At 36.2% G+C, this 72089-nt stretch overlaps 1 protein-coding gene and 1 pseudogene across 1 annotated transcript; one reads left to right on the top strand and one right to left on the bottom strand.

Annotated features, from left to right (window-relative positions):
* Positions 1–27231: 27231 nt before the first annotated feature.
* LOC118607938 lies at positions 27232–27350 on the bottom strand (annotated as a pseudogene).
* Positions 27351–43238: 15888 nt separating this feature from the next.
* Positions 43239–43679, top strand: LOC107506287 (60S ribosomal protein L27a-like). The gene has a single exon (XM_036226524.1). It carries the CDS (start codon positions 43239–43241, stop codon positions 43677–43679), a length of 441 nt encoding a protein of 146 aa, XP_036082417.1.
* Positions 43680–72089: the final 28410 nt, after the last annotated feature.

Below are 72089 nucleotides of genomic sequence, written 5' to 3' on the forward strand. Positions count from 1 at the left end.
AAAAGCATTTTCCTTAAGATCAGGAACAAGACAAGAATGCCCACTTTCACTACTTCTCTTCAACATTGTATTGGAAGGCTTAGCCACAGCAATAAGACAAGAAATAGAAATAAAAGGAATCCAAATTTGAAAGGAAGATATAAAACTCTCGTTATTTGCAGATGACATCTTACTATACATAGAGAACTCTAAAGATTCCACCAAAAAAAAGGTTAGAACTGTGCAATGAATTTAGTAAAGTAGGAGGATACAAAATTAATATTCAAAAATTAGTGGCATTTTAATACACCAATGATGAACTTCTGGAAAGAGAAATTAAGATAACAATCCCATTTACAATTGCATCAAAAACAATAAAATATCTGTGAATCAAATTAATCAAGGAAAATTATAAGTCATTATAAAAGAAAGTGAAGAAGATACAAATAAATGGAAACATATACTGTACTCATGGGTAGGAGGAATCCACATCATTTAAATGATCATACTACCCAAAGCAATCTATAGATTCGATGGAATCCCTATCAAAAAACCAATAGCATTTTATAGAGAACTAGAAAAAATAATCCAAAAATTTATATGGAACCATAAATGATTCTGAATAGCCATGGCAATCTTGAGAAAGAAAAAAGTTAAAGGTATCATACTACCTGATATCAAACTATAATACAATGTATATTAATTGAAACAGCATGGTGCTGGCATAAAAACAGATATTTAGATCAATGGAACAGAATAGAAGGCCCACAAATGAACCCATGTCTATACACTCATTTAATCTATGCAAAGAGGCAAGGATATACAATGGGATGAAAACAGTCTCTTCAATAAATGATGTTGGGAAAACTGGGAAGACATATGCAAAAAAGTGAAACTGGACCATTTTCTTGTATACACCATATACAATAATAAATTCAAAATAAATTAAAGACTTAAATTTAAGACCCAAAATCATAAAACTTCTAGAAGAAAACACAGGCAGTAAACTCTCTGATATTGCTATTATTAATTTCTTTTCTGATATATTTCCTTGAGCAAGGGAAACAAAAGGAAAATATAAACAAATGTGACTGTATCAATCTAAAAAGTTTTTACACAGTAAAGTAAACCATCAACAAAATAAAAAGATTACTTACTGAATGGGAGAAGATATTTGCTTATAATGCATCCAATAAGGGATTAATGACCAAAATATATAAAGAACTCATAGAACTCAACAACAGAAAATGAAACAATATAATTTAAAAATGGGCAGAAGACTTGAATAGATATTTTTCCAAAGAGGAAATACAGATGGCCAATGACATATGAAAAGACTCTCAAAGTCACTAATCATCACCAGAATGAAAATTAAAACCACAATGAGATATCACCTTACACCTATCAAAATGGCCATCATCAATAAGTCTAAACACAAGTGTTGGTGAGAATGTGGAGAAAAGAGAACCCTTGTACACTCTTGATGGTATAACAAATTGGTACAGCCACTATGGAAAATAGTTTGAAGTTTCTTCAAAAATAAAATATAGACTACCTTATGACTCAATAATTGCACTTATGAATATTTATCCAAAAAATAAAATCAAAACACTAATTCATAAAGATCTATGCACCTCTTGTTCATGGCAGCATTATTCACAATAGCCAAGATATGGAAGCAACCTAATTGCCCATCAACAGATGATTGAATAAAGAAGTTATGGCTCCTATATACAAATGAATATTACTCAGGTAAAAAAAGAAATCCTACCATTTTTCATGATATGGATCAACCCGGAGGTTATTATGCTAAGTGAAATAAGTCACACAGAAAGAAATACCATGTGATATTACTTATATACAGAATCTAAGGAACAAAAGGAACAAACTACATGAAAATGGACTCAAAAATACAGAGGACAATCTGGTGACTTCCAGAGGCAAGGAGGTTTGAGGGGGCTGGTTGAAAGGAATGAAGGGTTAAAGAGGTACAATTTAGCAGTTGAAAGATGGTCACAGAAATGTGGAGTACGGCATAGGGCATGTAGTTAGTAGTATTGTAATGACTATGTGTAGAGCTAGATGGGCGATAATTGGAGGAATCACTTCATAAACTATATAAATGTTTAACCAAGATACTGTATGCCTGAAACTAATAATAAAAATACTCTCAGAAAAGTAGGAATAGAGAAAACATACCTGAACACTATCAAGGCCATACATGACAAATTCATAGTTAACACCATAGTTAATGGTGAAAAGTAAAAGCATTTTTCTTAAGATAAAGAACAAGACAAAGAAGTCCACTTTTACCACTTTTATTTAACATAGTATTGGAACTCTTAATCACAGCAATCACAAAAGAGAAAAGACAAAAGACATCCAAATTGAAAAGGAAGAAGTAAAACTGTCATTTGTAGATGGCATGATACCGTATAGAGAGAGCCCTAAAGATTCCACAAAACATTTTTGGAACAAAGTGAATTCTGTAAAGTAGCAGGATACAAATTAATATTCAGAGATCAGTTGAATTTCTATACACCAGTAACAAACTATCAGAAAGAGAAATTAAGTAAATAATCCCATGTACAATTGCTTCTAGATTTCACTGGCTTTCTTTTGGGTCCATACACTAACTATATTTTCTCCTATCTTATGACCTTGGCAATTCTTCCTAGACTTCAGTACCATTCTCAAAGCCAGATATTTCCTACTTCTCCTTCAGATCTCAGCTCAGGTGTCACTTCTTCAGGGAGACTTACTCCAAATTCCCAGACAACTTCAGGTTCCCATGATATATGTATCATAATGCCATGTACTTTCTTTCAAAGTTAGGCAAACTTACCCCCCCCCCTTTGGCTTGCCATTAGCCTAGCTTTTTAGTTAGGAAAATTCCCTATCATGAGTTCAACATATTTGGAGAAAAACTCAAATGTCTTTTGGTAAGCATAAAACACAACCAATAGAGAGAAAAGGAAAAGCAAATCAAGAGAGGGGCTAAATCTCAAATATGCAGTAAGCCATGGGCACTTGTCAGCATGCTGCACAGTAAGAAGGAAGATCCCTACCAGATGTCTACTGTTTCTAGACTAATTTGAATAAAGCTTTTGTATTATTTTCATACTGCTGCTGTAACAAATTACCACCAACCTGGTGGCTTAAAACAACTCTCATTTTGGGAGGTCAGAAGTCTGAAATCAGTATCACTGAGCTGAAATCAAGGTGGCTGTGGGACTTCACTATCTTCATAATATACAAGGGAATATATGTTATCTTGCCTTTTCTTTTAGAGTTGCATTCCTTGTATTCTTTGGTTCAAGGCCCCTTCTTTTACTTTTAAAACCAGCAGTGTAGAATCTTATTTTAGTCCTTACATTTGTCGTTTTCTCCAGTATAAGTATCTCCATCTGCTTATTTTTTAGTAAAAATATGATTACATTGGGATCATCCAGATAATCCAAGATAATCTCTTCATCTCACCATCCTTAATTTAATCACATCTGCAAAGTCCCTTTTATTATGTAAGGTTACATATTCATAGGTTCTAGGAATTGAGACATGGACTTCTTGGGAGTCATTATTCAACCTACCACAATCTCTCTCCTGTATTAGATTTTAGCTTCGGAAGGGCAAGGCCTGCATTTATTTTTGTTCATTGTTGTGCTCAGTAGATTCTTTGACCTATAGTAGAAATTTAGAAAATATCTTCAGAGTGACTATGATTCAGCATTTTTTGAAGGATTATTACCAATATTTGACTCACTTTTGAAATTTTTATTTTATAATTTTATGTTGGAATTAGAGTAGAGCACTTTAAACTGTCATTTACTAATCCTTCATAGAATAAGTGCACACTTAGCACTAACATTACCAAATGCCAACACTAATATTTAACAGGTATTCAATCAAAGATTTATATAAATATAGGGCTATAAAATAATTTGTCCTAACCTTTATTTCATAGTGGAGGGAATGGGAATCTAGGAAATAAAAAATAATTTGCTTAAAAACAGACTGTGAAAGAGAGATCTAGTTACGATTTGAATTGGTTGTGTTCATAGCACCAAGTGAGATTGTGTGATATATCTAGATCCTTCATATCAGTTACAAGCTGTGAGACTAGAAGAAAGTTATATTTTTCATGCTTTAGTTTACATTTTATAAAATAAAATCAATATTTGCCTTAATATTTGTGATAAAGATTAAGTTACGTAATGTGTAGTAGTACTTCTAAGATACCATTAAATGTTACTGACTTTTCATCTTTTTTTAAATCACTGATGGGATATTTAGGCATCTGAACACGTTTCTTATATGTTACTTTCCTTCAAAAGCAATCACTAAAGACAGAAAGAAGATGCTATAAAAATAAATTTCCCAAGAAGGATGTACTACAGAGAGGATTATGAATACTTTAAAATTCTTTTTTAAATAATTTATTTTTTTCAGTTACAGTTTGCATATAATATTGTATTAATTTTGTCTATACAACATGGTGATTAGACATTTATGTATCTTATAAAGTGATCACTTCAATAAATCTGGTACTTATATGACACCATACACGGTTATTACAATATTGCTGACTATATTCCTTATGTTATACTTTACATCCCCATGATTATTTTGTAACTACCAATTTGTACCTATTAATCTCTTCCACATTTTCACCCACACCCCAACCCCACTCTCATCTTACTCACTTCACCCTTCTCCTACCTCCCTATATTTGACTGCCTTTATCACATCTATCTTCCCCCTCCTCTCCCATTCCCTACAATCTGGTAATCACTAGTCTATAGTCCATGTCAATGAGTCTCTATGTGTGTTTCTTTTGTCCTGTTCATTTGTTGTTTTTAGGTTTATATCCCACGAATAAGTGATATCATGTGATTTTCAACTTTTTCTATCTGGCTTATTTTGCTTAGCATGATTATCTCGAGGTCCATCCAGGTTGTCACAAATGACAGTATTTCATCTCTTCTTATGGCTGAGTAATATTCCATTGTATATATGTACCACAGCTTCTTTATCCAATCATCTATTGTAGGATACTTTGGTTGTTCCATGTTCTGGTCACTATGAATAGTGCAGCTATGAACATCGGTGTGCAAATCTTTTCACTTTTTAATAGTAAGGTAAAACTAGGCCTTTTAAGACCGTTCATAGGAATACATTTGTTTGTGTGCCTACGAATGTGTGATTGTTTCTTTGTACAGTATTGGAAGCTCATCAAGAATTATGGCTCTTACCAATAAGTTATTAGTTTTTAAGTAGAAGATCTCAAAATATAAATAATAGATAGATAGATAGATAGATAGATAGATAGATAGATAGATGGATATAGATAAGACTTGAGATAAGTATGACTGTGTCCCTGGGGAAGGATATGGGTAGAGGTTAACTTAAAGCAACAATGTTATCCTGACCTTAGGTTATAGTTATGACAACATGACAAAGGGCTAAATACAGATGTTTATTTCATGATGCTGCCTATGAAGCAGGAAGATAAGATGGGAGGACACTTCCGGGGGGCGGGGGGAAGCAATATAATTTCTGATCCTATGATCAAACAACTCTTCTCAGCAGATTCATCTCTCTTTGAAACACCTTCTTTCCTTCATCTTTCCTGTTGGCCAGTAACAGACATGGTTTTCTGGTGGTTTTGTTTTTGTTTGTTTGTTTGCTACTTGCATGCACTGGCCTCCTTGATCTTGGAATGTCTTTCCAAAAATCTTCCTAAACCATTACAAATTGTGTAAGTGGCTCTTCCCTATATGGATAGTTACTTAATCTTCAGTTTCTACCAGTTCTTATTCATCAGATCCCATGTGAGAAATAGCCTTGTTTACAATTAAAATCACATTTCCAAACAAAATGAGTCCTTTATTTATGTATGAAACAATACTATGCTTCAAGACTTCTCCACTCATTTCTGGGCAAGGAGAATAAATATCTCACCCTTGCTGGTCATGGTCTGAGAGGTCAATTTTAGCCTTTCTTTTCACATTTTATAGATTTCTTGATTTTTAGAGTTGAAAGAGTCTGTACAGTACTCATTTAAAAGATGAAAAAACTGAAGTCTCAAATTCATAGTACTTTATCCAAGGTCAAGTGTTTAGTTTGTCAAAGATCTGGGTCTAAAATTCTTACCTTTTGACTATTATATTCAGCTATTCTATAATAATCAAAACAATACTAACAGCCAAGCTTTTATATATACAAAATGCCAAGTTTACATTTACCCTTGTAATATCTCCAAGGTAGGTATGACTATTATGATCTCCAACTGACAGACAAAGAAGATGAAACAAAGAGTCATTAAATAATCTATCCAAGGTCAGGAAGGATTCAAAAACTGAAGATTCAAAACTAAGCAATCTGGCTCAAAAATCTATGTTTTGCAATCACACTATTCTGCTTCTTAACGTGGTGAAGATTTCATTTTGGTGGCTGTGTTTCTAAAATGAGACTCTTCTCATTAATTCTAGTGTGATAAATGCTATAAATAATACTCTAAGTAAGAAGTACTTTACCTGAGGCTTTGTCAATGATAAATTGGGCAGGAAAACCAAGAAACTTAGATAAGAAAATGACAAAGGTGAGAAATTAGGAAGACTTCCCATTTGAATCTTGATGTAAGCTATAAAGACACTGGAGCACAGCTGGAACATTGCCATTGGAAAATGAAATAATCGAATATGGACAAAGTTAACTAGAGTGGCAGAGGTTTTTTGTATTCTCCTTTTCCCACTAGGCATTTTGCCAGTTGCTCTTAAAAAAGCAGGCCATGTCTTCTGCTGTGCTTTCAGAATCTGTACATTCTAATATAAACTGGAACTGAGAAACATTCGTCACTGTAAAACTTTGCCTTGCAGGCTCAGATGGAACACTTAGTTCCAACTTGTCTTGTAACTATAGATCCAGACCCAGAACCTGTGACTATGAACCCATGTAGTTCACCCTCATAAGGGAAGCCAACTCCCAACACCTGAAATCTTCATAAACAATAACTGTATAAATTATCTATTACTGCGTAACAAATCACTGCAGTATTTCATGGCTTTGAACAGCAATATATTACTTTTCATGATTCCATGGGTTAATTGGGTGGTTCTTATGTTATTTTTTCCTAGAATCGCTTATGCAGCTGTTTTGAGCAGAAGGGGCTCGTAGTTTCTGAGTTCTGTTAGAATAGCTTGGAGAGCTGGACATTTCTCTCCATGTGGTTTTTCATACAAGACTTGTAGTATGACTGTATTAGGTGTCCAAGAATGCAAAAGAATAAGGTGTAGTAGCTCATAGTACTTTAGTCAAGAGCTTGGGCAGCATCATTCTATTGGCCCAAGGAAATTATAAGGTTAACCTTCATTTAATGTTAGAAGATACTGTGCAAGTCCAAGAATTCAGGATGAGATGTTTCATTGGAGGTTATTTTTGTAGTGATCTAACACTCAGGACTTTTGAAAGGCAGACCAGTCTTTCTTTTCTGTGATCGTTTGTGGTAGCAGCAGTTTAAGGAAGTGGAGAAATAAGCATTTGTTACTGAGGCCCCTTTCCAGAAAAAAAGCATCATGTCAAAGGAAATATAAGAAATATAATTATTTATTGAATCTTTCCTTATTATAAATGATTCCCATGGCATCTAAGTGACTCTGACATGGTCATGGCCATAAGACAGTGAGTCAGTGTAGATTTTATCTTAGGATGCAGTAGAATATTTCTGGCTGAAAGTTTGTTAGGGCTGAGAGGATGAAAGAAAGTTGCACAGAATGCAGGATTGCCACAGGACTGAGTTGACAAAATAAATGACCAGATAGAAAAGTGAGAGGGAATTACTACAAAAGCATTAATTAAAACTTTGTTTTTCACTCCAACATGCTCAGTATCAAAGCTGACAACGGTTTCCAGTGATATAAGATTGGTCCTCGCCAGTCCTTTATTAGGATATGTTGACAAGGAGGTAACACACTAAAGAGTGTGTGTTCATGTATGTGTGTGGTATGATGTGTATGGTGTGTTTGTGTGTGTGTTGGGGATTCTGCTGATGAGAGATCTTCTAGCATAGATGCTGTTTGCATCAGATGGTCTTAAAATTTAGTCCTGCAAAAACCTTAATAAACTTCTAATTTTGTAAAAAAAAAAGATAAAAAGGAGAAAAAAAAGCAACGAAATGAGCATCTGGGTACTACAAATAAGTATAATAGAAAAAGTCTTCTTCCTTTTATCTAGACAAATTCTGGTTATTCATAAAGCAAGTGGGGTAAATTTGATCAAATATGGTCACCAGTCTATTTCTGCCGAAGGCCAAGACATCTCATAGACTCCTATAAAAGTGCCTGGTAACCATTTGAATTAGTTTTACAACTAACCTCTGAATGAAAAATTCATGAATGCTAGAAGTTTGTAGAAGGCCTTTTCTGGAAGAAAATATCAGATATAAATTTTATTTCATTTGTATTTCCTGTCAACCCACCTGAGATTAATCCCTAGACACAGAGGTGGCTTAGATCTGAAAATGAATATTAGGCCCATTGTTTATGTCTAAGATATATTACCAATCCAAATATGCAGGCCACATATTCCAGTGTCTGTCCAGGTAAAGCCAGTAGCGATGCCTCCTTTTTAATGCCTGATTTTAATAATTTGTTTTCTCTTTTCATTGTTTTTGTTGTTTTAGTATGTGGCTTTCATTTTTGTTTATCTCAAATAATTATATAATTTTCTTTACAATTTATCCTTTGGACCAATGGTTATTTAGGAGTGTGTTGTTTGATTTCCATTTTTTTTTATTTTCAAAATTCTTTCTGTTATTGATTTTTAATTTAATTTATTGTTGTTGGAGAACATATGTTGTATGATTTCAATTCTTTAAAAAGTATTGAGGCTCCTTTCATAGTGTAACAGATATTCTGCCCTGGAGAGTGTGTATACTTCATCAGATTAGTTTTTCTATCCATTATTAAAAGTGGATATTAAAATCTGTAACTATTGTTGAATTGTCTATATATCCTTTCAACTTTATGAATTTTTGTTTCATGTATTTTGGGGCTCTGATGTTAAATGCACATATCTTCTTAATTTAATGACTCTTTTATCATTATAAATGTCTATATAATGATAAATGTTTGACTCTGGTAACAATTTTTGTCTTATAGTTCTTTTTTTCTGATATTAATATAGGCATTTCAGTTCTCTTTGGTTCCTGTTTGCATTATATATCATTTTCCAAGCTTTCACTTTTCAATTTATTGTATTTTTCATTTTAAAGTGGCCTCTTGAACGTAGTATTGAGTTGGATCATGATTTTTTTAAAAAAGTGTCAATTTCTGACTTTCGATTGGAGGCATTAATAAATTTAGGTTTAACATAATTACTGATAAGATAGAATTTATATCTGTAATTTTTCCACTCTTACCAAGGCTCATTAATTTTCCTTAAATTAATCCTTCAAAGATCGTTGCAAGTATTTAATTAATTTTCAGAGTTTTGAAAAACTTGATTTTGACAGATTTTGCTAGTATCGTTATTACTTTTATGTAAGAGTAGGTTTACGGAAATCCTTACTTCCCCATTGCAGAAGTCTCTCCCAATTTTGGAATGTTTCAGTTAAACTCATTAATTTTAACTGTTTCTACTAATTATGCATCTTTGCTTTTTATGTGTTTTGCTTTTGACTTTTCTTTCTTCTTTGGTCTTAAACTTTTATCAGAATAGTTTTAGGCTTTTGTTTTAAATCTGTATCTTGTTTAGTAGTCTTAACATTAATCTTTATTGGAATCATCTTTCCTTAAAATTTTAATGTATTTTTAATTAATTTTATTTTCTCTTCAAGTTCTTATGTTATAGTTTGAACATTACCAATATTTTATTAAACTTTTTTCTTGAATTTTATATTTAATTTTTAATTTTCTCTCCTTTTCTATATTTATTAATTTGAATAATTGTGTTATTAAGAGCTTATGAAAGTGTATCTACAGGAGTGGTAACATTAGTGAAAGCTCACTCCACAAATAAGAAAGAATATTATACTGAATATGTGTTGTGTGTATGTGTGTGTGTGTTCATGCATGCACACACCTATGCTTTCTAACTCTTAGCCTTGAAAAGTTCAAAGAATCTAGTCATCTTCCTGGGGCTGCATGTAAAAGAGTTACCCAAGAGAAATTAGAATCTCAAACTTATATAATACATGATATAAATTCTATATGAATACTCTACGCAAGACAAAGTAACTGTAAGTGAAGAAATTAACTTCAAAATCTCATTTGGAACCAGTTAAAGAAGGCTGCTGCTGTTTTTTAGGGAATTAGGAAGTTACATTTAACAGATGTAACAGTTTCCTGCTATATTAGGGCCATCATAACAAAGTATCACAAACTACGTGACTTAAAAGAAATGCATTCTCTCATAGTTTTGGATCTAAAAGTTCAACATCAAGGTATTAGTCAGGTTGGTTCCTACTAGGTGCTCTGAATGAGAATCTGTTCCATGCATCTCCTTTACCTTCTGGTGGTTTCTGGCAATCTCTTACATCCTTTGGCTTGTAGCTCTATCTTACCAATCTCTGTCTCCATTGTCACAATATATCCCTGTGTTTCTTCATATACTTTCCTCCTGTGCATGTCTGTGCCTAAATTTCCCTCATCTTATAAAGACATCAGTTTTTGGATTAGGTTCCATCCTAATTCATTACTACCTCATTTTAACTTAATTACCTCTTCAAAGTCCCTGTTTCTAAACCAGATCACATTTTGAGGTTCCAGGAAGACATAAATTTTGGGGAGATACTATTCTACCTAGTCAAGAAATTCAGGAAACCATCATTACTGTTTACAGCTTCCTCTAACCCTTAGACAAAAATATGAGTCAAAAACATTCTAATAATATTCTGTCAACTACGATTGAAAAAATAAATATAAAAATTATAAAAATATTCTATCCAATCAAATTATGCTTGAAATACAAAAAAAATAAATACAAATAGTTTTGAATATACAAGAGCTCAGGGAATGTTATCATCATGAACACTTCTGGAGAAAATAAATGGAAGACAAATTAAGACAATAAAGAGAATAGCAAGGAAATTATGGAGAAAAAAATTCATAATGAGTTTTGAACATATTTAACATAAAGTAAGCCTATCACATGTGAAGAAGAAAGCACAAATTAGAATGCAAAAAATATATATAATAATAATGGAGAAATTATATAATACATAGGGGATGCTATCAGTTCTGCATCTGTGTCACTGCAGCTTTATCACTTCACCTATTCCTAGCTGATTCCATCTACCAATATATGTGTCTCTTTCCTGAGGGCAGCATAAAAGAAATATCAAGGAATTACAATCTCCCCAGGAGAAGCCCTAAACAAATGATTGCTGGGAGTTGGTGAATAAATACTTCAGATCCCTTGAACCTTGGAGAGACAACTCTAAGGTATGTGTATTACACTTTCCCCAAAATTCTTCAAATATTAAGTCCAGTAACCCACAGAAATGGCTGACATAATACTCCTTTTTATTGGTTGCTTTGTCTTCCTTGTGTACTTCCTTACTTCTCTACTGGTATTTCTTGCCCTTCACAAATAAAGAAGTTACAGTTGAATCATTGTCTCCTGGTTCGCCTCAAAGGAACCCAAATTAAGACAATATAACTAGTCAAAATTGATTGGAGGAGGAAAAAAGGAAATATTAAGTATTGCATGTGTCTAATTACTTCATCTGTAATTGCTAGAAGTTTAAGAAGATAATTTTAAGGTGCAAACGAAGTCATAGAAACATAAGCATCACTAAACAAAATTGGTAAATAAATGTAAATATAATTAATTAGAATTGAGTGTTAAAAATGAAGCAAAGAAACTAGAGGAAGAAAGAATATCCTGTTTATCATTGTTTAGATAATAGATAGTGCTTAAGAAATGGAAGATAAAGAGTATTACGTAAATTTACAGTTTTAAAGTGAAAAATGGCAAAGTAAGGCTTCTAAAAATGTTATACTTTATAAGCCATGAGAAAACTAGAAATATCAGAATCAGCTTTTTAAGATTCTGGAAATTAATTAAAGGCTTTCAGCCTTCCTAGGAATGTTTATTCAAGAAAAAAAGAGTAAGTGAATCTTGGTAATAACAGCAAGCTTTGGGGCATTTTAACTTGTCCTGGTCTATTCTCCATTTTCCAGAAGCACGATGGCCTTCAAAAATGACAACCCACATCGATGGTGAAGTTTGGTAACTACAGGAGAGAGAATAGGACTTTCCTGGTGGATCCTTAGAAAACCATATTTGCAATCTGTCTGTATCTTAACTGACATGGAGATTGCCTAGTGTAAAAAGACATATCCAGCAAGTACCTTTATCAAAAAATAAAAAATAAAAAACAATTACAGGAATTGTGAGAAACATGGTGGGGTTAGAGATGTCCCTAGATCTCTGCCCTTGAAACAGCAATAAGCTGAATATCTAAAACTCAACAAAAATAAACACCCAAACTACACAACAGAACATCTGAGTTTAGGATCTGTGCATAAGAGCTTACACATGTCAGAACCACTGGAGTTGGGCAGTAGACAGGGAGAAGTAAAGAAGCTTCCACTTGTAGCCAAAGATCCCTGAAGGAGGAGTGAGAGAGGTGAAGGTGCCTTACAGAGCTGTGAACTCCAAGCAGTGCCCAGGCGACAAGGCAGGAAGCAGAGAAGAGGGGATGGCAGAGAAGTTGGAAGTGGTACAGAAACAACAATTGATTATTACTAGCAGCAATTGCAAAACACGAGGCTGAGCCACAGCATATATCCCCCAAAACAGAGAGCCCTTCCCCCCATATCCTCTGAGACCGAAAACCGTGGAGCACCAGGGGAATCTGAGCAAATATCACCAAAACTGTCCCTAAAACTGTCAGGGACAGAGACTGAGGGTAGCGAGCATGATTGAATATCTATAATAAAAAAGGTATTATTAAGACTTTATATAAAGAAGGGATCCAAGAGGCTTAGACGCACATACTGGAAAACAAAAGAAAAACACCTTATTGCAACAGGCTAAAGAGAGACCTTTATACAATAAATCTTGTTTGTGGGAAAAAAAAGCAGAATACACTTCCAGTAATGCCCAGGAAGAGAAATAGTCCATTAAACACCATGAACAACCAAGGAGACAAGGCATCTCAGAAAGAAAAAAAATAATCTCCAGAAAATAAGCTTACAGACATAGAAATATGTGACTTAAAAAACAGAGAATTCGGGTAGCACTTCTGAAAAAACTCAATGAGATACAAAACAATTCATATCAACAATTCCAGAAATTGGAAAACCAACTAGATCGGCAGAGTGAGTTCTTTAACAGAGAAATTGAAACCCTCGCAAAGAACCAAATAGAACTTCTAGAGGTGAAGAACACACTAAAAGAGGTGAAAAATGAATAACAATATTGGAAAATAGAGTCATCCAAATGGAGGAGATGAACAGTGATATTGAAGACAGAAATCTAGGAATAAATCAGAAGGAAGAAGAGAGAAACTAAAAAATGAAAAATAATGTAAGAGAAATACAAGAACTAGCTGATACTATCAGGAGGGGAAACATAAGAATAATGGACATTTTCAAATGGGAGCAAGGATTAGAAAGAATTTTCAGACAAGTAGTTGATGAGAATTTCCCAAATCTAAGGAATGAGCTGGAGCTTGGATTCAAGAAGTCAACAGAACACTCAATTATCTCAACCCAAAAAAGCATTCACCAAGACAAATTGTATTAAAAGTTTTATAAATCAATACAAAGACAGAATTCTCAGGGCAGCCAGGAAGAAGAAGACCGTAACTTATAAAGGAAAGTCCTTAGATTATCATTGGATTTTTCGGCACAAACCTTACAAGTCAGATAGGAGTGGACTCGAATATTCAAACTATTAAGTGAAAAGAACTACCAGGCTAGAATAACATAACCAACAAAGCTCTCCTTTACATATGAAGGAGAAATAAAGACTTTTCCAGAATTACAAAAATTGAGGGATTCTCCACTACAAGGCCTGCATTACAGGAAATACTGAAAGGGGTCAGCACACCTAAAACAAAATTAAAATACACACACACACACACATACATATAACAATGAGTAAGTTGACTAGGAGGAAGATAGAAGCAGAGAAATGCAACCCTTGCTAAGAATAGGGCATTATAAGCTTAAAAAATAAAAAAGAGATTGGCTATTGCAAGATAGTAATGAACATTCAGTATACATAGGGACAAAATCAAAAAACAATGACAGAAAAGGGATGTAAAAATCCAATTCGCAAAGAGGAATGGAGATAAGGCACATGTAGAAGAAATTGGATTACTAGATATATATACACACACTATCATCTACAAATTTGTAATGGTAACCACATGCCAAAATTCAGAAGTATATAACAGAAAACAAAAAGGATGAGTGAAAAAGTCCACGAAACCCAACCAAAACACACACACTCAAAAATAGACACACGATGACAAGGAAGCAATGGAAATACCAAGTGACCAGAAAGAAAAAGATAAAATGTCTATGGAAAAACCTTGTATTTCAATAATCACCCTAAATGTAAATGGATTGAACTCACCAATAAAAAGGCACAGAACTGCAGAATGGATCAAAAAAGAAAACCCAACTATATGCTGCCTCCAGGAGACACTTCTCAGCTCCCAAGACAAATATAGACTCAAAGTAAAAGAGTGGAAAATGATAATTCAAGAAAATGGCATTAGGAGAAAAGTAGGGGTAGTAATAATGTCAGACAAAACAGACTTCAAAATAAAAACGTAAAGAAAGACACTGAGAGACACTTCATAATGATAAAGGGAATCATGCACCAAGAAGACATAACACTTATTAATAGCTATGCTCCCAATCAGGGAGCCCCAAAATATATAAAGCAATTACTAACAGAACTAAAGGGAGAAACAGAAGAATACATTATCCATTATCATTGTACGGGACTTAAACATCCCACTGTCAAATATGGACAGATCATCCATACAGACCATCAATAAAGAAACAACATCTTCAAATGACACATTAGACCATCTGGACATAATTGACATTTACAGAGACTTTCATGCCAAAACAGCTGCTTATACATTCTTCTCTAGGGCACATGGAACATTCTCATGGATTGACCACATACAGAGTCACAGAGATAGCCTCAACAAATATAATAGGATTTAAATCATACCAACCATATTCTCTGATCATATTCTTTAAAGCTGGAGATGAAGTGTGAATTGAAAGTAGGAAGAACCACAAATACATGAAGATTAAACAACATGCTACTGAAGAATACCTGGGTCACAGAAGAAATAAAAAGGAAGATCAAGAGATACATAGAAATGAATGATAATGATAGTACAACATATCAAAATTTTGGGACATGGCAAAAGTGGTGGTCATAAGAGGAAAGTTCTTATCATTACAGGCCAACCTCCTCGATGGGAGCCAGGCTGCCCAAAGTCAGAGGAAGCCCCTCGCCTGAATATAGGAACGACTCAGACCTGTAAAGATATATGTCCTTCCTGACATTGCCCGGGGGACTGAGGTTCCAGGAACTGGAGACAATAGTATAATCCTTTCAAAACAGCTAGCGCTTTGCTCATGTTACCTAGATAGATAAAGAAAGTTAAGAAGTTAAGACGTCTTGTGATTAGGTAACTCTCGCCTAAAGCTACATGTTCCCTCCCTTAAACCTGCCCCTATATATGTAACCCCCTACTTACAATAAACGAGACTTGATCAGAAAGCCTGTCTTGTCTCCATTCTTTGCGCCTCTTGTTCCCCTTCTCCTTCAGTCCTAGGACCTCCGTTGACTGTCCCGCGGGCCGGGACACCTCCTAAAACAAAAACAAGATCAAATAAACAACCTAACATTTCATATTTAAAAAAAAACTAGAAAAGGAAGAACAACTGAAGCCTAAAGTCAGCAGAAAGAAAGATTTAATCAAAAATAGAGCAGAAATAAATGAAATTGAAAACAACGACAAAAAGAAAAACCATAGAAAAAATGCAACAAAGAGCTGGTTCTTTCAGAAGGTTAATAAAATTGACAATGCCTGGCTAGACTCACTAAAGAAAAAAGAGAAAGGACACAAATAAACAAAATCAGGAATCGAAGAAGATAAATTTTGACAGACACCACTGAAATAAAAAAGGTTCATACAAGAATACTATGAAAACGTATATAACACTAAATTTAATAACCTAAAAGAAATGGACCAGTACTTGGAAAGATACAAGCTTTCTAGCCTGAATTAAGAATTTGAAAATCTAAACAGAATGATCAGCAGTATGGAAACTGAAACAATCATCAAAAATTTAACCAAAAGTAAAAGTCCAGGACCAGATGGCTTCACCAGTGAATTCTATCAAATATTCAAAGAAAATTTATTACCTATTCTCAAACTGTTCCAAAAAAGTCAGACGAGGCAATACTTCCCAATGTATTTTATGAGGCCAAAATTACCCTGACATAGAAACCTGTTAAAGGTAATCCAAAAAAGGAAACTACAGACCGATATCTCTCATGAACAGAGATGCAAAAATCCTAAATAAGATATTAGCAAACTGAATACTACAACATACTAAAAAGATTATACACCACGATCAACTGAGCTTCATCCCAGGGGCACATGGATGGTTCAACATATGCAAATCAATTAATGTGATACACCACAAAACAAATTAAAAAATAAAATCATATGATCATATCAATAGATGCAGAAAATGCCTTCTGCAAGATACAACATCTATTTATGATTAACACACTTAATGAAATTGGTAATGAAGAAAAGTACCTTAACATAATAAAGGACATATAGTGCAAACCCTTCACCATTATATTTAATGATGATAAACTAAAAGCCTTCCTTCTAAGATCAGAAACAGGGCAAGGCTCTCCAATATCGCCACTCTTATTCAATATCACATTAGTGGTCCTAGTGAGTGCAATCAATCAAAAGAAATATGTAAAAGGCATCCAAAGAGGAAAAAAAGAAGTTAAACTGCCACTATTTGCAGATGACATGATTATTTATATAGAAAAGCCTAAAGACTCCACAAGAACACTACTAGAAACAATAAGCAAATACAATAAAGTTTCTGGATACAAAATCAATGTTAAAAAGTCCATAACATTCCTATTCTCTAATAATGAAGTGTCAGAAAAAAAGTGGAAATAATAATTCCTTTTGCAATTGCAAGAAAAAAAATGAAATACCTAGTAATAAATCTAATGAAACATGTAAAGGACCTGTATAATGAAAACTATATGACCCTATTAAAAGAAATTGAAGAAGATACAAGAAAATGGAAAAAATATACCCTGTTCTTGGTTGGAAGAATCAACAAAGTTAAAATGTCCTTATTACCTAAAGCATTATACAGACTTAATACAATTCCCAACAAAATCTTATTGGTCTTTCTTAAAGAAATAGAACAAAAAATCATCAGATACATATGGAAGCACAAAAGACCCAGAATTTCCAAAGCCATCCTAAAAAACAACAAAACAAAACAAAACAAAAACAAGGCTTAGGCATCACTCATCATTCTGCCCAACTTTAAATTATACTACAAACGACAATAATCAAAATGGCAAAGTACTGGCAGAAAAACAGATGCAAAGATCAGTGGAAGAGAATCCAGATTCTGGATGTAAGCTCATGTTTAGAATGGCAAATATTTTTTGACAAAAGAACCAATACATACAGTGGAGAAGAGAAAGTCTGTTCAATAAATAATGCTGTGAAAACTGGAAAGCCACCTGCAGAAGAATGAAACTAGACTGTTGTCTAACACCACACACCAAAATTAACTCAAGATGAATTAAGGACATGCTTATAAGAGTAAAAGAATAAATTTCATAGAATAAAACATGGGAATTAAACTATGGACCTTGGGTTAAAAAAGGATTTTATGAATTTGACCTCGAAGGTACGGGAAGTAAAACCAAAAATAAAGGAATGGGACTAAATCAAACTATAAAGCTTCTGCATAGCCAAAGAACCATCAATGAGGGAAAGATTCAGCCATCCAATGGAAAAATATATCTGCAAGCAATGCCTCCAATAAGGGCCTAATATCCAAAATATACAAAGAACTCATACAAGTCAATAACAACACTAATAACAAAAATCCAATTAAAAAAATGGGCAGAGGACCTGAACAGACACTTCTCCCAAGAAGACATACAAATTTCTAACATACGTTTGCAAAGATGCTCAATCTCAGTAGCTCTAAGGGAAATGCAAATCAAAACCACAATGAGGTATCATGTCACACCTGTTAGAATAGCTGTTATCAACAGGATGAATAATAATAAGTGTTGGATAGGATACAGAGAAAAGAGGAACCCTCATACACTGCTGGTGGGACTGCCACTTGGTACAGCCACTATGGAAAACAATACAGAGGTTCCTCAAAAACTAAGAATTGGTCTACCATATGATCCAGCAATCCCTCTACTGGGTATTTACCCCAAAGACTTGAAAACCCATATCCAAAAAAGGTATTTACATACTGATGTTCATAGCAGCATTATTCATGGTGGCCAGGACATGGAAGCAACTGGTGTCCTACAAGAGATGAGTGCATAAAGAAGCAATGGTACATATATACAATGGAATATTATTCAGTCATAAGAAGAGATAAAATACTGTCATTTGTGACATTATGGGTGGACCTTGAGATAATCATGCTAAGCAAAATAAACCAGACAGAAAAAGTTGAAAATCACATGATATCACTTATATGTGGGATATAAACCTAAAAGCAACAAATGAACAGAACAAACAAAAAGAGACTCATGGACACGGACAATTGACTAGTGGTTACTAGAGGGTAGGTTCTCTTGGAGAGTGTGGTGTTAGATGGGGTAAAAGGGGTCAAATATGTGCTGATAGAAATCTAATTAATTATGGGAGGTGAACACACAATGTGTTAAAATGTTAAATGTGTTAAATGTATTACTGTTAAAATGTACAGTGAAAACAGACTGGATTTCATTAACCTATGTCACCATAAAAAAAACTCAATGGAAAACACAGATCTAAAGAGTGTTGATTAATTGGAAAACTGGTTTGAAAAATTATCCAGAATGCGGTCATAATCCACATATTCAACAATCCCAACAAAGCAGAAGCAGATTATTTTAAAATATTTATATCTACGCATAGTACAATGAAAATCCTAAAGGCAACTAGAGATAAAAGACTGATTACCTTTAAAGAGGAAACTATTGACTGACAGGCGATGTCACATCAACAATAAAACCCATGTTACAGTGGAATTATGTCTTATATCTTCAATGTGCCAAAAGTAGGTACCTGTCAATCTAGAGAATATTGTCTTGGAGGACACAAAGGTATAAAGGTATATGTAACTCGAAACTTGATAAGTGAAGTATGCATGTTTTGATTTTCTGAATAATGACTAAAAGAAATAAGACAGAATATATAACCTAAATGAATTCCACAGAGTTTAGGCTAATGGTTTGCCTAAATGGGGAGCAGAGTTGGAATAATTGGGATCAGGAAGGAAAACACAGGAGTGGAAACACTTCTGTGTGCTGACAATGTTTTGTTACTTGATTTGTAGTGATTGTAGGAATGAGGTACTATGCTTTACAGTTAGTCATTAATAGGACATTTATGTTTGTTGACTTTTTATAGATGTTTTGCTCTAGAATTAAAAAGTTTTAAAAGTATACAGAAAGAAAATAATGCTTGTTTCATTTTAAAAATAGAGAAAACAATATAAGCAAAAAGCAAAGGGGAAAGAACCAATAGCATGAGAATAGATACAGTCTACCTTAGATTAAAATGAAAGGTATTTTGCTTGGGGACTTACTTTGTCTGAGTAAATCATGTTGCACAACTATTGCTTTGATGCTTATATCTTTACCATTTACTGCAGAAGATAATATTAATGGGCTGATTCTCAGTTCCTTAGGAAATGTTTGTAGCAAATTTCCCAAGCACTTTATAATGGCATCAAGCAAACCACAAAGAGATCTTGGAGTAAAAATGTCTGTGGCCACTGTGTGTACACACAGACATTAATGCATTGTCTACTATTTCTGAAATTTATTGTTTATTATCTGGCTACCCTAATACTATGTAAGCTTTACAATCAGGAACCTTGTTGATCTTATTCACCAATGCATCCCAAGTTCTTACTGGTATGTAGTAAGTCACAATAAATATTTCCTAGATGGATGGATGGATGAACAAATAAATATGTAGATCTCAGTGATGTTATAAATCTGGGGAGATACAGTGTTGAATATATAATGTAATAACCAAAGAGGTCTTAGAAATGATCTAGTTAAGCCTTGCATTTTACAGTTTACATTTTCATTTATCAAGTTAAACTGAGGCCAAAAAATGAATATCTTGTGCAGGATTACATAGCTCATTGGTGGTACATGATTCCAAGGTTAGCTATACTACGCTGCCTTACTTCTGGAAATGAAGACATGCAAATACACCATCAACATAAAAGATACCTCTTCAATCGGGATGTCAGATTCTAATGAAAATGATCTGTCTGAGTTTCAAAAAAAGAGATTCTTTATTTGTATATATCCCCCAGGTTTATAAAGACTTGTTTAAAGGGGAAAAAAACATGAATAAAGAATGGTAATAACTACATTGTATCAACAAGTACCTCAAATGGAAAATAATTAAGTGTTCAAACCAAAAGATAGGGTTACTGAATGGATAAGGAAATAAGACCCCTACATATGTTGCTTAAGAGACTAACTTTAGATTAAAACACACACATTAAAAGGAAGTGAGTAGAAAAAGATATTGCCTTGATTGGCTTAGAGAGTATTGTACTGAATGAAGTTCGTCAGAAAGAGAAAGACAAATATCACAAGATTTCACATACGTGTGGAATCTAAAGAAAAAACAAACAACAACAACAAAAATGAAAACAAACTCGTAGACACAGAGAACATTTTGAGGGTTACCAGATGGAAGAGGGGTTGAGGGGAAGGTGAAAAAGGTCAAAGGGATTAAGAAGTATAAATGGATAGTTACAAAATAGACATGAAGACATAAAGTGTACCATAAGGAAAATAGTTAATGTTGTAATAAATATGTAGGGGGAAGAGGGGTACTAGATTTAGTGGGGTGGTCATCTTGTGAGTTATATAGATCTCTAATCACTATGTTTTATAAGTGAAACTAGTATATTATTTTATGCCAACTATAATTGAAAAAAACCCTCATTGAATTGTACAATGTAAGTACAAGCAACTAATTGTCTATTGTATTTCAATAAAGCCGGGGGTGGGGGCGGGGAATTGCATGCTGAGTTCCAGGAAGAATTTTAAAGAATTAACATCTAGACACATTGTAATACATATATAGGATAACAGAGACAAAAACAAAAAATTTAAAGCAGTCCAGGAGAAAAGAGAGCTTACCTAGAAAGATAGGCAGCAAACTTTTGGTTAATTATGACAGAAGAATTGTATTTCCAAAGTGTTGAGTGAAAATGTTTTTTACATTTAAAATTCTATATCAGATAAAGGCATTAGAGCTATAAGAACCAGGAGAGTTTACTATTTACAGAACATTGCTGAAAAAATGAAAAAGAATGCCTCAATAATAATGCAGAAGGGACATGTAAGATACAAAACACGATTGTGAGCAAAGAAATTGATAAGCATGATACAATTATAGAATGTTAAGACAGTAAAAAAGACTGGCTTTGGTGTATTTAAAACGAGAAGGAGTTAAAATATAATAACATGAAAATGAGAGAGTAAACTTTAAAAGTTTTCTGAGCTCATTTTATTCTTTAGACTGAGGCTAGCGATGAGGATGATTTCTTATTTTATTTTTTTTAAACTCAATAGAGACGATGACTTTTATTTATTTTTATTTTATTTTGCCCCTCAGATATTTGTTTGTTTGTTTATTTGTTTGTTTATGATGGTGTCATTGGTTGACGAAACCAATAAATTTCAGCTGTACACTTTAACAGTAAAGCAAATATATATTTTCACTGTGTGTTCACTTCCCATATATTTCTTTTGTCAACTCATATTTGACCTCTTTTACCCCATCTACTTGTCCCTTACCCCCTCTCTCCTATCCTCTGATAAACACTAGTTATCATGTCTATGAGTTTCTGTTTGTTTGTCCTGTTCATTTGTTGCTTTTAGGTTTATATCCCACATATAAGTGATATCATGTGATTTTCAACATTTTCTGTCTGGCTTATTTTGCTTGGCATGATTATCTTGAGGTCCATCCATGTTGTCACAAATGACAACATTTTATCTCTTCTTATGGTTGAGTGATATTCGATTGTATATATGCACCACAGATTTTGTATCCAATAATCTATCTTTTAATTTTTATGCGTGTTAAAATCTAATTGCAAAGCCACACATGCTAATTTACTCAGCAGCCAACCGATATTCACATCTCCATTAGTTATACATTAGTATATACCCAGCAGATAAAGGAAAACTGCAGACCAACTCATCTTTTGAGCTGTACTTTATAGGATAGAAGGGAGCACCACCAAATATTATTGATATCCAGGATACTCATTTTGGGTTCCTGCAAAAAAAATAATTTTATACATCATACTCTATTGAATTACTTCTTTGGTCACTTACTGGGTGTCAAGTTCAGTGGCCTGTATGTCATTGGTACATTCTCATTCTAAGCATCTGTTCTCAGAATGAAATGAGTATAAATGTACAAGCAGCCTTGTTGACAAGATTCAAAGTTATAAAACAAGTATTTGGAACCTTGAGACATAATAGACTACTCTCTAGTATAGTGTTGTCTAATTGTAGCTTACTTTATGGTGGACAATGTTTCCATGTTAGCCCCCATTGGTCTTATAGCTGACTTGGGCTGCTAAGCTAACTTGTGTAATTTCAGACACCAAAACATGATGAGTATTTTGTTTAGCAGAAGAGCATTTTTTTTAGCCCTGGGGAAGAAAAGCCAAAATCTGTATTAGATGTACCTTTTCCTATTCCAAATGGGTATTTAATTATTCAACTACCCCAAGATTCAAAGACCATGAAAGGTTGGGAGTTGTTGGGAATTTTATTTGATGGATACTTTGAATTATTTTATAATGAGATTTATTGTCTTGCCTCCAGTAACAGATGCCACATTTTATCTCTAGTGCCTGAGAAAGAACTCTCGTCTTCATTTAAAGATGGCTCGGGGCCCCAGAAGTTAAACACTTTGGCCTGCACAAGTTGGAAGGAAAATCAGGTAACTACCTGTCCATGTTTCACTGCTTTTTTTTCCTTCAGATTTCTGGGATTTTGCTGAGTTCTCTGCTGAGAAACCTTGTTCATCTCCCTCACTCTATCTGATTAACCTGAAATTAACCTTCTCATTAATCCACAAGTATGGATTATTCACATGGGCTCTCATTGACTATGATTAAAAACTAAATTCCAGCTGATATATGCACAAGGAATAGTTAGTAGATATTTAAATTTGAATTTTTATTGCAAAACTTATTTACCAAAACATGTATTTTTATGTTAACCATAAGTCCACACTTGAAATATAGTTATTGATTGAAAGAAAAATTGAAACATCTCAGGCACCTGATCCAAGTTTCTATTGATTTTGCCCAATCCTATGAATCTAACCTATGAGGAAACAACATATTCAATCTGTTGCATGGAGGTTGTTTTACTCACTGAACACGGAACATGGGGATTTCCTATAAATTCATGTCTATAGTGAGGTCCTTACCTCTGTTAATCCTGTCCCATGTTCGTGTTAAATATTCTCGCCTTCATCAAGCATTACTTATCATAGTAGCTCAGTTTATTGACTGTTCATCTTTTTATTGGGAGGGCACTAATTCTAAGTTTCTATCTTTCGATGAGTCCTAGGAAAATTTGATCCCTAATTTACACCCATGCCTCAATTCTCCCTCACTTTACATAGCCTTTTGGAGTCTTACTGTCAAAATCCAAGTGTAAAGGCAAAAGAAAAAAGAAAAAAAAAAGCAGACAATGTGTTTCCAGTTTTATGTCTGTCTTAGCAATTCTATGAAAGATGCTTTGAAGCTCCTTTTGAAAAATTTGTGCCAAAGACCTGGTAATTGTTTTTTATGATTTTCCAATGAAGCATGAAGTCCTTTGTTAGCTGTCAATAGATTTCTCTTTATAGCTGTGAACACTAAGAAAGAGGCCTCTAACAACCATTTCTGTTTTTTTTCTCTTTCCCATCATCATTATCATTTTGGTCTGAGACTGAACAGTTGTCATCATACCCTTGAATAGCCTAAGAGGAATTAGGGGTAGATAAAATCAATTATGGTGGATACTTCCTGAATTTCAAAAGAAAATCATCACATGTAATTTATATCTAGTAGTTCAATACAAAAATTATTAAATTTTACTCTGTGCCGAGCATATTGCTAAAAGCAAAGTATATGTGATTAAAAACAACAACAACAACCATTTAACTGGGTTAAGGTCCTGTTAAATTCTTGTCCCACTTTTCTCTGAAATTTATGGATTGCATTACCTATATTCTATACCGCTACCTAAGGTCTGCCTTTGAATGGACACTGTTCTGAAATGATGTTATTAACTTATAGCCAACTCATTCCCATCATCAGACTTCCAACCTGGACTTACCCAAGGACCTTACTAATTTACTATGTCTTTTTTTCCCAGCTTTATTGAAATATAATAGACAATTAGTTGCTTATATATACATTGCACAATTCAATGAGTTTTTTTTTTCAATTATATTTGGCATAAAATAATGTAATAGTTTCAGTTGTACAGCATAGTGATTAGAGATCTATATAACTCACAAGATGATCAACCCACGAAATCTAGTACTCCTCTTCCCCCTCTACATATTTATTACATTATTAACTATTTTCCTTATGCTACACTTTATATCTCCATGTATATTTTGTAACTATCTATTTGTACTTTTTAATCCCTTTGACCTTTTTCACTTTCTCCCCAACCCCTCTCTCATCTAGTGCCCTCAAAATATTCTCTGTATCTATGAGCTTGTTTCCATTTTTTTGTTGTTGTTGTTTGTTTGTTTTTCACATGTATGTGAAATCTTGTGATATTCGTCTTTATCAAATTCATTCAGTACGATACCCTCCAAGTCCATCAAGGCAATATTTTTTTTTCTATCTCCTTCCTTTTAATGTGTATGTTTTAATCTAAAGTTAGTCTCTTTTAGGCATCTTATGTAGGGGTCTTATTTTCTTATCCATTTAGTAACCTTATCTTTTGGTTTGAGCACTTAATTATTTTCCATTTGAGATACTTGTTAAAAAATATAGTTATTACCATTCTTTATTAATGCTTTTGAAACACTTTTTTTCTACTTGAGGAAGCCCCTCCAACATTTCCTATAATACTGGCTTGGTGTTGTTGAATTCTTTAGCTTATTGTTGTCTGGGAAGCTCTTTATCTGTCCTTCAACTCTAAGTGATAGCTTTGCTGAATAAAGTATTTTTGGTTGTAGATTCTAGGTTTTCACCACTTTGAATATTTTGTGCTAAGCCCTTCTGTCATGCAAAGTTTCTTTTGAGAAATCAACTACTAGTTTTATGGGTTCTCCCATGTAGGTAACTAAGTGCTTTTCTCTTGCTGCTTTTAAGAATATCTCTTTTTATTTAAATTTGAAATTTAATTATAACATGTTTTGGTGTGGGTCTCTTTGGGTTCATCTTTTTGGGGACTCTCTGAGCTTCCAAGGATTGTATGCCTAGTTCCTTCACCAGGTTAGGGAAGTTTTCCATCATTATTTCTTCAAGTAGCTCTTCAACTTTTTGTTTTCCTTCAAGTGCCCCTATAACACGGATATTTTTACATTTAATTGTGTCCCATAGGCTCCTTAGATTATTATTATACTCTTGGTCTCTTTTTTCATGCCATTCTGATAGAGTGTCCTTGGCTTCCCTGCCCTCTATATCGGTGGTTCAATCCTCTTCTTTATCCACTCTGTTGATTCCCTCTAATACACTCTTCATCTTAGATAATGTGTTCTTCATTTCTGACTGGTTCCCCTTTATAATTTACATTTCCATTTTTATATATTTTTATCTCTTTGTTAATGTTTTCACAGAATCCATCTACATATCACCTAAGTTCATTGAACATCTTTATAACCAGTGTTTTGATTACTTGACTCATTTATTCCTGAATCTCTTTTCTATTCTCTCATATGGTTTCTGCTTCTTTGTCTTTCCATTTTGGCTGCCTTTGTGTATCTGTTTATATGTATTAAGCAAAGCTATTAAGTCTTCTGGGCTTATTAGTGTGGCTTTGTGTAGTAGATGTCCAGTGGTAGTCATGAGAGGGATTCAGCTGCAGGCCAAGTTTAGTTCCAGCCTGTGCCCTTCCAAGACCACCTGTTTCGATTCAGCAAGCAATCCATGTATGCTGTGCTTATAGTTGCCTCAAGAAACCATACCAGACACAAAGGCCAGCTGCCACCAATGTGGCTCTTGGGGTTGGCTCAGTAAAGAGCACTAAAGTCACCTAGGATACAACTGGATGTGGCTTGGTTGGGGCCGTCAGTTGGGGGAGACAGAGTTTCAGGGAATTCTCTGGGTAGAGTGACCTCTTTTATCCAGTTTGATGACGTCTCAGCTATGGTGGCTCTGGATCTGCACACTGGGAAGGAAAAGACTCAACAGAGGAAAAATAAATACCACTGGCACTTCTGCCTGGGAGAAAGCCTTGCCTCTGTCCCTTGCTCTGACAACTCAGTGTCTCCCTGTAAGTCCTTGGTGCCCCCCAAGCACCCAACCTGGAGCTGATGCTCAGAGCGAGCAAGTGTGTCACCGCGAAAATTTGGTTGTGAACATAACCTCTTTAAGAGGCATCTGAAATTGCCAGCTGCCACTGCCTCAGTCTCTGTCTCACTCAACTACTTGGACTTGGCAGCCTCATGTCTTAGTTCCCTCCTATCTTCTACAATTACAGATTTAATATTTCTCTCCCTAGTTGTAGTGCTTCTGTTCATCCAAATCCCAGGCAACTTTGCCTGCTGTTTGCTCCCTGTTTCCATTCCAACTTTGATGTGGTCATAAACAAAGCCTCTATCATCTATGCCATTTTAGGTGCTTCCTTTACTAATTTTATTTTTATTTTTATTTTTTTTTATGTTTTAAGTGAGGCAACCCTTGGTTGACCTCACAGATTGCATGGACCTTGTCAATTTAACATCCCTTATTTTTTAATTTTTTATGCCTATGGCACCTGGTCTTCCTAGGTGGTCTCCCATATAAGTACTAACCAGGCCCGACCCTGCTTACCTTCTGAGATCAGACAAGATTGAGCTTTTTCAGGGTAGTATGGCTGTAGACTCCTTTACCAATTTTAAAACTTTGTCTCCAAGGTTAGAATGCCTGAACATGTTACAACTTTAGGACAATGGATTTGTGTCTAGCCTTCCTTGCTGGGCAAGCCTCTGTGACTTTCCCAGATATACCAGTCTTAGTTTTGTCTCCTTTTTCACTACCTCATGCTTCTGAAGTACCAAGATTTCTCACAGCAGCACTTGTTGTACCTGATTTCACAAATATAATTATTCTGTTAATCCCACTCCTTATACAATACCTAGCAAAGGATGGAGCACACAGAAATTCCTGTTGAGCAAATGCTTGAGCCAAAAAGAGAGGTTTGTCTGCATATCTTAGTTCAGGATTTGGAGCAAACATTGGTAAAAAAAAATACAAATTAAGCATCTCTGCCCTCATAAGTTTATAACTTGATGGGGAAATTAGGATCAACACAGGAAATAAGAATTAATAATGCAGACTGTCTGGTTCCTGTGTTTTCTATAGAGATAACACGTACTCCTTCTCAATTTGCCACTCAAGAAAGAAAATACGACACTTCACTTCTTTTCACACCTACTGACACTATCAGTGATGGACTACCATTGATTTCTCATCTTTAATGTCTTTCATATTTATCCTTTCTTTCTACCATCAATGATACTACCTCAATTAAAGTCATAATTGCTCACTTGGGCTACTGTTACAACCTCCTGGTTGATCTTCCTGCCTTCAAAATTTTCCTATCACAGTTATCCTTCATTTTACTATTTTAGTGATATTTCTTTTATACCTAAGCCATTTAAAACTAAATATTTTTTATTATTTTTAAACTAAAAGACATGTGATTGTCTTCCTAATAGTGTACAGTGTCGGGAATGTAAAATAACTCTCCTTGCCAGTGCAAATGCTCATTTCTTTCCATTGGTGATTCTAGAATATAGGAGCAGTTTCCGCACTTCCCATTCTTTTCTCCATCCACTTGCATCTGGCTTTGGGTCCTATCACTTAACTAAATAGGCTCTCCACATTTCTAAATGCAACAGATTTCAGACTTGTCATCGCAGTGGCATATAGCACTGTTGGCTCCATGTTCCTTTAAGAAACTCTTATTGGGTCCTGTATGAGTTTCCTATTGCCACCATAACAAATGACCACCAACTTGGTGGTTTAACACAAACATCAGACATTTATTCTCTTATACTCCTGGAGGTCATTACTCCAAAATCAGTTTCACTGGACCAAAATCAAGATGTTGACTCTAGGGGATAATCTGTTTCCTTGTCTTTATTTATTTGTTTGTTTGTTATTTGCTTGCTTCTAGAGGCTGCCTGCATTCCTTAGTTCATGGTCTCTTTCTCTATCTTCAAAGCCAACCATGCAGTATCTTGCTTCTGTTGGCACACAGCTTTCTTATTCTATAGTCAAAATTTCTGTTGCGACTCTGTAAGGACACTTGTGATTACAGTTAGCATCCGTTAGATAATCCAGCTAATCTCTCCATCTCAAGATCCTTAACTTAAACACACATGCAAAGTTGTATATATTTTTTCAGGTAACACTTACAGGTTCCAGGGATTAGGATATGATCATCATTAAGGGTAATCGTTCAATCTACCACAGGGTTCATGAAATAATACTGCCAGTTTTCTCATATTTCTGTGGCCACTTGTTCTCTGTCTTTTTTGTAGACTCATGCTGCTCAATACAAAAATTAAATATTGGGTTTTCTGAAGATTTATTCCTAGGTCATTTCTTCCTAGGCTGTGTAATGGTTAATTTTATGTGTCAACTGAGATAAAGGATGTTCATATAGCTGGTAAAATACTATTTAAAGGCACGTCTGTAAAGGTGATTCAATTGAGTGAATAAAGAGATTCACCCTTAGTGATGTGGGTGAGCATCATCCAATCCATTATGGACACAATGGAACAAAGAGGCAAAAAAAGGGCTAATTCTTTTTTCTCTCTTCTTGAGCTAGGACATCTATCATTTCTTGCCCTCAGACATAGAGTTCCTGCTTCTCAGGCCTCTGGACTCACACTGAATTATACCACGGGCTTTCTTGGGTCTCTAGCTTGCGCACAGCTGATTGTTGGCCTTGTCAGCCTACATAACCATGTGAGCCAATTTCTATAATAAATCTCTAGGTATAGATTAGATATAGATATAGATATAGATATATAGATATAGATATCTTATTGGTTCTGTTTCTCTGGAGAACACTGAGTAATAAGAGCTGTGTTCTACTTATTTATTTACAATTTATAAGACATAGATTTTTTCTGAGAAAAATTATTTTTAAATAAATTAATTTAATTTTGATAAATTTAAATTGAATAAATATATTGTTAAAGTAAATATTATAAAATAAAATACACATAGAGAAAAGTGCAAAAACATAAATATATAACTTAACAAATTATTATAACATAGAGATATGTAACTACCACTCAAGTCAGAAAACCGCATTGTCAGTAGTCTAGAAATCCTGTGTAGGCCTCTTCCCAATTATATCCCCCTCCTTATTAAATTTATCCTCAACTCTTTTAACTCATATAATGTGAGATCTTTTATTCCTTTTGAGAAAGAGAAAAGCAGCTCCTGACATTTTAGAAGTGACCTGGCACTTTCCTGTTGATCTTAAAAACAATTTTGTAGAATATCAACATCAGACAAGGTCACTCTGCAACTCTATTGGATCAAGACAAAAGTTAGACCATTCCATAATTATGTCTAAACAAAGACAAAAGCATGAACTCTTCCAAACCAGAAAAATGACCCATCTCCCAGCTCATGTGATTGACTACTGTTTCTTTGCCAGTTAGAACTTTTGCCTCATTCTAATCTTCCCTCTGGCTAGAGAGGACTTATTAAAATACTCAGTCACAAAATTACCTCCATTTCCTGACAGTATGCAATCCAGAACAAAGTCCCATTTGAACTCTCCTCTAAAGCACCAGACACAAGACCAAATCCTGCAACAAGTCCTTTCTAATACCCTTTTACTGAGATGATCTTTTATGGCATGTGTTCTCTCTCATGGCAAGGAACAGTAAACCCAACTTGTTTAACTCTGTGTCCTTGGCATTGTTTGCCTAAAGAACGCTGACATTCTGGATGTTCTAAGTGATTTTTATTTGTGTAATAATAGTTAATATTTTTGAATATTAATTACTTTTTTGAATAGTCTCCTTACTGATTTTGCTTGATTTTAAAAATAACATTTATAAAATTGTGAGGAAAATGTTTACCTTTTCTTCTCCATTATTTATTCCTCTGAATCCTTTTTCTTATTGATTTCCATTGATTAGTACTTATAGAACATAAATCTTTCTAGTGATAATGGATATCTTTGCCTTGTCCTTGTTTTAATGGGAATTTTTGAATTTCTCACCATTAACATTATATTGGTCCTTGATTTGAGATGTAAATCATGTAAGGAATTATTCTGGTTCAAATTCTGGTTACTTACATACTTGAGCAATTCCCTCATTTGAATATTATGGCAATAATAAAATTACTTCACACGGTTTTTTCACGGTTAAATTCATTAAAATATGTTAAAGATATAAGAACTTTTGTTGGGAGCTGCGCCCTTGGTCTCTCAAGCCCTCAGGCTGTGAGAACCAAACCCATGATAAACAAGCCTTTCCGAGAACTGGCTGACCACCAAAGGTGCTGATAGTCTCCTGCTTTCCCCCCCCACCTCGTACTTCCCCCTGTCCTTACCGCTCCTCACACCACCAGCTGAAGACCAATCATATTGCAACAGGTACCCTTTGCCTGCCCCCCTTTGTTCTTGCCGTATAAATATGTTTGTTATCCAAAAATAAAATTTGAGGCTTGATCAGAACACTGTCTTGCCTCCGCTCCTTTTTCTCCGCCCGTTTTTCCTTACAGGCTGGGTCTCCCTCGCCCCCACCAAATAACAAGTCCCGCGGGTCGGGACAAGTGGCGCCCAACGTGGGGCCCGAGGTAGAGACCCTCGCCGAGACGGACCCCTGAAGCCGAAGTGTGTCGCTCGAGCCCCCTCACAGAAGAGAGAAGTTGAAGTTGAGGACGCCTCTCACCGCTCATGAGAGTCACCCGTCCTCGGTAAGTCTCCCCTCGTCCGTCTCCAGAAAAACGGGCCCCCACCCTCAAACGGGCCCCCGCCCTGAGACATGGGCTCCCAGCTCTCTAAAGAAGCGGTCTTTATTCGAGACCTAAAAGAATCTCTTAGAGAAAGAGGAGTTAGAGTTAAAAAAAAGGATCTCATTAAGTTTTTTCTTTTTATAGACAAGGTTTGCCCTTGGTTCATTGTTAATGGACCTGAAATTCACCCTAAAAAATGGCAGAAAGTAGGTCGTGACTTAAACGATAAGCTCCACAGGGAGGGGCCCAATGCGGTCCCTGCCACCGTTTTCTCATATTGGTGTCTAATACGAGACATCGTTGAGGCCGCCTCTGATGACCCAGATAAACAACAACTGCTTTCTGTCGCTGAATACTGTCTTAGACCCCTTTCCCGCGCGCCATCCACTACTTCTCTCCCTCAAGACAAGGCCCCCTCTAAACCCCCTTCTGTGATTATAGACATGACCGATCACTCACCGACCGCCCCCACGGGTTGTTTGTACCCCCCTCTCCCCAAAGAACACCCCCCTTCGGAAGTCCAAATGACACTTCCTATGATTGCTAAAGACCCAGGGGACAGCCCCCTCGACCCCGGCGATGCTGCTATGCTAGAAGATGAGGCTGCCCGTTACCATAATCCAGAATGGCCGCCTTATGCCCTGCCGGGGCCTCCTCCATCTTATGTTTCTCAAGCTCCCACACTCACTCTTTTGCCGCCCCTGCTCTCCCCCTCTACATTGTCCGAGATGGAAAAAAAGGCTTTCGGCACAGATTATTAAGGTTAAGCAGATTTTAAAGATGATGGCTGAACTCACTTCCCTCCAAGCTACCCTCCAAAATGTCACCCTTACCGCGCCACCACAAAAGTCCTCCCCGAAGTTTTCGTCCAAACCTCCCAAAAAGAGTCTTAACTTTCCCGTGGTTACCCGTTCCGCCCGCACGCCGCCCACTTCCACCTCTGAGGCTACCTCGGAGGCCCCTGCCTCTGACTCAGAAGAGGAGGGTGAACATGCTCAGGAGGAGGATAGTGAGAAGGAGGAGCAGATTAACCCTGAACATAGAGAATTTCATAAGCTTCAGTTCAAAAACCTTAAAGAACTCAACATGGCCGTTAAAACTTACGGACCCAATGCCCCTTACACCCTTTCGGTTCTAGAAACCCTCACACGAGGGGGTCAGCTCCTGCCCAGCCAGTGGTTTCGGATAGTCCAGGCGGTACTGACCCGCGGACAATTCCTTACGTGGCGGGCTGATTTTTTAGAACGATGCCAGTCTACCGCTGTCATTAACCACAGGGACCCCCGCTCTCCCTCTACCACCTGGACCTTTGAAAAACTTGCGGGACAGGGAAAATATTCCGCGGAGGCTAAACAGAGAAGGTTCCCTTCTGCACTCCTCGCCCAGACCACTAGCCCTGCGCTTGGAGCCTGGAGGGCACTCCCTATTTCAGGGGCTGCGACTACTCCTCTTACAAAAATCACTCAGGGACCACAAGAAGATTATAGCGAATTTGTCAGTAGGCTCCTAGAGGCGGCGGAAAGAACCCTCGGGGGCAAAGCCTCTAATGACAGGCTCGTTAAACAATTGGCCTACGAAAATGCCAATGCCTCTTGCCGCGCGGTGCTGCGCGGAAAGACGCGAGATAAAACCCTTGATGAAATGTTGCGCATGTGCCGTGACGTTGATCCCTTCACCTCTAAAATGTCCCAAGCCATGCATCTGGCCATAGACCCCCTTGCCTCCAAGGTATCTCAGGCTGTTAATCTCGCGGTGGGAGCTGCCGTCCACGCACCTCAAAATCAACATAGGCCCTGCTTTGAATGCGGCCAGCCTGGCCATTTTGCTCGACAATGTCCTAACAATCCCCCTAATAACCCACCCCCTCTTACATTCCCCCCTCAGTTTGTCCAAAATGTAAGAAGGGATACCACTGGGCTAAGGATTGCCGCTCTACCACCGACATATTCGGTAACCCAATGCCCTCCCGTCAGGGAAACGGCCAGAGGGGCCAGCCCCGGGCCCCTCAACCGATTTCATTTCTGCCGGCCTCGGGGGACAGCCAACCAATAAACCTCTCGCCCTCCTCAGAGCTACACCCGGGAGCGCAGGAATGGACCTCTGTGCCTCCTCCTCAACGATATTAAAACCAGAGGATGGTGTTCAAGTTTTGTCCACGGGGATTTCTGGCCCACCCCCAAAAGACACTTATTTTTTAATATTAGGCCGTGCATCGACTACCCTGAGTGGCCTTACTATACATCCCTCCCTGGTAGATAATGATTATACAGGGGAGATTAAGATACTAGCCAGTGCATCTCAGGGCCCAATTACCATCACACAGGGACAGCGCCTAGCACAGGCGCTATCCTTGCCCTTAGACACCTCCCAGCCTGCCCTTAATGCAAAAAGAGGCCCCTCTAAACCGGGCTCTTCTGACCTATATTGGGTCCAAGCAATCACCAAAGAACGCCCCATGCTCACACTTAAAATTCAAGGGAAAAGATTTAAAGACATTCTAGATTCTGGAGCAGACTCCACTGTAATTTCCTGGGCTTCATGGCCCTCTAGCTGGCCTGTACAGGCCTCTCTAACCCACCTACAAGAGATTGGCCAATCAAAAAATACTTTACGAAGTTCACAATTGCTAACTTGGGAAGATGAGGAGGGAAATACTGGAACCACTCAACCATTTGTAGTTCCAGGTTTACCAGTAAACCTTTGGGGACGAGACATTCTCTCCCAAATGAAGGTCATTATGTGCAGCCCCAATGACATCGTTACTCATCAAATGTTAGCTCAGGGTTATCTCCCTGGACGGGGCTTAGGAAAAACAGGACAAGGAGACCCCAATCCTGTAATGGCTACGCCTAAACCAGATCGTTCGGGCCTAGGATTTAATAACCATTTTTTGTAAGGGCCATTGCTCCTCCTGCACACCAGGCAGACAAAATAACCTGGAAAAATGATAATCCTGTCTGGATAGACCAATGGCCCCTTCCCCACAAAAAACTTGATGCAGCCATAGAGTTAGTGCAGGAACAGCTGGCTGCGAGACACATTGAACCATCCACATCCCCTTGGAATACCCCTATATTTGTCATACAAAAACGCTCAGGGAAGTGGCGTCTCTTACAAGATCTCAGGGCAGTTAACAAAACCATGGTTCCTATGGGTGCTTTACAGCCTGGAATTCCCTCCCCCATAGCCATTCCCCGTGATTTCCTTAAACTTGTCATAGATCTTAAAGATTGTTTTTTCTCAATCCTTCTCCATCCTAAAGATTGTAAACGTTTTGCCTTCAGCCTCCCCATAGTAAACAATGTTGGGCCAACGCCCCGCTTTCAGTGGAGGGTGCTCCCTCAGGGCATGGCCAATAGCCCTACCCTTTGCCAAAAATACGTAGCCCAAACTATTGACCCTTTTCGCAAACTCTTCCCTGCCCTGTACATTATTCATTACATGGACGATATCCTTTTGGCAGGGGCCGAGGAGGCTCAGCTACATCTAGCCGGTCAGGAACTAATAAAAGCTCTTAAAGAAAGAGGGTTAAATATCTCCCCTGAGAAAATACAAATGCATCCTCCTCAGTTATTCCTAGGTTTTGAACTTTTCCCTACCAGCGTGTTTTCTCAAAAAATACAATTAAGAACAGATTCCTTACAGACGCTTAATGACTTTCAGCGCCTACTTGGAGATATCAATTGGCTCAGACCATATCTAAAATTAACCACAGGAGATCTCAAGCCCTTATTTGACATATTGCGCGGGGACCCAGATCCGACCTCCCCTCGCTGCCTCACCCCAGAGGCCAAACAGGCATTAGAAAAGGTCGGAACTGCTATCAGCCAACAGAACATAGGGTATCACTCACCCTAGACCTTTGTCGCCTAGCCGCAGGGGCGTCCCCAGACTGGGGACTGCCAGATATATACCTCCCTCTCTCTGAGGCGCCCCAAAATCCTAATGCTGACCATCGAGCCTCCTCCCCTGCGGGATGTGACTCAGGCCAAGCAAGAACTGTCCTTAGAGAGCCCGACTTTTATGTTTGTCCGGGTGGACACAGAGATAGGGCCCTTAATTACAGGTGTGGCTATAGAGAATCCTTTTTCTGTGCCTCCTGGGGCTGTGAGACTACAGGTGACGCCTATTGGCATCCTAGCTCCACTTGGGATTATTTCTATGTGAGAAAGGGGTGGAATGACACAGGCCCTAAATGGTGGGGAACCTCAGCCAATCCAGTGTGCACCAAGGAAAACGCCACAAAAGGATGGTGCACCCCTCTTATTATTACGTTTACTGAGGCCGGAAAAAAGGCCCCCCTTGATGGGTGGTTGAGAGGGCACGAATGGGGTCTACGGCTCCATATAGGAGGGCCGGACCCGGGCCTCACGTTTAAGGTTAGGCTAACCAAAGAAATACCCAATACGGAAAATAAAATTATCCTAGGGCAGAATAAAGCCCTGTATCCTGCTCCCCCTCGTCCCCGAAGTTCTCCCATACCCACTTATAATAGTTACAGCTCTCCTTTTACCCAACACACTCCATTCCAAGCCTTCCTACCCCCTGCTGGACCTTCCACGGGTAGCACCCTAATGTCTTTAGCAAATGCCACAGCCTTATCTCTTACAAATTCATCTTATGAAACCTGTTGGATTTGTTTTTCACCTGTCCCCCCTTTTTATGAGGGCATCGCAATTATAACTCAAAAAATCATTTATACTAATGACTCGGGCCTCACGCGCTGGATAGGCCTTCCCCAGTCACAGGTCTCTCCTGGGCAAACGCTATCTCAGTTGTCTGGAATTGGCGTTTGTGTTCATGGCTCCGACTTGCTCCTCCCCCCTGAACTAAGTCCTATTTGTAATTCCTCTCTTGCACCTAATACTTCCTATCAATTCATGGTAGCCCCTAATGGAACCTATTTTGCTTGCTCATTTGGAATAACACCCTCTATCGTCCCTCTGTTATTAACGCAAAATCATGAATATTGTGTAGTAGTTATGCTAGTACCCCGAATCTCTATTCGTCCCCCCACAGACTTAATTCCTTTTTATTCTGACTCCCCGCGCTCAAAAAGAGAACCTGTAGCAGCAATCACCCTTGCTGTCCTTCTTGGCCTGGGAGCCACCGGTGCAGGGACAGGTATAGCCTCTATTATATCCACAAGACAACAATTATTTACTCTTAGTCTGGCAATAGATAAAGATATCCAGGCCTTACAAGAAGGTCTCAACAACCTGAAAGAGTCTCTGGTGTCCCTCTCAGAAGTAGTATTACAAAATCGCAGAGGCCTTGACCTTTTATTCCTTAAGGATGGGGGACTGTGTGCCGCCCTTAAAGAGGAGTGCTGTTTTTATAAAGACAGGACAAGATTAGTCCAAGACAGCATAGACAAAGTCAAGAAAAGCTTAGAAGCCAGACAGAAACAGAGAGAAAAGGATGAATCTTGGTACAAAAACTGGTTCTCTACCTCTCCTTTGTGTTCCACCTTACTACCCAGTTTGTTAGGGCCCCTGGTTGGCTTGCTGCTTCTTTTAACCTTTGGGCCCTGGGCTTTCAGACGCATGACAGATCTTGTTAAAAAACAAGTAGACGCTTTGCTGCAAAAATCTCTCACAGTTTACTATCACCGCCTTAATGTCGAAGAGCCCCCTGAAGACCCCAGCACCGCCCTCCACTTTTCCACCCTCGTTGAAGATATTCACAAACCTTGGTATTCCAGACTCGGGTGGCGATAAAAGGCTCCCTCCCTACGGGGAACGACATAAGAGACAGAGGAATGTCTACCTTCACCTTTGATAGACCAAGGAAAGGTATGGGCATCGAGATGGGTGCAGATGCAAAGCTACTGCAAGGGAAGACCCACTAGAGGGTCCCCTCTGTCCTTCCCTGAGAACATACCTGGTTTGCACAGAGGTTGGTATCCAAATCACAATCTAAAACCGGCTCTGCCTCTCCTCCCCAAAAGATACCAAGAGCCAACAATAGATGGGCGTATATAGCCCACGGGAGGAACCAGGTCAATGTTCCCCCACTCGGTTAAGGCCCACCTTTCTAAAATAGAAAGGGAGGAGATGTTGGGAGCTGCGCCCTTGGTCTCTCAAGCCCTCAGGCTGTGAGAACCAAACCCATGATAAACAAGCCTTTCCGAGAACTGGCTGACCACCAAAGGTGCTGATAGTCTCCTGCTCTCCCCCCCACCTCGTACTTCCCCCTGTCCTTACTGCTCCTCACACCACCAGCTGAAGACCAATCATATTGCAACAGGTACCCTTTGCCTGCCCCCCTTTGTTCTTGCCGTATAAATATGTTTGTTATCCAAAAATAAAATTTGAGGCTTGATCAGAACACTGTCTTGCCTCCGCTCCTTTTTCTCCGCCCGTTTTTCCTTACAGGCTGGGTCTCCCTCGCCCCCACCAAATAACAAGTCCCGCGGGTCGGGACAAACTTTGAACAGTGCTTAGTCCATAATAATTACTATAAATGCTTAATTATATAAAATCAATATAGTATAACATAAATACGATATGATAGTTATACAACACATCTATAATAAAAATGATGATATTTAATATGTTATACAAGTGCTATTTGTTATGAATCTATTCTAATATAAGAATTTTATCAACATTAGAGATTGGATTTTATCAAATGCCTTTGTAGAATCTGTAACGATGTTCATATGGTATTTCTCCTTTCTTAGATTCATTTTTCTTAAACACTCGTCTGAACATTTTTCTTACACCATGTTTAGACTCATCTTACCTGCATGAGATGATACGTAATTCTGTAGCAAAACATTCAAAAACTTTAATGATATAACCTTCACTTTTATTTCTAACCTCATCTACTTCCACTCTGAACCCTCTCTTCTGGATATAGTAAAGCATCTGCTCTATAGAAGTACAGTATAATATTTTTACCATGGGGTTTGTTGTGAGGATTAAATATTTTATGCATTTTAAAAATATGTGAAATGTATAGAATGATACCTGGTACCATGTAAATGCACTATAAGTGTTCCTGTAACTATTTTATTCTTTTTTCACTGAAAGCGTTACCAGTATGAGATATTGAATTTGATCAAATTCCTTTGGGGCATATGTAGAGTTATTTATGTGTTATTTTTCTTGTTATTGATTCATCTTTTAAAACATATATCTGATCATATGATACCATTATATAGACTCACCACTGACTGCAAAGCAAGACATTCAAGGCCTTCCATGATCTAAGCCAGCTATTGGAGGACTTGACCATGGTCCTTTAAATAGATTTTCAAATTTTCTCTTAATTCCAAACAATTTTTACCAGGCTGTGAATTTTCAACTTTTTCCTGCTTTCTTATGTCCCTAAGTGTTGATGGAAAATATAAGACAAAAGCATAGCATTATAGGTGTTGGACTTTATTGTTCTTAAAACTTTTAATTCATTAGACCAATTTATGGACAAACTTGTATATCTTCTTTGGGGCCCCAGACACCATTTGATTATGTGCTCATTAGTGTAACTTCTTTACTGCATGTGTAAAAATTCCACATGTATTAAAAAAGGCTCCCAAGTCAATACTTAAGTCCTTGTTCTAGGAATTTCCTGTTTTCTAAGCATACATTATAGAGAACTAAACAGTATTTAGTGTTCCCCTCAGGGCTACCTAAAAATTCAAAGATATATTGAAATCACATCAACAACATCTTGTCCGTTCATAATATATTATGCAAAGGCTTATAATCCCTCCTAGGGAAATAAAATTAATTGTTCAATGTTATTCCCTTGTGAGAGAGGAGAGCATAGTAAATACTCCTTCTCTGTACCTTTGGAGATAATTGGCTGAAAAACAATTGGGTGGAAATTGTTTTCTCACTCAAGGTCACTTTGCTGTACATTAGCACAATTGAGGCATGCTGCTGAGTACCAGGAACATGCCCTTCAGATGATTAGTTATATAAAAAATGTAATGGCTATATGTAGAGCCAGAGGAGAGAAAGAGCAATCAGGGGGATTGTTTTATAAACTATATAAATGTCTAAACAATGTACTGTATACTTGAATCTAATAATGCAATTTTTAAAAAGTTAAAAGAGAGAAACAGATGAATCCTCAGCATGGCTTTGAGAATGTAAGAAGTAGAGTTGATGTTAATTGCTGAGTTAGTTTTCAAAGCTAGCCTTTTGAACTCATCTTATTATGTATCTAGTTTAAATGGCTTGTATTCCTATTAATAATGAGATTTTTAAATGAAAGAGCCAAATAATGATCTAACATTCATGCAAAGAAAATAATTGTTTACTATAAAAGAATTAACTCACAAATGTCACCTAAGGAGCTAAACTGAGGAGAAACCCCTGCTTTGCTCATTCTCTTTTATCTGATTACAATTCCTATGGCATTGGAAAGGGATGTACTGGGCTTGCAAAGATGAATATAATGTGGCCTCACTAGTTCATGACAAGTTCTTTACGAGCAGTAACCAGGACAAAGCACAATACCTTTGATGCATGATAGAAAATATTAGGGCCCAGAAGAGAAATTTCAAAAGAAGATTACACTCCTTGTTCTGCTTCTGATGCTTCTTCTGGCTTTGTTATTTTATCAAAACTTTTGTAAGTTACAGGAGTAAAGAGATATTGCCTAACAAAAAGTCAAATAATAAAGAGACATAAAAATAAATAGTTCATAATCTGTCCCTCCATTCCTTTGATCTCTACCCCTGTTCAAGGTAACCAATGTAAAATATTTGATGTGTAACTTCTGTACTTTTCTAGATTCTCATATTAAACCATCCAAAATTTTTCTGTTCTGTTACCAAAAAAATGGGTTAATCTTATGTAACTTTTCATGCAAGATTTTTTTTCCCTCTAGATTAAGGTATAAAAAACTAGAGAAGCTAATGCAATCTATAGAGGAAACTAACATCTCTTTAATAAGCAACTGAAATGAGTGGGTCTGGAACAACTAAATATTTGTAAGAAAAAAAATGATTCTTGACCCCCTACTGCACACATATAAAAATTAATTGATATGAATCATAAGCCTAAATACTAAAGCTTAAAATATAAATCTTTAAGAGGATGCATAGAAGAATATAGTAATGACCTTGGAGTGGGAAAAATTTCTTACTAGGACAGAAAAAGAACTAATTATAGGTGAAAAGACTTGATAATTCGGACACACACATACACACACACACACACACACTTATGCTCTGATCTTCACAGTAAATATATCAATTTACACTCTCATTAGTAACATATGTTTGTTCCAGTCACTCCATGTCTTGATCGACACATGCTATCAGAAGGCATTTAAACTTTACTATTCTCATTGTTTTAATTTCAGCCATTCTGTTTGACATATATCTTAATGTAATTCTAATTTTGTTTGTCTGATAACTAATGAAAGTGAATATCTTTTCATTGGCTATTTAGATATTGTCTTTTGTGAAACGCCCATTAGTCTTTTGTTCATTTAAAAAAATGTGTTGTCTGTTTCTTCTTGATTTGTAGACATTTTTAAAATACATATTCTGGACATGGCAAAAATAAATCTTTAACATCGTCTCCAAATCTGAGTCTTGCTTCTTCACTGTCTTATACAGTCTTTTGGTAAAGAGAAGTCCTTAATTTTAGTGGAGTACAATTGGCCAACCATTTTATTTATTGTCAGTGCACTTCGTGGGGGCTAGCTAAGCATGCCAAAATCTGTAGGACAGGAAAACAGGAAGGAAAGATCGTGAGCAGGCTGACATTCTACAGGCATTAGCTGAAGCTCGTCCATAAGCAGGCAGGCAGGATGGGAAGACCACCAGTAGGCTGGAAAAGCATAGCTTGGGTAAAAGTTTGTTGTCCACAGGCAGCAGTTAGGAATAAGGGATAGGAGAGCAATTGCAGACCTAGGTGTTGTTTGGAGTCTCTAAGCTCAAGTAAGGCCTTGAATACATTATTAAAGTCCCAACTGATTAAACCATGCCCAGAAAGATAACGTCCCTTTTGATTAATGTAAAGTACACTGATTGTGAACTTAAATTACATGTACAAAATCCCTTTATAGCAGCACCCAAGTTAGGCCTGTGTGTTCTACAAAATGGCTGCTGCCTCATTTTCATTCTTCAAAGCTTGCTAGAGAATCTCCCTTTGAACTATAGTTCAGTTTAGTCAAGTTAATTCATCAAATAGTCATCACAGATATTCTTGTATGTTATTTTTTAGAATTGCAAAGTCCAATATGTGGACACATGTGGCTATTTAAATTTAAATAAAACTAAAAATTTAGCTTCACTATCATGCTAGCCAAGTTTCAAGTACTCAGTAATCACAGGTGAATACTGTGTCAGATGGCACAGAGAGAGAGAATATTTTCAGTCTCAGAAAATTATGCTGGACAGTGCTATTTCAGAAACTTTATTGTTTGCCTTTAATATTTAAGTTTGTCTTACATTTGGAGTTCATTTTTAAAATATAGTATGAGCTTAAGGTCAAGACTTATTATTTTTTTTAACATATGGAAATCTAATTAATTGACACAACATTATTTATCCAAAAGTTTACCCAGTTTTATTACATTTCAGTGGCTGGCACCTTTGTTATAAATTTGGTAACCATACATATGGTGATCTGGATAATCTGTTTCTTGGCTTTTTATTCTGTTCTATTTGCCTATTACTATGTGATCTCAATTCTTGTCTCTTTATAATAAATATTGATATTGGCAATGAAAGCTTCCAAATTTTTTTCTTCCTCAAAGTTGTCTTAGTGATTTTTGACCTTTTGCATTTCTATAATCATTTTAGAATTAGTTTGTCAATTTACACAAACAACATTTTTCGAGTTTTCATTGGGATTTCATTAAATCTATAAATTAATTTGGAGGAAATAGACATCTTGTTTTGCATTTTAAAACTATTAAATACTGTATAACTTGTTCAGTTATGTTCACATTTCCATTAGCAATATGTAAAATACCTACTTCTCTGTGTTATCATCGCCACTATTCTCAGTCTTTAAAAAATATATATTATCTGATGAATAAAAATAATATGTTGTTCTAATTTGAATTTTTCTAACTTTTCATAAGCCTGAGCATCTTTTCATATTTTTTCCGTTTCGATTTCCTTTTCTATGAATTGATTTTTTTACTTAAAATTATTTGTGTTAATTCGTTTGTAGGTTTCTTTGTATTTTGCATATGCATTGGATACTATGCAATGCCACGCAGATGCTCTTTCAGGAAAGAATCACTATTCCACCATCTGCCTGGAATGTTGGCTACTGACAGGTCACAACTGTGCCCTCTCGGGAATTTACTCTTGGCCAGAGTACGCTGCATCAACCAAAGTAATATTTCATGATTGGCTGATGCTTGTGCATAGAGGCACAATTTCTTTGCCTTAAGGTAGGGCATCTCTGAAAGGTCACCTTAGCTTTAAGGCTCTTCCACTGGATTAGCTAAAGTTGGTGATGCAACTGCACTGTAGTTCAGACTCTCTCTCTACCCAATTTTGCTTCCCTTGCTCCCTCACAGGTAGTTTGGTCTAAGAATATTTTCCAGTAAACCACCTGCATGAAAATCTCAGAGATTCAGAGTCTGGTTTTTGAGAATCTTGGCCTGTGGCAGTTTATATAAGAAATGGTCATAGATAGCAGATTATAAAATACTATAAAGACTGATCATCTGAAGACTGTTTGGAAATATAGACTCCAACAATGGTCAAAGGCAGAATATGAAGTCCCTGGCATGCTGTGGTTGTACAGTTGTTAAAATTTACACCCTTAGAGATCTTTTGTGTAGGCCGTGAACATGCCATCCAGACTGAAGAAGACCTGGAAAATTTGGGGCCACGTGAGCCAAGGCCACAACCATATGGGCAAGCACCAGAAGCACCCAGGAGGCCAAGGTAATGCTAGTGGCATGCATCACCACAGGATCAACTTTGACAAATATCGCCCAGGTTACTTTGGGAAAGTTGATATGAGACATTACCACTTAAAGAGGAATCAGAGCTTCTGCCCAGCTGTCAGCCTTGATAAACTGTGGACCTTGGTCAGTGAGCAAACATGGGTAAATGCTGCAAAAAACAAGACAGGAGCTGCTCCTATCATTGGTGTGGTGTGGTCAGGCTACTACAAAGTTCTGGGGAAGGGAAAGCTCCCAAAGCAGCTTGTAATCGTGAAGGCTATATTCTTCAGAAGAGATGAGGAGAAGATTAAGTGTGTTGCAGAGGGGAGGGCTGTGTCCTAGTAACCTGAAATCACTTGGAGAGAAGTTCATTAAATGTTCACAAGTGTTTTTTTTTTAAATACACCCAAGGTAAACTCCTATAGGACATTGGAGTAGAATGCAGAGGTGTCTGCAATATCTCAGGCATTTGAGCTATTCAGGGAAGTAGTGATTTTAAGGACTTGGGATTAGATAGCTGTTGTTGGGAATCGTCATATTAGATAAAGGCAATGCAATACCAAAATAGATTAATTAGTGACTAAAAGCTAAATTTATACATCAGATGGTCTCCTTTACAGCATAAAAAGAGGTGGCCTTTCTGCAGCCATGGGCCATAAAAAGCAAGGATCAGGCCCAGGACTTAATTATCAAAGTAACAAAGCTCCATAGGAAGTTGAATTCTAAGAAAAGCAATGTTGGAAGGGCACAGGTCAGAGATTGATGGGAATTTTTAGGAATTGAGGTTGAAACCATCACATATTTAAACTTGTACTCATGAATATAACTCTTACCTTTCCAGTTTTATCATTTCAGACTCAATAAACCTTGGTATTATAAGTAAGTATTAGGGGAATTTGACTTTATAATATTATTTATATCTTGATATTTGCAATTGAAATGGCAATTTCAATTTGGTCTTCTGTTATCATGTTCCTTCATTTCTTTTAGTTTTTAAAACTAGGTGAAGAATTTATACAATTCAATTATGTAATTTTTGAGATGTTTCAGGAAAATCTTTCAAAGAGGTCAGAGTTTTAAAAAGTTATATAACTCAGAGGAAACATAGCCGCCTGATGTTTCTCGATACTAATAATCAACTCACAATAATGGAAAACCTGAAAAACAGGAAAATCATTTGAAAGACCAGTACATATGGAAAACAGAAGAAAGGACAACATAGGATTAAGAAAAGAAAATTAATATTAAATAAAAAGTAAAATGAAAGTGTGTAGTAAACACGTTCCTGGAGTTTTCACTAAGGCTGCTTCATAGGACCCTAACCTAAATTGAAGTGAAAAATTTCTTAAAAGTCAATATTGACAAAATAATAGAAAATATTGCATTTACTTGTCTTATGAGTCCACTGAGAGACATTTTTGTAATCACAAAAGTCAGGAAGATATTACTTCTTAGTTTTTCATCGTCTTACTTAAAAAAATTAACACAAATACAGGAGATGCCAATAAAAACTAATATTGAGAAGTCTTTATGGAATTGTATTTTTCTAAATGCTAAACTTTCATAAGATGAAATGACAAGAAGTCCCTAAGGCATTGTCTATACTAGGACAGAAAGATTATCTGAGAACATAGTTTTCTTATTATTTGATAGAACTTCAGAATGGGGAGTATACTATATATAGATCATATTCTCACCTATGAAAGCCACATGAAAATATATTCAAATACTCACTAGGCTTTTTTTAAAAAGATATCTAATATTATCTTATGTAACCATATTGTAGCAGTAAAAATGCCAATATCCATGAGCATTATGCTATATTAAAAAGGCATCTGGAAGACCAAATAGTTATCATTTTTTGTTCTACCAATGTGTATTTTACAGTAAGTTCATTGAATATCAGAAACCTCTATATAGAATGATAACAAGTGGAAAATATGACTCCATTTAGAATTTAAAATGATTTTGAATTTAAAATGATTTTGATTATTCTCTACAGAATTTCCATAGCATCTACAACAGCTTTTTAGCTGCATTTTATTCAGCATTTGACTTTGAAAATCACTTGGGGGCTTGTTAAAACACAGATGACTGGGTCCACCTCACTATTTCTGGTTTATTAGCCCTGGGTGGAGCCTGAACAATGAGTGTAAGTTAAAATCAGAATATAGGTACAGAAGCTAGCTTTGTTAATACTATCATAGTTAATTTGTCAAGCATTGTGCATCACTGCAATTTCACAGGGTGCTATACTTACTGTAATGTTAAGGCTCTGAGAGAAGTTCAGGTCTTCTTTCATAAAGTCTTCTATACATTCTTTCCCTCCTTTCCCACTCACTGCAACTTCTGACTTTTGAAATCCCAGGAAAATGGTATGAGGAATGAGGCACACAGGCATTGCCAACTGAGTTTTCCATTTGGCACTGTTTTGCCTGACATTTTTTCAAATTTTGTGAAAAATAAATGTATCAATTAACTACATTTATGTGAGTATTATGACTCCAAATAATCTTTGTAAAAATGAAAATGCCTATATTTTCAAGCCATAATACAAACTCATATTAATATAATTTCTCTTGAAATAATTCTTCAATGGGATTTTAGGGAATGCTAGGGATAGACACTTGTGATATATCCTTCCCTCAAGAAGTTTCCAATCTCAAGGGAGTAGCTAAATAAATTTATGGTGAACTGAACGAGTGCAGACAAGAAGAATTATTAGATTGTTAACCAGTCAAATGTCATCATACATCAGAATCACTTGGGGGCTTGTTAAAATACAGATGACTGGGTCTACCCCACTATTTCTGGTTTATTAGACCTGGGTTGAGCCTGAGAATTTGAATTTATAAAAACTTTCCTATAAATGTTGATGCTGCTGGTCTGGCAACCACATTGATTATAGACAGATTCTGGAAATTTATTATAAGTTGTCTTGAAGATCTGATGCAAAGAAATCAGAACTTTCAGGGGACCAACATGTGGCAAATCCAGTATGAGTCATGCAAAAAAGAATGAGTAGAACTTTTGCAAAGCTCTTTCCTGTGAACATCTTGAACTTGTGAGAGTTAAATGAGTTTCAGTAGCATCACCTCCATTTTACTGATAAGCAAAGAGAGACCAAGGCAGGCTAGTGACTTATCCAAGATTACACAGCTAACACAGTGCAGACCTATTGCTCCAACCTAACCCACTTAATATTAACACAGTTTTCACACACATCTGTTCAAGAGTGTCATGAGAGAATGTTTGGAATAATATAGGAGAGTCCTGGAGGTGATCAGGCCCTGTGTTATCACCAAGTATTGTTACGTCTAATCCTTTTGGCTCTTTTTATTCCTTGGCCTTGCATAGTTTATACGCATGTATTGATTGGTACTCTGCTGAATAGTTAAGAGAGACCTTTTATACATGCAAAATTTTCTCTTTGTGCAGCTCTCTTCTCTCCAATGCTTTTTTTGTTAACTCTAGATATTTTGTTCTCCAAGTTCTCTTAGCAATATCTCCACAACTCAGGGAATTTGATATATTCTGTCTGAGTTTGCTCTCAATATACAGTAACCTGGAAACTCTCTCAAAGTAGTTATCTGGGGCAATAGCACATTCCCATCTCTTACAGATTATATCCTTCATAGCCTGATGTCCAGTGACTTAAATGATGCTGTTTCATATATTTGTCTAGGATTTTATTTGTTTCAAACAGGAAGATAAATTCCTGTTACTGAATCATAGTAAATCCCTAGTCATACTTTCTTTGGCTTTAGGTTTTAGTAACACCCCCCCCCCCACCCCAGCTCTCTCTCTTTATTGTGGTAATGTTTGTTAATAACATTATGTAAGACTCACTAAGAAATAAAGAGAGAAGACTTGCATAAATAAAATCAGTAATGAAAGAGGAAAAGTCACAATAGATACCACAGAAATACAAAGGAACATAAAAGAAAACTATGAAAAACTATATGCCGCCACATTGGACAACGTAGAAAAAATGGATAAATTCTTAGTACTGTTTCGAGTCAACTCTATGAGGACTTTTCCCCAATTGCATGGGTGGTCAGCATAGGATAGTTCCGCTCTTGTCTCTGGAGGTAATGGACATTTTATTTTAAATCCTTTGCTTTAGATTAATGCTTCCTTAACTATTAACCATGAAGTGTAAAGATGCTGAATCTCAAGATTAGCAAGTGTACTTGGGAGTAAAAGACCATGAAGGCCACCAAGTCTCCTATAAAATATAGCCATCATATAAAAGCACAAAAGGATGCCTTGTGTATTAATATAACTCAGGAAAGATTAGGGTCTCCACATTGATCTGTCTTACATGATAGAGGAGTTGGATATTCTGATCATATATATTATTTCATCTCCTATGTCTAATATGGTAAATGCATTTTAGAATAAAGATGGGAGGAAGGAAGACCAAAATTACAATTAAATGACAACAGACTCATAGATACAGAGGACAATCTGGTGGCTGCCAGAGGAGAAGGGAGGTTGGGGGGATTGGGAGAAAAACGTGAAGAGTTGAAGTACAAATTAGTAGTTAAAAATAGTCTACGAGGATATAGAGTACAGAATAGGGAATAAAGTCAATAGTATTTTAATGACTGTATGTAAAGCCACATGGGAGATAGAGTAATGGGAGGGATCATTTCATAAACAATATAAATGTCTAACCAATGTGCTGTCTACCTGAAACTAATAAAAAATGTAAAAAGTCCCCAAATTATACTTTCAATTATTTATACTTTGTTTTTTAAATAATTATGTTAGCTAATTGTATATTGTTCTCTCTTCCTGATATAAACTCAATTTTTCTCAATTATCTTTATTATTTTTATATTTTAATTAAAAATCCCCAAATATCTGCTTATATGTAAGAACTTGAACTTGGTTGGTCCAGATGGTAATAATTATAGCTCAGATAAACAGAATGTGAAGACAAAATAAGCAACCTCTTTTTAAGTGACTGCTGCCAGTACATAACTTCCTGCACATGTGATAATTCACACTAGTAAATCTGAGTGTGAAGATATTTAGAAAATGGCTATAGAGATCCCCCAAATTTAACGGATATGAAAATTTTATACTTAAAATTTGAGTCTTGCTTATGGGAATAATTAGCATTTATACAGACAATGATTATCAAGCAATTTTTGTTCGTGTACTTACTCTTATCATGCATAGCAAGATTATTTCACCCTATTGGAAAATATTCTAAGAGGAAAAAGGTTAAGCTTGTATGACATATGGCTGTAGGGCCAAATAACTGATAATATTCGATCTTGCTTTTTAAATATAAGTAATAACTGAATGATACCAGAAACATGGAAGAGTGAGAGACTCTCCAGATCTCTCCCCTTGAAACAACAATAAGCTGAACATCTAAAATTCAACAAAAACACTCAACCTGCATACAAGCACATCTGAGAAAAGGATCTGCACATAAGAGTTACCACAAGTCAGAACTATGGGGGTCCAGTCATAGACAGGGAGAAAAAAAGAGGCTGTCTCTTGCAGCTGAAGCTTCCAGCAAGAGGAGGGAAAGGGGAGAAGGTGCATTGGACAGGCTCAACAGCCCTGCCTGAGTGAGATATGAACACCATGCTGCAGCAGTGCCCAGGGATTAGGACAGAAAGCAGAAAAGTGGGGATTGCAGAGAAGTGGAGACAGCAGAAAAGCAACAGTTGATTATTACCAGCCACGACTGAAAAATGCCAGGCTGAGACAAGCCCCCATCCCTCAAAACAGAGAGCCCCTCCACCCATATTTTATGATAATGTATACTGTGAAGTCCAAGGATAAAGTGAGCAAACACTACCAAAACTATAACTAACACTGACAGTGACTGAGACTGAGGGTAGTGAATGTGATTAAATATTTGTAGGGGAAAAAAAGCATTATTAAGGCTTTATATAAAGCAGAGATCCAAGAGGCTTAGAAGCCACTTACGGGAAACCAAAAGAAAATCACCATCAAAGCAACAGGCTAAAAAGAGACCTTTATGTAATAAATCTTTCTGGGGGGAAAAAAAAACCAGAATACACTTCCATTAATACCCAGGCAGAGAAATAGCCCAATAAACACTGTGAATAACCAAAGTGACAAGGCATCTCAGAAAGAAAAAGAAAAATTTCCAGAAAATAAGCTTACAGATATAGAATTATGCAACATAAATGACAGAGAATTCAAGATGGTACTTCTGTAAAACTCAATGAGATACAAAACAATATATATCAATAATTTCAGGAACTGGAGAAAAAAAACAGCTAGATAAGCAGAATAGGTACTTTAGCAAGGAGTTTGAAACTCTCAAAAAGAACCAAATAGAACTTCTGGAGATGAAGAACATACTGAAAGAGATGAAAAATTAAATAGCATACATAGGGAAAAGAGATGACCAAATGGAGGAAATGATTAGGGATGTCGAAAACAGAAATCTAGAAATAGATCAGAAGGAAGAAGAGAGAAATCAAAGAATGAAAATAATGAAAGAGAAATGCAAGAACAAGATGATACTATCAGGAGGGGAAACATGAGAATAATGGATGTTCTAGAAGGGGAGGAAAAGTTGCAGGGATGAAAAGCATTTTCAGACAAGTAGTTGATGAGAATTTCCTAAATCTAAGGAATGAGCTGGAGCTGTGAATTCAAGAAGTCAAAAGAACACCTAATTATTTCAACCCAAAAAGGCTTTCACCAAGACACACTGTATTAAAATATCAAAAATAAATAATAAAGACAGAATTCTCAGGAGAGCCAGGGAAAAGAAGATGGTAAATTATAAATAAAAAAAAATAACAAACAAAACATTAGATTATTCTCAGACTTCTCAGCACAAACCTTACAAGCTTGGAAATAGTGGAATCAAATAATCAAACTATTAAATGAATGGAACTACCAGCCAAGAATCATATATTCAGCAAAGATCTCCTTTAGATATGAAGAAGAAATAAGGGCCTTTCATACATACAAAAAAATGAGGAAATTCTCCACTACCAGGCCTACATTACAGGAAATACAGAAAGAGGTCAGCTCACCTAAAATAAAATGACAAAAAAAAATACATACTTAGGTGTAAAGTGACTAGCAGTAATATAGAAACAGAGGAATGCAACCCTTACTAAGAACAAGACATTTTAAGTTTAAACAGTAAGAAGATATTTGTTATTGCAAGATAGTAATGAGTGTTCAGCATATGTAGGGATAAATTGAGATAGCAATGACAGGGGAGGATTCAAAGAACCAAATTTGAAAAGGGGAAAGGAGATAAGGCACATGTAGAAGAAAATGGGGTATCATTATCCTCTACATATTTGTAATGCTAACCACAGGTCAAAGATTCAGAACTGAAGTATATTACACAAAACAGAAAGAAACAGAAGGAAAATACACAGAACCTAACCAAAATAGATACAGAACCCAACCAAAATAGAGAAAACAGATACACAAGGACAGGGAAACAATGGAAACACCAAGCTACCAGGAAGCAAAAATAAAATGATTCTAAGAAAACCTCATATTTTAATAATTACCATAACTGTAAATGGACTGAAGTCACCAAAAAAGAAAAAAAAAACAGAGTTGAAGAATGGCTTAAAAAAAAACAACATATGTTGCCTCCAGTAGACACATCTCAGTTCTAAAGACAAACATACATTCAAAGTGAAACGGTAGAAAACTGATATTTGAAGAAAATGGCATTTAGAGAAGAGCAGGAGTAGTGGTACTAATATCGGGAAAGAAAGACTTTAAACAGAAAAAGGTAAAGAAAGATAATGAGGGACATTTCATAATGATAAAGGGAATCATACACCAAAAAGACATAACACTTATTAATTATTAATATCTATGTTCGCAATCGTGGAGCCCTGAAATGTATTAAAAAGTTACTAACAGAAATAAAGGGAGAACAAGACCAAAATACTATCATAGTAGGATACCCAAATACTCCACTGTTGGATATGGACAGATCATCCAAACAGAAAATCAATGAGGAAATAACATCCTTAAATGACACATTAGACCATCTGGACATAATCGACATTTACAGAACCTTTCATTCCAAAACAGCTGCTTATACATTCTTCTCTAGTTCACAGGAAACATTCTCAAGGATTGACCACATGCTGGGACACAGAGATAGCCTCAACAAATGTAAGAGGGTTGAAATCTTATCAATCATATTCTCTGATCATAGTGCTTTGAAACTAGAGATCAACTGTATAAAGAAAGCGGGAAGAACCACAAATACATGGAGATTAAATGACATGCTACTGAAGAATAACTGTGTCAAAGAAGAAATAAAAAGAGAGATCAAGAGATACATAAAAACAAATGACAATGATAGAACAACATATCAAAACTTTTGGAACACGGCAAAAGCAGTCGTAAGAGGAAAGTTCATATCATTACAGATCTAATTCAAAAAACAAGATGACCCAAATAAAAAACCTAATGTGTCATCTTAGAAAACTAGAAAAGGAAGAACAAATGAAGGCTAAAGTCAGCAGGAGGAAAGAAACAATCAAAATTAGAGCAGAATTAAATGAAATTGAAAAAATAGAAAAAATAAATGCAAAAGAGCTGGTTCTTTGAGAAGGTTAATAAAATTGACAAACTCCTGGCTAGATTCACTAATGAAAAAACAGAAAGGACACAAATAAACAAAATCAAGAGTGAAACAGAAAATTACAACAGACACTGCAGAAATACAAAGGATCATATAAGAGAACTATGAGAAAGTATATAACATCAAATTTAATAACTTAAAAGAAGTGAATGAGTACTTAAAAATATACAACCTTTTTAGACTGAATTAAGACCTGAAAAATCTAAATAGACAAATCAGCAGTATGGAAATTGAAACAATTATCAAAAACCTACAAAAAAGTAAAAGCCCAGGACCAGATAGCTTCACCAGTGAATTCTACCAAATATTCAAAGATTTAATACATATTTTCCTCAAATTCTTTCAAAAAATCAGAGGAGGCAATACATACTAACTCATTTTGAGGCCAATATTACCCTGATACCAAGATCTGGTAAAGATAACACAAAAAATGAAAAACAGGCCAATATCTCTCATGAACACAGATGCAAAAATTGTAAATAAGATACCACCAATCTGAATACAGCAACATTTTAAAAGAATTAACACCACGATTAAATGGGCACAGAGATGGTTCAACATGCACAAATCAATTAATGTGATAGAGCATATAAAGACATTAAAAATAAGAAACATATGATCATATTAATAGATGCATAAAAAGCCTTTGACAAAATACAGAATCCATTTATCATCAAAACACTTAACAAAATTGGTATAGAAAGAAACTTAACACAATAAAGGCCATATAGGAAAAACCCACGGGAACATTATACTTAACAGTGAAATACTAAAAACCTTCCCTCGAAGATCAGGAACAAGGTAAGGTTGCCCATTATTGCCACTGTTATTCACTGCAACATTAGAGGTCCTAGCAAGTGCATTTAGGCTAGGGACAGATATAAAAGGCATCCAAATAGGAAATGAAAAAGTCAAACTGTCATTATTTGTGGATGACGTGATTCTCTATATAGAAAAACCTCCACAAGAACACTACTAGAAATAATAAGTAAAAACAATAAAGATACTAAATACAAAATCAACATTTTAAAATCTATAACATTCCTATATTCTAATAATGAATTGTCAGAGAAAATAATTCCTTTTGCAATTGCGACAAAAAGAATAAAATACCTAGTGATAAATCTATCAAAACATGTGAAGAACCTATATAATGACAAATATAAGACCCTATTTAAAGAAATTAAATAAGATACAAAGAATTGGAAAATATTCTTGTTCTTGGGCTGGAAGAATAAACATACTTAAAATGATGTAATTACCTGAAGCATTATACAATCCCAAACAGAATCCTTTCAGCACTTTTTAAAGAAATAAAATTTAAAAATCAAGATTTGTATGGAAACACAAAAGACCCCGAATTTCCAAAGCATTCCTGAAAAAAAAAGAACGAGGCTGGAAGCGTCAGTCTGCATGGCTTCAAATTATATTACGCAGCGATAATAATCAAAATCACATGATTTTGGCAGAAAAACAGACACACAGACCAATGTCACAGAATCAAGAGTCCAGAAATAAACCCATTTTTATATGGGCAAATAGTTTTTGCAAAATTAAAAACCAAAAACATACAGTGGAGAAAGAAATGCCTCTTCAATAAATGGTGCTGGGTAAACTGGAAAGCCACCTGCAAAAGAATGAAATTAGACTGTTGCCTATCACCACACACCAAAATTATCTCAAAATGGATTAAGGACCTGAATATAAGACCTGAAACATTAAAATGTATAGAAGAAAACAGGAACTAAACTCGTGGACCTTGACCTTAGAGAAGATTTTAAGAATTTGACCTCAAAGGTTAAGGGAAGTAAAAGCAAAAATAAATGAATGGGACTATACCAAACTGTAGCTTCTGCTCAGCAAAATAAACCATCAACAAGGTAAAGAGTCAGTCATTCGAGTGGGAGAACTCATTTGCATTCAATCCCTTTGCTAAGGGCCTAATATCCAAAATATACAAAGAACTCATATGACTCAATATCAACAAAAAATACAAACAATTGAATTAAAAAATTGGCAGAGAACCTAATGAGATACTTCTCTCAAAAAGATATACAAATAGCCAACAAACATGGAAAGATGCTCACATCTCTAGTTAGTAGAGCTATGTAATTCAAAACCACAGTGAGATACTATCTCACACCTGTCAGAATAGCTTTTATCGACAGGCCAAGTAATAACAAGCGTTGGAGATGATGCAGAGAGAGAAATAGGAACCCTCATACACTGCTGGTGAGACTGCGAATTGGTACAGCCACTATGAAAAACAGTATGGAGGTTCCTCAAAAAACTAAGTATTGCTCTACCATATGATCCAGCAATTTCTCTACTGGGTATATACCCCAAAGACTGGAAAACCTACATTCGAAAATATGTTTGCATATTGATGTTCATAGCAGCATTATTCACGGTGGCCAGGACATGAAAACAAGTGATGTGTCCTATGATAGATGATTGCCTAAAGAATCTGTGGTACATATATACAATGGAATATTACTCAATCATAAGAAGAGATGAAATATTGCCATTTGCAATAATATGGATGGACCTTGAGGCAATCATGCTAAATGAAATAAGCCAGACAGAAAAAGTTGAAAACCACATTATATCATTTATAGGTGGGATATAAACCTAAAAACAACAAATGAATAGGACAAACAAACAGAGACTCATGGACATGGACAACAGAGTAGTATTTACCAAATTGTAGGAGAGGTGGAGAGGGAGTAGGGGGAAGTTGATTGTCTAAAAGGGTTCAAATATGTGGTGACAGAAAGACACTTAACTATGAATGGAGAACACACAATGCTATAAGTGTGTGCATGTGTGTGTGTGTGTATGCCTCACTGTTAAATTGTACACCTGAAACTTACTGATTTCATTAACCAGTATGAGTATAATAAAAATAAATAAATAAATAAAAATAAGTAAGAACTAAAAATCAGTAATGAGAAAAGTATTACTTAGAAATCGGGTATGTAACGGATCTTCGAATACCTGGAATAAATCTGGAAAACAGTGATTGTTAATACTTCTTCCCACCCCTAAATCCTTGGCAACGGAGATAACCAAGTCATTAGTTTACAACCATTCAATTAAGGAGAGTTATGATCCTGTTGGGAAGTTTGAGGAAGGTGGTATTTTGCTGTTGAAAGAGCACTTCTAGAAATTTTTGTTTCTGAGCCCAGATCAGCCATGAAAAGATGTGACTTTTAAGAGATCATGGGACAAATTTACAACTCCCTATTTGTTAACTTTCCTGTCCAAAAGTAAAATTTCCATTTATTAAGGAGATATTTTGTGTGCTCCTACCAATTGTCATGTACCATGAACCAAAAGAAGAAACAGCAAAGGTGAATGAGGTAAATATTGCCTAAAAACACACCCTAGTTGAGGGTCATCATAGTCATTCTCTTGATATATCCCACACACCTCATGTTTCTACTTTGCTGCCTATTTGGTAAAGGGCATTGATGGGAAAGAGAAAACTACAAACTTTTATGATTATAATTCTGTTTGATTAAGGTGATTTGTCTACCTTTTGTATTTTATTGCATTTGTCATTTTCTACTAATTAATAATCTCTCCAGAGAAAATATTTGAGTCTAAAATTACTTTTCTAATACTTCTATTTTTCCCCTCCTCACTAGAACCATAGATGGGAGACTTCACAAACAGTACCAAGGAAATATTTCATAAATTTCAATGACTTGAGGTCAAAGGATTCTCCATTATGTCAGGTAATAACAGTTATCACTGCTATTTTTGAGAGACTATATAATCCTCATCTGATTTAGAATTATATATTCTCAAAGCAGAAAAAGAGGTTCATTGTACATTTGTGATGTGTTTAAGACTGAGTTTTAAACTGTGCACATTCATATAATGTAATTATATTCATCAGTAAAAATAGACTACTGATCTATAAAACATGGATAAATCTCAAATGAATTATTCTAAGTGAAAGAAGCCAGTCTTAAATAGTTGTGTAATGAAGGAAATAGATCACCAGTTGCAAAGAGCTGAGAGTGGGAGAAGGAGTGTTGACTACAAATGGGTAGGGGAAATTTGGTGGTTTCTGTATGCACTTGTAAAAACATATAAGGTGAATTTTTCTATGTAAATTATATCTCAATAAACCTAGTGTGGGAGGAGACTGAGTTCTAGGGTATGGACAGTGTCCTTTAAGAACTATTACCTTGAGTCTGTATGTGTTGGGGAAATGCTTAGACCTGTGAACTCATCCAAAGATGCAATCTTTAGGGTAGTATGTATTTCTACTAAAGGCATGGGTTAATGAGATAATTTGTAGCTATGACTTGAATTCTGGATGGTAACAATTATTCCCTAATGATCTAACTAAAATTTTCTAATTATTAGTAAGGCAGTGGAGTGGATAAGAGCCTGGCTTCTGGAATTAGACTACCTAGGTATGAGTCCCAGGGTCATGAATCACTAACTGTGTTACCTTTGACAACTTACCTATTAGAAAACTTCATATTAGTTTGTACCAGCTATACCAGCCAGCCAGTAAAAGAATAAGTAGTTGTGGGTTTTTTCTTTATTAAGGTATTGAAAGAAAGCTATACAACTTGATGTTAAGGGATAAAAATGATGATCCTGCTGATAATGCTCTGTGCTATGTACTCTTTTAAGTATTTCACGTGTACAAATTATTTAATTCTCACAAAAATCCTATGGTAGATATTACCATTATCACTGTTCTACAAAAGAGGGAACTGAGGTATGCTATAGATAGGTAAATTGTCAAAGGTCACCTAGTTAGTAACTAAAGAGGCTGGGATTCAAATCCAGGCATTTGGTTTCAGAAGTTATGTGCTTATCTACTCCACTGCATTTTTTCCCTTAAAAAATATTGTAGTGACATTAATAAAGTGTAATAAATTTCAAGTGTACGATTTAACAGTAAGGCATATATATATTGCACTTTTTGTTCACCACCAAAAGTTAGATTTTCTTTTGTCACCAAATATTTGACCCCCTTTACTAGAAAGAAAAAGAAAATGATGGCTCCTTCATGGATTCCTGCACCACTCAGCATAAGCAAAAGTGGATTTGTTAGGGCACAGTCCTCATGTCTCCTTAGTGATGTGTTTTATTTTGATATCTTAACCATTAGTATTTGCAGGGTTGTCAGAATTATTCATGTCAACAGTGGGGAGTTCCAGAATCTCTGAGAATTATCATTTATTTACATGGGTTTGGCATGCTTGGTTTGCTGCCAATGTACTTAAGCAAAGCTTTAAAGCTTGGATATCTCCCATTTAACTGCATTATTAAGGAATATTTTATTTATTATTGTTCTCCAACTGCTACTTTAGACTGTATGTTGACATGATTTGACCATAGTCTTTTAAAAAGGAAAAAAAAAACAGCAGTTTTTATACAGCATGCACCACTCTGCTTTTATAGCCTGCATTTTCCAGACACTTTACAATTATTAAGAATATGTAAGATGATTTGGCTCTATAACATCTTCTCTACAAAGCTCAACCTGTGTTATAAAATAAGCCATCACAGAAAACATACATTTAGGGTCAGGTCTCTAAAATCCAAAAACCCCTGTTGTAAATAATGTATTTCTGGTAGGAAAGTCATAGGCAGTTTGTGTTGAATGCTTTGATACCTTTGATCCAGATAGCTGTTGCTTCTTCCCTGCTCACCTCCTTCAAATGACAATAGGCTCTTTTTTCAGCTCATTAATAATGCAGCCTCTGGTAAATGCACAGGACTTAATCGAGATGACTATATTGCAGTTGCTGGAACCCAGCTGGTTTCTACACTGAGGTTATGTAAGACTCTAACTTGGCAGGTATTCCTTTCCCTTCATACATCTGGAAGGCTTTCCTCTAAGGAATTTTGAGAAGATTGTCATGAGTGCTGCTCTGGAGTTCATTGAAGTTGCCCTGGGACTCCTTTATTCTCATCCTGTTTCCCCAGCACCTGGCTCCTCCTGTGTGAGAATAGTAATGGTAACAAATTGGGCTGTTTAAGCTAGACAGACAGGGGAAGAGTAGATAAGCTCAGACTTAATTACTTTCCTACTTGAGATTGCAATTTCCTCTAAGATATGGAAATGACTCTCTGGAGAAAATGGAACCAAGGTAGATGAGGGAGATTTTCCAAACTTATGGAATTCCAGACTTGAAACAGTACAAATGGAATTTCTTTCCTTGACCCAAAAGAGTAGTCCTGAAAATAAAACGGGTCCAGTTCAGAAGCAATGGTACCTGCCAAAGAATGGGCCATATTGGAACATAGACACTGTTTACTGAGCCTCAATTATACACTGGACATTGTGTCATATCTTGTGTTTTAGCTGATTCTATTTTTACAACACCCTTGTGAAGTAAAAAATGGTTAAGCCATTTTTTTCACCCCAGTTCTTTTGAATGCTGGTTCTTTTTCTTGTTGAACACAGAAAAAAGTCAAAACTACTGAATCTTCTTTTTCTTTCTATCATTTTTTAATGCTCTCTATCTTCTTCAAGCAGGGTTCCCAGTCTTTTTTCCTTCATACTGTTGTTCTGAAAATAATAATTTTAAACCTCTTTTTTTTTAGCATTTGTCTTTCAACATAATTCGGGAGTCAGTATAATACTGCATAGAGAGAGATCAACAAACTTTATCTATAAATAACCAGATAGTAAATACTTTAGGTTTTGTAGGCTATACAGTCTGTCTCAACACTTCTGTTGTAGTATGCAAAAGCAGCATAGACAATATATCAAGGAATGTGCATGGCTGTGTTCCAGTAATATTTAATTTATAGAAACGAGAGGCCTATCCATTAACTTTAGTTTGCTGACCTCTGGATTTAAAAAAATGGAGGAGATGGGCAGAAAAGAAAAGTGATGACCTTCAATTAATTAATTTCTAAGCTCATGAGATTAGTTGTGTAGCCTTGGGAAAGTTACTTAATTTCTTTAGGCTTAGTTTCCTTTTATGTAAAACAAAGATAATGACTTCCTCATGACATTATTGTGAGGATTAAAAGAGAGAAACATGTGCTCCTGGACTTGTCCACTCTTTCAACTTAGTTAACATTGTTTGATTGCTTACGATGTTCCAGGCTTTCTTAAATGCTCATGATATAACCATAAAACAAGGCCCTTGTTTCATGTACCACCCTCCAGGAATTTAAGGAGCATTAATCTTGTCTCAGGAGATAAAGAAAGGCTTTTAGATAGGAAGCATTCAAGGTCAAACTTAAAAGATGAGTGGTATTATTTTAGGTTGAGGAGCAAGAGAACATTTCAGGTAGAGATAACAACTAGAGCAAAGATATAAAAGCTTTATAGAATTGTATAGTATATCAGAGAACTGTGAAAAATAGTCTAGTATAGCTAGAGAACATGATGATGCATGGTAACATACATACTAAGAGACTCTATTTGATATGCGCTCTCCCTTTTTACTTATTCACTGGTCTATAATTTTGTTCAGGGTAGAAAATATACCCATTTAAAAATACTCAATTCCCTATCTCTTTTGGAGTTAGAGGTGGCCATCTGACACAGTTCTAGTAAATGAAATGTAGGAAGAAGTTCCTGAAAAAAGCTTCTTTTTCTAGATAAATAGAAAACAACTATGTAGGAGAAGGCTTTCTTCTGATCTGGAATGTGGATGTAACACTTATAGATTCGGTAACACTTTTGCAGTCATGAAAACAAAAGTCATATATTGACAGTGACGAGGCAGAAAGACAAAAAGAGCCTGTGCTCCTTGTGGCATTGTTGAGCCACTACATTGCTCTAATGATGGATTTATAGACTTTTGTTACATGAGAAAAAGAATAGTTCCATTATTTAAGCCACTATGTACTGTGTTTTCCATTGTTCACAAGTTAACAAAATACTAACTGATCATCATAGAATTGGAAATGGTAGGAAAGATGCTGAAAAAATAGATTAGGTTAACAATGAGATAATCATGCTGAGCAAAATAAGCCAGACAGAAAAAGTTGAAAATCACATGATATCACTTATATGTGGGATATAAAACTAAAAGCAACAAATTAACAGGACAAACAAACAGAGACTCATGGATATGGACTATAGACTAGTACTTACCAGAGGGTAAGGGGTGAAAGAGGAGGAGGGAGGTAGATGTGGTAAAGGGGGTCAAATATAGAGAAGTAGAAGCAGGGCAAAGGGGATCAAATATATGGTAGTTGAAGAAAACTGGAATTTAGGTAGTAAACACACAATAGAATATACAGATGTCAAATTACAATGTACACCTGAAAATTATATAATTGTATTAATCAATGTTACCCCAATAAACTTAATTTTTAAAAAGTAAAAAAAAAAGTTGATTAGGTTCAGGTTGTAAAGAGTGAAAAATTCTATACTAAGAAGTTTAGACTTTATCCTGTAGACAAGTAAGAAACAGCAAAGGTTTTTAAGCAATATGAGATATAAAATAGCTTATTCAATAGTAGACCATTAAACTCTAAGTACATGCCAGGTATTGTGGGGAACTAAACAGACAAGACAACAACAAGGAGACATACTAACAAATATAATTGTTATAAATAATAATTGTCTATTAAAGAAACAAATGGTTTAGCTAAAGAGTAATCAGAGTGGCCTACTTTAGATATGGTAGGAAGGCCTTTAGTAGTGGTAACAATAGAGCTGAGATCTAAAAGATGAGAAGTCGATTATGTACATACTGATAATATAGCATTCTAAGCAGAAGAGGCAGCATTTGAAAGGGCTCTGAAACAAGGAAGTGTTTATCAGCTTCTAGGAACTTTAAGAAGCTCAGTGTGACTGAAACTTGTAACAAATTGGAAGTTGATGGTTTGAGATGACATCAGAGAGGTAGTACATTGTAGGCTCTGACAAAGAATTTTAAATGGAACAGGAAATCATTGAGGGATTTGAAGCAAGTGATATGGTCCAAGTCATGTGTTGAAACAGTGTTATTAATATGGTATAGAAAATGAATTAGAAAGGAGCACGAGTAGATTAGTGCAGACCAAATGTCATTTATTGCAATTGTCTAGGTGAAAAGGAATGATAGTGACCTAGTCTAATGTGGTGACTATAAGGGTGGAGAAATGTGGATACTTGAGGTACATCAGCACGACATGTTATATGCATTGAATGTAGGTGGTTAGGGAAAAGGAAGATTCAAGGATGATTGTCTCTGAGTTGATCTGGATTGAGAGTGATACCTCTTGTTGAAATGTTGAAGACTGTGGGAAGGGTATGTTTTGGATGGGAAATTAACTATTCTATTTTAAAATTATTAACTCTGAGATGCCTATAAGACATCCCAGTGGAAACATCAAGTGGGCTGTTGGATATGTGGGTTGTGTGAGTTAAGATTCAGAGATTTCCTGTTGTTGAAGATAAAATTATGATTCAACAGGAAAATTATAATATTTTAATCATAGAGAATAGATGAGCTCCCTTTGGAATATTTTATAGAGAAAGAGAAGATACAATGTCTGTTTGGGAAAGGTATGTGGAGAATGGGTTAGAAAGAAGAGAAACTAAGGACAGGAAATTCAGCTCAGAAGTTGCTGGAGTAGTTTTGGGTAAGAAGTAAGGGAGGTCTGAACTAGTGTAGGAGCAATGGAAATGGAGGGAAAAAAAGATGGTTTTAAGAGATAATTCACAGTAAAAATCCACAGAACTTGAACCTAATTGAACTGCAAGTGTGAGAAAGTGAAATTCGAAGGTAGTTCTGAGATTACCCTTTGCTAAACTGACTATACCTTGATGATCTCAATCACTGTGTGATACACAGAAGGAAAAGGGTGTTCCAGGGTGACACTACAAGTTTAATTTGGGTACTAAAAAGTTGTATATTAGATAGGCTTAAAGCCTAGAACTGCTGGGCCATACTCATGAAAAAGTGCCTCCACTTCACTTAAACCTGCAACAAATGCTCTCAAGAATTGGCTATAGTTGTTTAGAAACTGTTAGGAAGTTACACAGTGTCCAGAATAGTCATGTGAGTTTTGGAGGACTTTTAGAAGGCTATGAACCTTCATGAGAATAGCAAGGGAATTTTTTGTACTTAGTGCAATCCTTGGCCAATGTTGGTTCTGCCATCCATAGCTGAATGCTCCCCATGGGGGAAGCAAGAAAGCCTTACTTTCACTTGGGGGCATATTGTGAGTCTTCTGTTTCACAGAATTATCTTCATAGAAATTTTACATTTCTAGCTATGTCTATTGTTTTGTTTCTGTGAATAATATCACTGATTCACTCTTTAAATGAAATTGCTATGAAGTCCTTGGGTTCTGATAGCTGAGTTGATAAGAAGAACTAGATAAACATCAAAGGTATTAATACCAGAATACAAAAATAACAAGTGAACCAACTGTGCTGAAAAAACAAATGTATGGCTAGGGAAAAAGGAAAAAGGTATTTCAGTGAAGTATGTCAATTTTCTCTTTGATTTCACAGTTTGGCATTCTGTATTAAATATTGGGAATAGTTACACTTATAATTTCCTGGTTGCTTCTGTTGCTTCAAGTCTAAGGGTCAGAGATGCCTGAAGTATTATAGCAGAAAATAAAATAAGAAATTCAGTCTGGGTAGCAACAGAAATTGAGACCAAAGCTGTTTCTCCACAGAAATTGAATACTTTTGGCATTTCAATGCGGATGGGGGTTGAAAGGAATGAAAATTAAGCAGAGAAAATACTTTGCATTTTATTTTAGCTTGTCAGAAGCAGTAAATTTTTAGAACAATAAAAAATTTAAGAAATAAGAGGTTTTAAATACAAGAGGAAGTAGTGGCAATGATGATATAATTAAGTAAAGCTCTATCTTCATTGACCTCACCTTAAAAAGTTTATAAAGAGGAGAGGAAAAAATGGCATAGATGATAGAAGCTATGTTCATACCTCTGGCGACTAAATCAAAGTTGTGACGAAAACAAGGAGCAGCAGCAAGGAAAAATCACCTGGAATCTAGGTGAACAAGCCATACAACTATGGCAAAATCCAAGAAAGTACCCTGCAACAGCAGAAGCTAAGACTAGGTGAGGACACGGGGCTGCCTGGTCAGGAGCGACTGAGTGAGATGGAGGCTGTGGCAGTGGAGGCAGCAGATGCCTCTTAAAAGGGTCGCATTCGCGAGTGGATTTTTTACAGCGATAGCCCTGCTTGCTCTAAGCACCAGTGCCTGTTAGTCTGCATGTAGGGAGCACCAGGGACTTACAGGGAGACATTGTCAGAGTGAAGGCTGAGGCAAGACTCACTCGATATGGAAGTGCCAGCAGTATCCATTTTTCCCTGTTGAGTTCTCCCGCTCCCAGTGAGAGGACACAGTGCTGCCATAGCTGTGATGTCATCAAACTAGATAACAGAGGTCTCTCCACCCAGAGGATTCCCTGAAACCCCACCTACCCCAACTCAGGCCCGACCCAAACCACATCTGGGTGTATCCTCGGTAAGTCAGGTGCTCCTTACTGAAACTCGCACTGGTGGAGGCAGCTGGCCTTGGTTTCTGGTGTGGCCTTTTGAGGCAACTATAAGAACACCATCCGTGGATTGCTTGCTGAATCCTTAGAGATGGCCTTGGAGGGGTAGAGGCTTGGGCTATATTTGGCATGCAGCTGAATCTGTCTCAGGACTGTGCCACTGGACACCTATTTCACAAATCCACACTAATAAGACTGGGAGACTTAGGAACTTTGCTTTGTTGATAGAAACAGACACCAAAAGGCAGCCAAAATGGGAAGACAAGGAAGAATAAACCATATGAGAGAACAGAACAGACATTCAGATCTAATGGAGTCAAGTAATCTAACAGATGCAGAATTCAAAATACTAGTTATAAAGATGCTCAAGGAACTTTTGGGAAGTATAGAGAACTCCAGCAAAGAGATAAAAATGGAAATGGAAATTATAAAAGGGAACTACTCTGAAATGGAGAACACATTATCTGAGATGAGAAGTATATTAAATGAAATAAACAAAGGAATAAACAAAATAAATAAAGAAGATTATCAAATGCCCGATCTAGAGGACAGGACAGCCAATCAGGACACTCAATTAGAATGGCAAGATAAAAGATGACAAGACTATAAAAATAATTTAAGGAGAATACGAGACACTATTAGGGGTCTAAATATTCGTCTGATTGGAGTAACAGAAGAAAATCAAGATATTGAACAGCCGTTTGAAGAAGTAATGATGGAAAACTTCCTTAACCTGGTGAAAAGGACATGGACATAAAACCTCAGGAAGCTCAGAGAATTCCAAAAATCAGGGATCCAAAGAGACCCACACCAAGACATCATAATTAAAATGCCAAAGATTAAATTTAAAGAAAGAATATTAGAAGCAGCAAGAGAAAAACAGATAGTTACTTATGAAAGAACACCCATAAGACTGGTAGTTGACTTCTCAAAAGAAACTATGCAGGACATAAGGGCCTGGCAAAAAATATTTGACAGGATGAAGACCCAGGATCTATAACCAAGAATAATTTATCCAGAAAACCTATCATTTAGAGTTTAAGGACAGATAAAAAGCTTCCAAGACAAAAATAAGCTAAGGGAATTTGTCACCACCAAGCTAGTCTTAAAGAAAATGTTGGAGGGACCTCTTTAAGAAGAAAAATCATGTATCAAAAACAGGAATAAAAATGGTAACAACTACATTCCTATCAATAAGTACCTTAAATGGAAAAGAATTAAGTGCCCCAACCAAAATTTAGAGTGGCTTATGGATAAGAAAATAAGACCCCTACATATGAAAAGGAAGGGGATAGAAAAAAATATTGTTTTGATGGATCTAGAAGGTATTTAAGTCAGACAAAGAAAGATAAACACTATATGATTCCACTTATATGTGGAATTTAAAGAATAAAAAGAACAAACTAATCAAAAAACAGACTCACAAATATAATGGAAAATTTGGTGACAGCAGAGGGGAGGGAGTTTGGGGGGTTAGGAGAATGGGGTGAAAGGTTAAAGAATTATAAATCAGTAGTTGATAGATGGTCACGGGGTTGGGGAGCACAGCATAGGGAATGCAATTAGAATTAATACATTGATTAGGTGGAGGGTTAGGGGAGGGAGAGAACAATAGGGGGAATCATTTTACTAACTATATAGATGTCTAACCAATGTACTGTATACTTGAAACTAATTAAAATTTTAAAAATTAAAAAAAAATAAAGTGCATAATGAAATAAGTTAAAATGGAATAGATGATAGAAGCTTCATTCATCCCCTCTTGCAACCACATCAAAGTTGGTATAGAAACACAGAGCAAACAGCAAGCAAAATGGCCTGGGGTCTACATGAACAGAAGCCCTACAACTAGGGAGAGAAATAAGAAATCACCTTGCAATGGTTGGAGGCAGGAGGGAGTGAAGACCCGAAGCTGCCTGGTCCTGAGTGATTGAGTGGGACAGAGGCTACAGCAGCTGCAGAAGTTCCTCTGAAAGGGGCCATGTCCACATCCGGACTTTCATGGTAATGGGCTTGCTTGTTGTGAGCAAAAGTGCTGGGTCAGCTTCTCCGGGGAGAACCAGGGACTCACAGGAAGACCCTGAGTTGTCAGAGTGAGGGCCAAAGGAAAGGCTTTCTCTGGGGAAGAAGTGCTGATGGTGTCCATTGTTCCTCCGTTAAGCCCTCCCCACTCCCATTGTGTGGACACAGCACTGACATAGCTGAGACATTATCAAACTGAATAACAGAGGTCACTCCACCAAGAGGATTCCCTGAAACTTTGCCTCCTGCGACTTGCGGCCCTACCCAAGCCACATCCAGTTGTGTCCTCAGTGAGTCCTGTGCCACTTGATGAGCATCACCAAGATTCACACTGGTGGCAGCTGACCTTGCTTTCTGGCTGGCTTCTTCAGGCAAGTATAAGCATAGGATCTGTGGATTGCTTGTTGAATCTTAACAGGTGGCTCCGGAAGTCCACAGACTGGGGCAAAACGTGACCTGCATCTGAACCCCTCTCAGAACTGTGCCACTGGGCACTTAACTACACAAAGCCACACTAATTACACCTGGAGACTTAGGAAATACGCTTACTACATAGAAACAGACACAGAAAGTCAGCCAAAATTGGAAGACAAAGAAGTAGAAACCACAAGAGAGAATAGAGCAGAGATCCAGGAACAATGGAGTCAAGCAATCTAACGGATGCAGAGTTCAAAACACTGGCGATAAAAATGCTCAATGAACTCAGGAGAAGTGGAGATGAACTCAGTGAGAAAGTTAACAAAGAGATAAAAAACATAAAAATGGAAATTATAAAAGAGAACCAGTCATAAATGAAGAATGCATTATCTGAGATGAAGATTATGTTAGAAGGAATCGACAGAGTGTATGAGCAAGAGGATCAAACCATCAATATAGAAGATGGGGAAGCCAAGGAAATCCAATCACAATGGCAGGAAAAAAGTAACCAAGGATATAATAATAACTTAAGGAATGCATGGAGCAAAATTAAGGGTAAGAACATCCATGTCATAGGGATACCTGAAGTAAAAGTGGGAGAACAAGAAGTAGAAAAGTTATCTGAACAAACAGTGATGGATAACTTTTCTCACCTGGTGAAGGAAATAGAACTACAACCCAGGAAGCTCAGAGAGTCCCCCCTCCAAAAAAAATGAACCCAATGAGACCCACACCAAGACACATCATAATTAAAATTCATAATTAAAATACCAAAGGTTAAATAGAGAGAATCTTAAAAGCAGCAAGATATACAGTTAGTTATGTACAAGGGAGGACCCAGAAGACTGGCAGCTGATTTCTCAAAAGAAACTTTGCAGGACAGAAGGGCTTGGCACAAAGCATTCAGTGATGAAAACCCAGAATCTACAACCAAGAATATTTTATCCACCAAAGCTATCATTTAGAGTTGAAGGACAGATATAGAGCTTCCCAAACAAAAATAAGCTAAAGGAATTTGTCAAAACCAAGCCATTATTACTGGAATTATTGGAGGGACTTTTTTAAGAAGAAAAAACATGTATCAAAAACACAAATAAAAAATTTAAAAAATGGTAATAACTACATATCTATCAACAAGTTCCTCAAATGGAAAATAATTAAGATAGGGAAGCTGAATGGATAATAAAACAAGCCCTTTACATATGGTGCCCACAAGAGACTCACTTCAGATTAAATTACACACACAGACTAAAAAGAAGGGGATGGAAAAAGATATTGTCTTGATGGTCCTAGAGGGTGTTGTACCAAATGAAGAAAGTCAGATAAAAACAAACATTGCATGATTTTGCATACACGTGGAATCTAAAGAACAAAATAAACAATGATAAAAATGGAAACAAACTCATAGATACAGAGAACATTTTGAGGGCTACTAGACAGGAGGAAGTTGGGGGGACAGTGAAAAAATTCAAAGGTATTAAGAAGTATAAAGGGATAGATACAAAATAGTCATGAAGATATAAAGTGTAGCATAAGGAAAACAGTCAAAAATGTTGTAAAAATATGTAAAGGGGAAAAAGGGTACTAGATTTAATAGGGTGACCACTTAATATGTTATATAGATCTCTAATCACTATGCTGTACAACTGAAACTAATATGTTATTTTATGCCAACAATTGAAAAAAAACTCATTGAATTGTACAATGTAAATATGAGTAATTGTCTGTTGTACTTCAATAAAGCTGGGGAAAAGCAAATAAAGAATGCCCACATCCACATTAGTGTTTCAATTATGAATAACTGTGGTTTAAATTTTGTATGCTAAATCATTTTTTTAATCTCAGCTCTGACCTTGTAACTCTGCAATCTGTGCAGTCTAATTGGAGTTTAAAAATATGTTTAGAAAGAGCCACTCAAATAATTTCCTCATTGGACCAGGCACAGTGCAAGTTGAAATTACAAATGTCTCAATGAGGTATAAAACATCCATTGATTACAGTGTGCAAAAAGCAATTTCTTTTTGAAAGTTCTGTTTGAAAGATAAATGTTTAGTTTCACAGAGGTTAGTAAGGAAGCGTTTGTTTAAATATAGTGAAATAAATTGCTATGGGTCATCATTTTCAAGATAAACCCATAGTACCTACATATACTAATTAAAATGACATTGCAACAATGCAACTAAATGGTAAATAATTAATTTTATGATTATAGATATATTTTTTCTTACACAAAACCAGCTTCTTAAACTTAGAAGCGGGAGGTTGGCCTCTCCAAAGTTACAATTCTTGTAGCTGGCAGAAGGGGATATATGCATACATTTTGAACAATTGCAGAGCTAGGAAACAACAATTTGACAAATCTACTCTACCATGAAACTTTGTTAAAAGAAATACTATAAAAACTTTTTAAAAAGTTGAACAGGACGGGGATGGTCTTAAAAAATAAGTGAACACTATTTGAAAGACAAATGTCGAAGCAAATTAATAGATGGTCAGGCACTTTTGCATGGAAGGCCTGTATTAATCTGCTCAGGCTGTCATAACAAAATACCACAGACTGGATGGCTTAAACAGTAGAAACTTATATTTTTTCAGTTCTGGAGACTAGAAATCCAAAATCCAGTTTTGGCTGGTTCAGTTTCTGGTGGAAGCTCTCTTCTTGGATTGCAGATGGCCATCTTCTATGTTTTCCCATAGCCTTTCTTTAGTGTGCTCCTGCAGAGGAAGGGGTAGGAGAAAGAGCACAAATTCTCTGTTTTTGTTTTTCGGACACTAACCAGATCCAGGCCCCATCTTTATTACCTTACTTAACCTCATTACTTACTTGCTTAAAAACCCCGTTTCCAAATATAGCCACACAGGAGATTAGGGCTTCAACATGAATTTTGGAGGGACATAAACATTTTGTCTATAACAGTTCAAGAGAGCAGTGGAGAAGCAACCCCACTGGGAGGCTCTGGGGGAAGGACACAGTGAGGTGTCTTAGTCTGCTTGGCATAAGGAGGCCTGAGAGTGGGGAGCAGAGGCAGCAAGTTTAGATGAGTAGATGCTGTGAAGCCACACTCTGGGTAGTTTAGAAAGTGATAGTTAAACAGTCTTGGCATGACCACATAGAACCTTGAGGTAAGAGCGTTTCCAAGCCCTGAGTGAAGATCTAACAAGAAAAATGCAAACCTCTAAAATTGCCACTTCCTATGAATCATGTGGGTAGGAGCTGCCTGGTAGACACCAGAGGCCAGCAAACAATTTTTTTAGGTTGTATTAACAAGAATACAGACTTTAACCTATAAAGCAGGATTTCCCAACCACAGACATCTTCAGATACAAAGTTCTTTGCTGTCGTTACTGTACTGTGCACTGTGGGATGTCTAGCAGCATATCTGATGTCCATCCAGTAGATGCCAGAAGCACTCTCCACCAAGTTCTGACAACCAAAAATGTATCGAAACAGTGCCAATATTGAGAACTACTGGCCTAAATCAATGGCTGCCAGTGGCCTAATAAAAACAACTTGTGCATCAAATTAAAACAACAATTACATATACAGTTAACCAGAACGCTAAATAGAGTCATAAGTCCATGATAATGCTAAAAAAAGGGATAATATGCCCTGAGAAAAAGTCAAGCCAATGTATCAGTTGATTGCTACTCTGTTTCTCACAAAAATGGGAGAGATTAACAAATTGTTCAATTAAAGAAAAAGTTACAATTAATTCATTATTTAATTGTGCATTATTAAATAATTCTCTCACTAGCTATTTCAATAATTTACTGTAGTCTCCTTGGAATGTCAAACGTTTACATACTCATACTCATAAATGTAAATGGATATTGTAAAATATTAGCTTTGAGAGCAGGGTATAGATTAAGAGGTATAACACAGGCCTAAAGCCTGAATCCTCTGTGGGATTATCCTGGGAAATTAATCTTTACTTCGTTAGGACTTTCTGTAAATACTCAAGTATGTTCTGGTATTTTAACATAATTATTTCCAAACTTTCCAGAGTCAAGCAGTAAGTGGCCAGGAAAGTGTAAAGTTGGACAAAGAGAACTTCTCATGCAACTTCTCCTCTGTTCCATATTTCTGTGAGGAACTTAGGGATACCTGGGATGTTCTACATTCAACAGGGAGAATAATAATATTAGCTCCTGCTTTCTAAAGGCATCTCCATATATTTTCATGTATTTTGCCATTGAAGAAACTTTATAGCTTCTATAAGTGTCTGTTGGTATCTTTTTTGTCAATCACTTTACTGTCCTGTTGTGATGACTGAGCAGGTGCCTTTTGAATTTTTAATGCTTTTGTTCTGATCCTACAGTGTGTGTATTATGCATTAGAAAATGTTGAAATGGAACTTAAACTGGCACCAGTCTCCTGTATTTTCTTTGCGTTTTTTTTTCTCCTTTTATCTTCTAGGCACATCAGAGAACCCCTGTGTAGTTATACTGTTTTCTTTAGATTTCTCCTTCTTTTTATGTCTCTTTAGCCTAATTTCTTATTGCAAGAGTTTCTAGAACCTCTCATCTCTCTTGAACACCTTTTAGAAACACTGATCATGAAATTATAACCATCATTCTATCTGACTCTTTAAGAATATGAAGTTCTAAAGTCTAGGGTATTTTATTTCTGTTGCCAACATTTCGCTTTTAGAAACTCCAAGATCACTTCCTTTGAAGGTTCCTATCATACTCATTTTAAGAACTCTTTGATTCTTGTTGGTAAGAATTAAGCTCAGAGTAAGAGTTCATCTTGATATTTTCTTCTCCATGCACATATGACATTATTAGTAAGAAAAGTCAGGAATGTTTCAAAAACTTAGTGGTTCAAGATGTCCTTGCCTCTAAACCAGATATAAAAATGATATTAGGAAAGCGTAGTCTATTTATGAAGTTGCAATTGCTGACATATTTTCAATTCTGCTTTTAACTTTTCTATTTACATATAAAACCTACAGAAAAATTGCCAAAATGTACAAATAATTCCCTTATACCTTTCTTTCAGATGTCTTGAGTGTTACATTTGCTCCATCTATGCAAATAATTTTTAAAAAGACACAAGATGTTCCTAAGATGTGCAAACTATGACCCCAAATATTGCCTTTCCCTCCTTTCACACAAACCCTTCACAGATGCACAGCCAGACTTTGGTAGCTTCCTACTTGTTCCCTTCTTATATCTGCTGCATATGCCTGCCATCCTCACTAGACACGGTCTAGTACAACTGAAAAGTACAACTGTCTATTGAATCCCTAGTCTGCTTCTATTCAGTACCAGCACACTATAAAAGTACTCAGTGGGTGTAGAAAAAAAATTTACTTTCAAAGGGTTGGGTTTGCCATTGGTTTTGTTGTTTTAGCATTGGTCATCTTTGGAAACACATGCTGCTCCCTTTCATATACAGGTCTTCCAGTAAAATTAACTTTTAGGCATATAAAGCCATAGTTGAGACTCTTAGATCCAGAATCTATAAGTTTTGTGCCAGAAAATATGTGGACATAGAAAACAATTCTTATTCAAAAAAGAGCAAGGGCGTCCATGGTGTCAAAGAAAGCTTTTAAGAAAACAGTTTGGCATTAGACAGTAAGGTTAAAAAATGTTACAGATTATTATGTGTTTGAATAGGGTAGTATTGCTGGTTAACTAAAAATTGAAGGTTTGGAGCATTCAACAGTGAACCTTTAACCTAGTCAATACAAGTCAGATTGCGGAATTAAAGCCAGTTAGGTTACATATGAAAGTATTAAAGTATAAAAATATTGGCAAATAGAGTACAGAATTTACCTAATAAAATAATGAGCTAAAAAGTGACTGGAAAACAAATAAGAATGCTGAAATAATAGCTATATTCATCTACTGTTTTAACAAGCATCTGTTGTAATCGTATCTTCCCATTATCCTTTGAAAAGCTTTTCTACATTTGAGAAAACTCGCACCTCATGAGTCCTGCTTCTGCGATCCTGAAGTCTGAACTCAAATTTCCAACATCCTTTGCAAGAAGCATGCAGTCATGTGACTTAGACCCCATTAGTCATGCATATCTATGAGAGACTTCAATTTGGATATAAGCTAAAAAAGGAAATGATCTTGCTATGGAGTGTCTGTGGAGGCATTGATAACAGCCAAGGCATTTGGCTTTCAAATAGTAGTGTGTTCTAGTGCTACAAATTTGAGTTCCTGATGCAGAAGTAGCATTGTGACTGGCAGCAGTAAT

Source organism: Rousettus aegyptiacus, unplaced genomic scaffold (genome assembly GCF_014176215.1).
Source record: "Rousettus aegyptiacus isolate mRouAeg1 unplaced genomic scaffold, mRouAeg1.p scaffold_m13_p_9, whole genome shotgun sequence".
NCBI lineage: Eukaryota > Metazoa > Chordata > Mammalia > Chiroptera > Pteropodidae > Rousettus > Rousettus aegyptiacus.

Coding starts and splice junctions, on each gene's coding strand:
- LOC107506287 (XM_036226524.1), top strand. CDS start 43,239: ATGCCATCCAGACTGAAGAAGACCTGGAAAATTTGGGGCCACGTGAGC.